The following is a 72,089-nucleotide window of genomic DNA, read 5'->3' as shown; positions in this document are numbered from 1 at the left end:
TGTTGTCTAGCGAAGTTGTAGGTGAGTTAGGATGGGAGCTAAGGGTGCAGAAGCTGGGAGATGGGCGCACAGAAGCAATAAGTGGGGCCCAGAGAACCTGGGCAGAGCGCTGATAGTGTTTACAAGGATTGTCTATCACCTTGCATGTGATTGAAAAACCAGTTATGAGCAGTGGAGCAAGTGGAAAAATAAAAACAGGGAATATTACCTTTCTCTTTCCCCAAATCTATCTTTTGAATTAACTTCTCTATACTTTTTAAATAAAATAAGTACCTTGTTTCCAAGTTTAGCAGAAAGTCAAAGTTGTAGAATATGTGATGTGGGGGATTTATAGGCAAAGAGGTGAGTTTATTTGTTCAGAAAACTTTATTCAGAGCCTATTCAAATCTTAGAATTTGATGAGTCGTGTGTGTGCCATAAGAGAAGCACTGGGTTGTGAAATTGTGTGTTGGTTCTTTCTGGCAGGTCTATATGGTAGTCCTCCATTCTTGTCCTACCATGCTTAGTCATGCACAGTTCCTTCCTTGCTAGAGTGCTTTGCAGTTTACAAGTAGTTTATCGTATTCGATCTTAATGACATCCTGTGAAGTAGCAGGGCCAACTTTATTTCTCCTGTTTTCCAGATGAGGAAACTGCGTCAAAAAACGTTAATCCTTGCTTCTCAAATCTGGCAGCACACGACAGTTATTTGTGGGGGTCTTTGTAACCCACATTTACAATACCTGAAGGTGGGGACTAATTCCAGCTTTTTAAACAGCTCCCGAGATGCTCCTGAAGAAGAGCCAGATTTGGGAACAAAGAGTTTAAGTAACCTTCCCAGGGCCCTAGGGAAAGTAAGAAAACACTCAAACCTAGATCATTAATTTATTTCTTTATTCATCCACTTACTTATTGAGCATTTACTTAGTGACAAAGATTCTGTTGACTACGGGAATGCAATAGTGAAAAGACAGTTGTAAATCCTCTGATCTAACCAAAGATTATAATCTGGGGGAGGAACTGAGTGTGTAAGGTAGGAGGAGCAGGTCATTGCTTTGCAAGACTCCGGAGAGCACAAGTCACGTCCTTGCACAGATGCAGCCTGCAGTAAACTTGGGGATGATACAGACATTGAACTCATCATTCCAAAGGTGATAAAAGCTATAAAAATAGAATTTTAGGGTGTTTGGGGAATGATAATGTCAGTCATCTTCATATACAGGAGAGTCGTTGGTCAATTTCAGGCACCGATGCTGTCCTATGAAGACAAACAAAGCTGTTAACAAATTGTATATCAAGTGGTCATTTACAGAAGCTTATGGGTTGGGTTTTTTTTTTTTATGGGTTGGGTGAATGCACAGGGGTGTTTCTGACCTTTTGCTAAAAAACTCCCTGTTGTCAAATTGATTCAGACTCAGAGTAGAACTGTATTCTGTAGAGTTTCCAATGACTGATTTTTCAGGAATAGATCAACAGGCCTTTCTGCCAAGGCACCTCTGGGTAGACTCAAACCTTCAACCTTTTGGTAAGCTGCAAAGCACGTTAACAGTTTGTATCACGAAGGGACTTTATTGGGCTCGTGTTCCACAAACCAGCTTCAACTCCCTTCTGAGGGATTTTTAAATAGTTATCCCAGCCAAAGACAATCCTGAAGAGAACCTGCCTAGAATCTACACAGGTATCATGCATCTTATCCTTTGTTTTCCATCTTCTCCTAACGATTCAGTAGAGGATAGGGTGAAGTTTTTAAAAAAATAAGACAGGCACACAGTTTAAAAAAAAAATTATCGTGTTTTTGGTAAAGTTTACACAACAAATTGATAATTTCTAGGCATATTTAGTGACATTGATTTGGATTTTTCACAATGTGTCAACACTATCATTATTTCCATTCTGGTTCTTCTGTTTCCATTAATCTAGCTTCCATGCCCACTCTTACCCCTTACCCCCCCGGCCCCGGCTTCTTGTCTTTGCTTTAGGGTAAATACTGACCATTTGGTCTCATATAGCTTTTTTTTTTTTTTTTTTTTAAAGAGCACGAAACTCACAGGTGATATTGTTTATTTTATGAGTTAATCTATTATTTAACTGAAAGTTGACCTCTGGGAGAGGTCTCAGTTCCAGGTTTAAAGGTTGTCTCAGGGTGACAGTCTTGGGAGTTCCTCAGGTCTTTACTAGTTCAATAGGTCTGGCATTTTTTCTAAGATTTTGAGTATTGTTCTATGTTTTTCTCCCATTGTATCTGGGCCCATCTAGTATGTCCCTGGTCAGAACGGTCAGTAGTGGTACCTGGGCACCATCTAGTTCTTCTTGTTTCAGGATAGATGAGGCTGTGGTTCTCATGGGCTATTAATCCTGTAGTTTCTTCTTTGATCTTTGGTTTCCCTCCTTCTCTTTAGGCACACAGATTTTAAGGTTTAAGACCTTAGAACAAGTATTCCCCATGAGTGTGAGGTGAGTCCTGCAACTTCCTACCTGGTGAGGGCTATGGGGCTTGCCCTCATATGAGAATTAGAGAGTAAAGGTTTCCCTGGAGGAGAGGCTGAGCCCTGGAAGATGAGTCTGCAGAAGCTCCAAGGAGAACCCGGGGACGACTTGCAGGGACCACAGTACCAGTGTGCCTTCCAGCTACCAACACATTAACCATCTGCCCCGTAAAATTGGACTCTTCTAGTGTTTGAAAATATAACCTACTTTTTCAAAGTAGCCTTAGCATATTTTCAGTAAGACTCAAAATAATTCTAAAGAACAATTTAGTTTTTTGACATTATTCTTGTAGACTTTTGCCTTTCTGATTTATTGAGTCATATTCTTTCATCTTTTTTTCCTTCATGTTCTTTGAGTTCATCAAAATCCTCATGAACAATCATCTTAATTTCTTTAAATTCTTCCTCTTTTTCTTCTTCCTTAGTATCATTTATGGTCTCAGACTTTTTTTTGTTTGTTTTTGAGAGGGAGTGGTACTCTAGGAGGTGGTTAAGTTTTGGATTTTAAAGTGTTTCCCTGAAGACAGCATAATATCAACAAAGCAAGTAATTAAACTGAGTAGGTGCTGACTATGGATGAAGGGTATGCCAAGTTGTTAACACAGCAAGTAATTAAGCCAAATGACTACTAAACTCAATAAAGCAGGATCTGCGCTGGATAAGCTACCTGGGGATAAAAAAAAAAAAATACCAAGATGACTGTATTAGGCCAACTTTCAACCAGGGAGAAGGTGGTTGAGACAAAGACAACACGGGAATAGACAATCTTTCAGAGTTGAAGAACTGGAGGGGCCCTTACAAAATGATTGGGTCCAAGCCTTGCCTTTTAAAGACATAAATGACTAATTGACCCTTTTGGGGGATATGCTCATCCATTCCAGTTTTAAGTTAATCAGAACAGACATGCAGCTTAATTTTAAAAACAGATTATTCCAGTGTTTAATGCTTTTACATGGTTCTTTCTTGTGTCCAAATGAAGGCTCTCCCAACTTTAAGATTATTTTTCCTTGGCCAACCTTCTAACTTATTGAAAAGAACAGCTCATTACCTTTCTCATTAAAGGGATTAAGCACACAGGCTTTGGAGTCACACTGCCTGGAGTGTGAGCCCTCGGACCACTTAGACCCATAGCTTCTTAACCTCTTTATGTCTGAGGTTTTCTCTTTGGTAAAATGGAAATACTACCAGTTAGCTACCTCAGAGGGTTGCTGTGAGGATTAAATTAGATAATGCATTTAAAGGTCTTGGTTTATTTGATAATGATAATAATAACATCATTATTAAATATGTTCAATATTTGAAGGTGCTAATTAAACCAATCTCTTAGTCTTTGATTGCACATTAAATATTCAGCTTCCCTTTTGAAGTTTTCAAAAATCTCTTTTTTTTTTTCTGGTCAATCAGTCTGAGGCCATTTAACATAGAGATTAATATCCCTATGCATCTTGAAAGGTGGTACAAATGGTTAACATGCTCAGCTGCTAACCAAAGGTGCCTTGGAAGAAAGGCTTGGCAATCTACTTCTGAAAAATCAGCCACTGAAAACCTTACAGAGCATAGTTCTACTCTGACACACATGAGGCCACCGTAAGTAGGAATCAACTCCACAGCTACTGTTGTTTTTTTAAATACCTCTCAAAAGACTAAGGAATTACACGTTTTTCATAATAATAACCTTGAATCATTAAAGGAAGCCTGCATGACATTGAATGTACTGGGTACTTTTTGAAATTGAGAAAGGTTTCAGCCATGATATATATTTTCTCTTTTGCAAACCAAAAGTTGCTGGTTCAAACTTACCCAATGGCTCTGCAGGAGAAAGACTGGCAATCTCCTGTAAGATTTCAGCCTAGAGAACCCTATGGGGCAGTTCTACTCTGTCACATGGGATCACTATGAGTCAGAATCGACCCGACCACACGTAACAACATTCTGTCTAGAGGGGCCTGTTGGGGAGGGAGCACCATGTAAATGAGGATCAGAAAGAAAGACAGCATGGCTGGGGTGTGGACAGCAAGGGAGGAGCACTGCTGTATAAGAAGGGAGAGGAGCTGGGCTAGCCTCTGTAGGCCCTTCAGGTCTTTCTAAGGATTGCTGTCCTTATCACAGGAGTAATGGGAATTCGCTGGAGATTTTAAGCAGAATTGGGTAGAACATGACCTGGCTTGCATTTTGCAATGGTGACTATGACTGCAGTGTGAAGAATGGACTGGAGAAGGGTTGGAATGTTTGCAGGGAGACCGGTTAGGAGACAATTGTAGGAGTCCAGGTGAGATGTTTGTAAATTAGTCTAGGGTCTTTACAGAGGAGGTGGAGAGAAGTGGACTTGTGGTGGATATTTACAGGCAGGACTTGGTGATGGGTAGATATGGGGGATGAGGAAGAAGGAGCTATTAAGGCTGAGTCCTAAGGTGCTCACAGGAGTTATCAAAAGGGTGAGGTACCACTTAGTAGATGGTGAACATTGTAAGAAAACTTAGTTTGGGTGCTAGATTATGAGTTTTACCTTGGTCATATTGCATTTCATGCTATCGGAAGGTTTCTGGTAAGTGTAGAATTAAAATACAATGAAATGGAGAGTCCTGATGGACATCTCATCCAAACCATGGCTATTGTATTCCTTTAGTGATCACATATGTGCTTGCTAGATTTAGTATGTCTTTCTAGAACAGTTAGAATAAATATTGCAAACTTCTCTATAACATATTAATAATAGCTTAGGCCCTGGAGCAGCCCAGTTAAAGATATCAGATTAAAAACATTCAAATCCCTTCCCTTCAGAACCCAACTAACAGAACAATAATATGATCTTTACTAAGATACAAATGCACAAGGACAAAGGGGATGGGGTAGGAGAGAATGGCAATAACATTTTAGAAGCTGGAATACAGACAGATGAGTGGTAGCTGACTTAGGTCACCCAAGAAAGCTGAATCTTAAACTTCATGATAATCAACCTCACATACACTATAAAACCAGAAACACAAACTTACTGGTGTCAAATCAATTCCAACTGGTGGCAACCCCATGTGTTACACACTTGAACTGCTCCAGAGGGTTTCCTTGGCTGCAATCTTTATGGAAAGAGATTGCCAGGCATTTCTTCTGTGTTGTTGCTGGATGGATTCAAACCACCAACATTTTGGTTAGTAGTTGAGTGCAAACCATTTGCGCCACCCAGGAACCTAACTTAACCATAACCAAAACCCAAGCCCATTGCTGTCACTGAGATGTAACTAAGGTGTGGCCGGTAAGGCTTGTGCCCTGGGCACCACTTGAGGACGCACTAATGAGCAGTTTCTATTGGCCCTCACAGTTTCCATAGCCAGCTGTGAGAGATCATTCAGCGATTTAAAACTAATTGCCATAGGTGCTATTTTCTGTAGATAGGCCCCTGGCCATCAAGTCGATTTTGACTCGTAATGACCCTATACTACAGAGTAGAACTGCCCCATAGGGTTTCCAAGGCTGTAATCTTTTACAGAATTAGACTGCCACATCTTTCTCCTGTGGAACAGCTGGTGGGTTCAAACCTCTGACCTTTTGGTTAGCAGCTGAGTTCTTAAAAACTATGTCACCAGGGCACTATACAGCCCTGAAAAATTGGTGTAACAGGTACTTTAGGAAGTGGAAATATGGGTGGGGCTTAAACAGAAGATTTGGTGGGGAATCTTTGGAAGAAGCTGGTAGATCCTCAGCTCCTTACACTCCTTTCAGGCAGGAAATTGCCTGAAAGTATAGAACTGCAGGTTTGTTCTTGTGACAACAATGAGCAAAGAGACTCTGGATTGTGGTACGAGGAAAAGATGAGGTCTACTACACTGAAGACTGAGGATCAAGTGTAACTTTACAGATTGTGAGTTGAGACTTCCCAAACTTCTTCCTCCACTCTGTTTCCAGAACACTGTTAGCCAGGTTTATGTTTTCTTGACAGATAATGGAAGAAAAGATACTGACACAAGCCCAGCAACTAGAACTGTGTCAGATCATCCTGCAGCAAACCTCAGTTGGGAATCCCTTCAGGAACACAGAATATCTTCTTTTCTAGACAGCCAAGGATCTCCAGATATTTGGGAAACTTCTTGATGAAAGATAGAGACCAAAGCAAACAAAAGAAAGCAAGTTGAAGGAAACATTTTGCCAATAGAAACTTAAAAAAAAAAAAAAATACTATCTTAGTGTCCTCAGAGAGATAAGAGACAATGTCAAACGATAACAAAAACCAAAACCCATTGCCGTCCAGTCGATTCCGACTCATAGTGACCCTATAAGACGAAGTAGAACTGCCCATAGAGTTTCCAAGGAGCACCTGGTGGATTCGAACTGCTGATCTTTTGGTTAGCAGCTGTAGCTCTTAACCACTACACCACCAGGGTTTCCCAAACAATAATACCCGTTGCCATAAAAAGGAATATTCAAGGAACTCAAAAGAACTCCTTAGACATTAAAAATATGACATTAGAAATGAAAACTTCAATATAGGGCTGTAGGGCTAAAAGATAAAGTTAAAGCAAACTCCTAGAAAGTCCAGCAAAGACATTAGCATGGGGATAACAGGAGACGAAAGCACGTTGACACTGTAGGACCAGTCCGGGCAGGTCCAGCACCTAATAATAGGAATACCCAAAGGGAAGAACTGAGTGCAGTAAAACATCAAAGAAAAGAGTTAATACAAAGATCCTACGATCTGCGTTTCCAGATTGAAAGCCTGATCAAGTGTCTAGAACAATGGATAAAAATAGATATGGATCTGAGTATATCATGCTAAAACTATCACTGATATATCCCCAACACCTGGAACAGTGCCTGGCACATTGTAATCACTCAATAAATTTGTGTTGAAGAATTAAAAAAAATTTTTTTTTCAGGACAGGAGGGACAAAGAAATGAGACTATGAATTTCCAAAAAATGTATATGAAAATAGGATCAATATAGCTTATCAAGAATCAGCAGGAGAAAGACGTGGCTGTTCGCTTCCATTAAGATTTACAGCCTTGGAAGCCCTATGGGGTCACTATGAGTTGGAATGGGCTCCACTGCAGTGGGTTTGGATCAAGAATCACAATGTTATTATCTGCTTCTTAATGGCAGCACCAGAAGCTAAAAGATAATGGAGACATACTTTGAAAATTTGGAGAAAAAAACTGGCTTTTACATCCTGAAAAAGTATTAAGGACAGATATAAGATATTTTCTGATGCAAAATCTCAAAAATTCATTTCCCTTTCTCAAGAAGCTACTGAGTTGTGTCCTTCACAAAAACAGGGGAGCAAACCAAGAAAAAGGAGGATGTAGGACTCAAGAAACAAGATCCAAGACTAGAGAGAGGCCAAGAGTGTCCTCAGGATGGTGATAAAGGCAGCCCCAATCTCCTACTGTAGCTCGGGCTAGAGATCACCTGGTATGGACTGAAGCGAGGCAGATTTCCTTGAGAAGATGAACTTGTTAGAGTCCCTGATGGTTTTGAAGTTACTGAAAGAAGATTTATATCATTGGGGAAGAGTTTGAATTAGTAAAAAGTCAAAGAAAACTAAGCAAACAACAATAATCAAGACAATGGGTAATTTCAGGGAAATAGGGTTGTGCAGGAAAGGAAAAGCAGTCATGATCTACAGGACTGGATTTTTGTCTTAGTCATCTAGTACTGCTATAACAGAAATGCCACAAGTGGAGGGCTTTAACAAAGAGAAATTTATTAACTCCCAGTGAAGTAGGCTAAAAGTCCAAATTCAGGGCGTCAGCTCCAGGGGAAGACATTCTCTCTCTGTCAGCCTTCTCATCAGTATTCTTCTTGATTGAGCTTCTTTGTGCAGGGACCCTCGGTCCAAAGAACACACTGTGCTTCCAGTGCTTCTTTCTTGGTGGTATGAGGTCCTCCTGTCTCTCTGCTTGCTTCTGTATTTTGTATCTCAAGAGTTTGCCTCAAGACACAATCCAATTCTGTAAGTTGAGTCCTGCCTCACTAACACAGCTACCACCTATACTCCCTCATTAACATCACAGAGGCGGGATTTCCAGCATATTGGAAAATCACACAATACCAGGAATCATGGCCCAGCCCAATTGATACACGCTTTTTGGGGGGGACATAATTCAACTCATGACAATTGTAAATAACATTTGCCTGTTCACAGTAATATAAACATTGGATATTTGATGTAATGAAAGTCATGGCATGGCTATGGTGGGAAAGGGCAATGAGAAAGAGAGTCAAGTCCTCACTTTCTAGAGTAAGATGACAAGAGATAATGCCTAAAACGGAAAAGCCACAAAGTAACAATTCATGCACAGTATTTAGCAATCTGCAGGTAAATCCTTTGAGAATTAGCTGGCGGGGATAAAGGATTAACTAGGGGTAATGATGAAAGTAGTTTGCCTGGATGGGCTTTAAAAAATGGGATAGGAGGTAGGGGCTGGTGATTGTTTTCAAGACAAACTTATAAAACTATTTGATACTTTAAATTATGGGCACGTGTAAATTTAGTAAAAATAAAACATAAATTAAAAAAAATTCAGGCTTGAGAAATATTCGGCTTGGGTACAAATCCAATTCCTAACACTTATGGGTTTAACTAGTGTGGTATCGGGCAGGGTATTTAACTTTATTGAGCATCCGTTTCTTCACCTGAAACAAGAGAATAATGATGGTGCCTATTGTTTAGGATCATTGAGAGGATGAAATTAAGTCTGTGAAGACTTAGCACCGTGCCTGGTCTACAGTCTGGTGTTCCGGGGCTTCCTTTCCTTTGCTTCTTGCCCATCACCCTTATTTTATTCACTCAGTCTTTCCCTGGATATCAAATTACTATCACATTTCAGATCAAATCAGTTTCCCAGAAATTATACCAATTCATTTTGCTTGAAATTCTGAGTGTTGTCAAATACATTGAAAGACTATCTCTGCCTAGTTTAGTGATAAAAGCAGCTATGCCATGATCTTCTCAGCATGTATATGATGAATTTTTCCAGAACATATTTGGCAATACATTCACCGGGAATTAGGAGTAATTCTCACTTTCTTCTTTGTTGTCTGGATTTATTTTTATAGACAATGAATATGTAGTACTCTTTACTCAAAAAACAAGTAAATAAAAGATTTAAAAGATAACTCCACAAATTTATAAATTCATGATTTATTTCTGAAGGTGGCCTTCATCTCTATTATGTGTGAATTGTACTAGTTTTACTCTCTAAGAGCCGATATATTTTGAAACTCCTAATGGCACCTCAGCATTACCACTCCCTCAGTCCTCCCCTAAAGCAATATTCACAGCCTGTTTGATGAATACATTGCTCCAATTTGCCAATATAGCAATTGAGGCTCAGCGATTTGTCTGAAAGCCACATCCAGAAAGTGGCAGGATTATATTTCCTCATTCTATGCCCAGTATTTTTTCTACCATATGAGCCAATTGGTCATCAGTGAGCTACTCAATCTCTCTGGATTCAAATTCATGACATGAAGGTGTGGAGTAGGTGACCTTTAAGTTCCTACCAGCTCTAACATTTTGTGAATTACTGAGATATATTCACTAGGCTGCTAACCAGAGGGTTGGCAGTTCGAACTTACCCAGCAGCTCTGTAGGAGAAAGACCTGGAGATCTGCTTCTGTAAAGATTACAGCCAAGAAAACCCTATGGGACAGTTCTACTCTGTCATATGGAGTCGCTATGAGTCAGAATCGACTCAATGGCACCCAACAACGACTCAAGATTAAGTGTGTATCATTAGCAATATTTATTTCTTCCATAGAGGGACTTACATTTCTTCCTATGTGGAATCCATATAGGATTCCAGTAAGTACCAAAAAGTCTACATGCCTATGAGATCAAGGTTACTTGAATGCAATTTTCACTGTCCATCTTATTCATAAATACCGAGGTACAAAATGGCTTTGGGTTTTATTTTCACTTTTGCAATCACTTGGAAATCTAATTAAAGCTGAGCAAGAGATTTGGAAACTCGTAATGGATTTCCCAAGAAGCTGCAAAGGTTGTGAAATTGATGGGGCTGTAACCTTCCTGAGAGAAAAGGAGGAGTTGACTGGACAAGACAGCTCATTTCCAGTAATGTTCCTGGGTAATTCTCTGAAAATAATGGAGTGGGCATGGTTATTGCAGTCCAGATATGGGCTTCCATTTTAGGCCTATATCCAATGCCCATAAACTCACAGAATTTTCTCCTCCCTGGGCACTCAGCCAGCAGGAGAGGCCATAAACGATGCAGTCCTCCTTAGTCCCCTGTGGGAGTTCAGAAGGTACAAAAACCAGGTTGCTGCCAGTCACAGAGTTTCCAACGGGATACAGATCAAAGAGTTAGAATGAGATTGCCTTTTGCTTAACTATTGGCTAACCTGTGTAATCCACATCACTTGTTTAGGCATTCTACTTCACTTACCCACCCTCACTGCAATTAGTCAAAGAGGTCTTCGGTCTGAGGACTGTTTTAAGCTGTTGTCCTCGAGTGAACTCTGACTCATAGTGACCCCATGCGTGTCAGAGTAGAACTGTGCTCCATAGGGTTTTCAATGGCTGTTTTTTTCTGGAATTCGATCACCAGGCCTTTCTTCTGAGGCAACTCTGGGTGGACTAGAACCTCCAACCTTTTGGTTACCAGGGTCTCTTGAAGACTGTTTTAGGCCTTGATAAAAAAAAATGCCTGTGAGAGCTAACCCTCAGGCAAGCTTAAAGACTGGGATCAAATCTCATAAAAATTCTTTTGAAAAGCAAATCTTTATGAAACTGTCCTTAGAGCTGATTGTATTAAAAGAGGCACAATCCCAAACACCCTTCATATGTACCCACAGGCAACTTCTCAAGACTGTCTAATGCATTGATTAGAAGTTACTGATCCTTGAGCATGTTGACACTTACTGAGCCATTAGGTAAAGCTAATTATTATAATACACTGTAGAATCAAAGATCCACCTTGGCCATTGTTTTCCCACACATTCTTTAGGGGGATTTAAAGTTGGGAGAGAAATGATGTGGTGATTATATTCTAGGTACTAAACCCATTGCTGTCGAGTTGATTCTGACTCACAGTGACCATCTGAGGTAAACTAGGCTTTCACTGTGAATCAGTCTTGCTTTTAGTGCTCCCTCCTCAGTGACACTCTGTACTTACCCTTCAACACACCTACAGAACTCTTCTTCCTTCTCCCCATTAACATTTTATCCTGAAAACGATATGATAAAATCAGTCACAATGAGGTGTAAAGACTGGTACAGTTTACTGTGTTCCCTCTTGTAGGGATATTTTCATTTCAGTAACTCTTAGGATAAATGAGAAGTCCTGGGTGGTGCAAACGGTTAATCAATGGGCTACTAACTCAAAGCCATGTGGTTCAAGCCCACCCATAGGTACCCAGGAAGAAAGGACTGGTGATCTGCTTCTGAAAAGTCCCAGCCTTGAGAACCCTATGGAACAGTTCTACTCTACAACACATGGGCTCTCCATGAGTCACAGTGGACTCTACAATGACTGGTTTGGTTCGATTTGGTAGGACAAATGAGAGAATTTGGTATCAGGGTTTACTTTGGAGGAGGTGGGTGAGCTTCCTGTGGACTTCAGCTGTGAATCTGCAATTGATTGAAATCTAAAATAAATAAATAAATAACGCATGTAAAGCTCTTAGCAAAGTGCTTGGCACACAGTGAGTGCTCAGTAGATGTCCACTGGAATTTTTACTGTAATTTTATCATTATGGAGGCTATCATTCAGCTCCTGAAGACATTGACTGAACCTTCATCGATAGGGCTTTGGAGATAGCATAATCCACGTGTAGTTCTTTAAATGTTTGCAACTTGCTCTGAGCACATTGGCTCTGCACTGGCAATTAGAAAAGGATACATTTAGCTTTCCTAACCCTTGCTAATGGGAGCCAGCTGAACTATCCTGGGGATTACAATTTTAAGAGCTCTGACAGAAACATTTACAAAGTTTTGAACATATGCCAGCTTCCCCAGAAAGACCCTGAACCTAGTGACTTTGTTGAGATGTCAAGTTGAGACAAATGGGCTCTGAGGCCAACGGATAAATTGCTCAGCTAATGAGAGAGGCCAGGCAGCCACCTAGCATGTGCATCTCCACTGGGCAGTATGGTTCTCAACGTATTTCATATGCAATAAATGGTGTTATTTTTTCTGTGCCCCCTCCCCCGCTTGCTAGTTCTGGGCAAGCAAGGACCCAAGAAAGTGATTGTTCTCAGGAAAGCCATAGAGTTTTGCCTTAAATTAGGGTGTGAAATATCTAATTTGGAGGTGGTTTTGGTCTATCACATAGATGAGTCTTGTATACAAAAGATTAGGTAAAGTGTTCCAGTGAGTTACTTCCACTCATTGCAAAAATTGTTCACTGAGTGAAAATGAAATTTTGGTGAAAGATGAAAAGGCAGTAATTTATTATACAGATATCCCTCCACATGTGTGAAATGACATATGTCTCAGAATGTACATTGCAGCATTGTTCACAATATCAGAAGACTGGAAATAACTCAAATGTCCATCAACAGGGGATTAGTCAAATAAATTACAGTATATCCATCAATGAAATATTATGAAGACTTCTAAAAAAATGAGCACGCTGTTTATCACTGTGGAATGATCTCTAAAATATAAAATCAAAAAACGAAAAAAGCAAAGTGCACAACTATGTAAAGAGCAGTATTGTAAAAAGAGGTAAATGAAAAGAATATGTATGCATATTTACTTAAAGGTACAGATTATCTCTGGAGTGATATACAATAAATAGTAATTTTGGTTGTAAAGGAGAATGGGTCACTGGGTAACTGGGGAACAGAAGTAGGAGAGAGATGTCTCCCTATACTCACTTTGGTACCTTTTGAATTTTTAATCCTGTGAATGTATTATCTTCTAAAAAAAAAATATTATTCTTTATTTAAAAGAGGGAAATAAAAAAAAAGGAATTTGTAGGATGTTAGTTTATGCGTGGGAAACAACATGTCTATAAATGCAATGGGGAGAAAGCTAATAAACTATACAAGATTTTTCTGTTTCTCTGAATTTTGGGACTTCGAAGGTTTCTAGAAATGCCCTCTAGAAATGTTAAGCATTTATTGTGTCATGAACCTTTCTGGTCATTCTTGATGAGTTGAATATGTGAGTGTCATTTTGGAAAATAATAAGGACAAGACATATTATTCAATTAAAATTTTATTTTTCATGCTATGCATTAGTAGATCCTTCATCAGAAAGTAAAGTTCATTCTACTGAACATGGTGACTGACCTTGCAACATTTGACCTTACCCGTAATGTTAGCTGCCATATGTTTGGGTTGCCAGTGATTGGCCCAGATTAGTTTAAACAAATCACAGTTATTCAATCTCCCTTGCAAATGTTTGATTGGTACAGGAAAAATCTATACTGTTTATGGCTTTTCTCTTTTTTAACCCATAACCCAAGTCTAATCCTGATAACCATTTATAGTGTCACAATGATGCTGAATAAACACAGTGTCAATGGATAATGCAGGAATCCTGAGAAAAATATCAGACAAATCCCAATGTAGGGATTCTACAAAACACCTGACCAGTACTCCTCAGACTGTCAAGGTCATCAAAATAAGTAAAGTCTGAGAAACTCTCACAGCCTATAGGAACCTAAGGAAACAGGATGACTAAATGCACTGTGATACCGTAAATGAGATCCTGGAACAGAAAAAGGGCATTAGGTAAAAAGCAATGAACTCTGTTTGAAGTATTGACTTTAGGTAATAATAGTGTATCAATGTTATTTTGCTAGTCATAGCAAAGGCATCATACAAATGTCAGATATTAATAATAGCTGATTCTGGATGAGAAGGATATAGAAACTCTGTATTATCTTCACAATTTTTCTGTAAACTTAAAACTGTCCTAAAGTAAAAAGTCTATTTAAAAAGAGAAAGACTAAAAGAACAACAAAAAAGACCTCAAGCAGCAATGTTTACTGTCACCTATTTTCCTATATTTTTGAATTAAAAAGAAATTCTTTACTATTTCTATTCAGTTTTCTATTTTGTCCCTCATTAAACTATTTCCAACTTTGTTCCTTAGTTTAATTTTTTTTTTTTTTTTTTGCCATTCCCCCAGAATTGCTTCTTACATATTAGTTTGGAAATTAAACGATTGGTTCACAGGGCCAACCCAATCAACTTGAGCTGGCTACTTTCTGTTCCAAAATTTGTTGTGAATTATTCAAAAATTTTAGTGCAGAGTTCCATGTTTCCTGCCTTTGTGCGACATCTTGGTGTAAAAAAAAAAATAATGAAAACAGAGTGAATGACATTGATGAAAAGTATATAAAACTTTTCCATCGATTAAGTTTATTTTTTGAGCTTGTTAAACCCATGGAGATACTGATAAAAGGATGTAGACTGAAAGGCTAGCTACATAATTTCTCAAGTTGAACATTGCTCTGTCCTTTTGGGTCAATATGAGTGCTAACCTTTGATTTTTGCAAAGGTTAGAAGTTCAATGTTTATTTTAGACATTTCAGACCACTCATATATGATCAGGATTTATGTAAGAGAGTCACACTAATTAAATTCATAATGTAAATTAGAGTCCAGAATATCAAACTACTAATTTATAATTGGAAAGCTGGTGGCACAGTGGTTAAGAGCATGGCTGCTAACAAAAAGGTCAGCAGGTTGAATCCATCGGCCGCTCCTTGGAAACCGTATGGGGCGGTTAGGCTCTCTCCTATAGGGTCACTATGAATGGGAATTGACTTGTCGGTAATGGGTTTGGTTTTGGTTTTTTAGAAAAAAAAAAACCAAACCTGTTGCTGTCAACTTGATTCGACTCATAGAGACCCTATAGAACAGCATAGAACTGCTCCATAGGGTTTCCAAGGCTATAAATCTTTACTGAAGCAGACTGCCACATCTTTCTTTTGTGGAGTGGGTGATAGAATCGAACTGCCGTCTCTTCAGTTAACAGCCCAGCATTTAACCATTGTGCCACCAGGGCTCCTTTTTATAGCAACTATAAAATCTATGGAGCCCTGATAGTGCAGTGGTTAAGATCTTGGCTGCTAACCAAAAAGTTGGCGGTTTGAATCCACCAGCTGCTCCTTGGAAACCCTGTGAGGTGGTTCTACTCTGTCCTGTAGGGTCCCTATGAGTTTTAATCCACTCGATGGCAATGGGGTTTTTTGGTTTATAATACCTATGTTTTCTTCATGCATGCTTTTCATTACGAGTACTTAGAGAATGGTATTTGTAATGAGATTTCTTCATAGACAACAAGTCAGGGCAAGGGAAATTGACTTTTTTTTTTTTAATAAAATACTTCCTTGTGGCTGGGGCGGACTCAGCAAATTGCCCTTACACCTGTATAATGCACAGCTTTCCAGTCTGCCAGACATTTAATCTGTCTCCCTGGGATAGCACCAGATACTGATTGACAAAGTTTTTATTTCAGAATTTGGCAACCTTTTTCTATAAAGGGTCAGATAGTAAATATTTTGAGCTCTTGGGACCATGTGATCTCTGTCACAGCTAGGAGCTCTGCCCCTGTAGCCATAGGCAATGTGGAAAAAAATGGGCCTGGCTGTTTTAATAAAATCTCATTCTGTGAAATAGGTTTGGGACCATAGTTTGTTGGCCCATAATCTGTTATTATTATTTTTTAATCTCCACACAGACCACTCACTTTGAAGATGATATCCAGGAAATGTTGCATTTAATTGGAGCTATTTGTATGTTGCAATGTAAAAATTTGATCTCCTTATGTTGGATGGCAGAGACACACACATTGGAGCCAGAGAGACTAGGTTGGAATTTCATTTCTGAAGTGCAGTAGTTGTGTGGCCTGGGGCCTTCCTCTCTGAGCTGCATTTCCTATCTGTGGAATGGGGAGAATGAGTCCCGCTTTAGAGGGGGCATGCTGTATGTTAAATGCCTCACAAAAGAAAATACTCAAAAAATAATAGTTCCCTTTTCAAACCCTGGCACAACGTCTTCCTCTCTACACACGTATGAGAACTGGGCAACACCCCAACCTCGTCAACACACGTTTCCAGATCCTCTCTCAGGTGGTTAATCTGGGATATTGAATAGCTTCCATTTCAGTTAATGCTATTTTTTTTTTAAAACTTGTCCCCAGTTTCTAGGCATTCAGTGTTTTAGTTTTTACAGCCTCCCGTATGTTAACAGCTACCACCACCACAACCACAACATGTCATAAAGGCATTTAACCAAAGGTCTTGATGCTGATAACTCTCAGGGAAGTAACGAAAGCTATAAAATATACTATCAAATATTAAAAGGCTCACTATTCAAAAGAGGTCATGTGGAAGGAATAACAAATTTACATTTTATTTGATGTTTGCTATGACCATACATAAGCTTTTAAGAATTGGTTTTAATGTAAAAATGCCTAGGGGGTTCACTTTCAGTGCTTTTAAGTGGTAGACTGTGAACTCAATACTACTTGAAATTCTTTCCATTTAAAGAGTTGAACATATCTATATATATATATTTTTTTTTATATGTATACACATATATAGTAATCAGTACCTGAGTAGCAGGGAGTGATTTTAATTGTTTACTTGCATAAGTAAAAAGTATAAATGCTCAGATACTGTAGAATTGAATATATTTGGCATCAGACTTTTTTGGCTGGGGGATATTTAAGTTCCTCCATTATTAAAAAAAAAAAAAAAGAATTTGCTTCCTCCCTAGGTAAGTTATCAGAATCAATACTAACATGGCTATCTAACATTTGTAAAGTAATAATACCTTGAAAGAAATACTGTGGTGCAAAAACAATATGATTTTGGGAAAGAAAAAATACTTGGATAGATGAGAGGTATTATTGTTTTACCAACCCACTGCTTTAAGCATGAGAATTTCTGGGTTTGGTTTTTTTTGTTGTTGTTGTTGTTACTGAGAATTAGGTGTCTTGGTCAAGGATCCCTGTTCTTGACTTCTGTGGTTATGTTACCAATCACCAATCTGACACAAAGGGTCCTTGTCTTTTCCGGAGTAAGAATACATGCGAAAGACAAACTTTATCTTTAGCAAGCTTTATTTTGCTTGAGGCAAGCAAAAGGAGTCAGAGGGGGAGTAAGCTTCTCCAAAAGGCTGACTCCAAAAGGGAAGCAAGGCTAGGGCTTATATGGGTTCCGTGGAAGCAATAGAGTAATGAATATTTAGGGGGCTTCTTTCAAGGGGCGGGTACTTCTCAGAATGGCGACGCATGTTAATTAGGTGCATGTTAATTAGGTTGCACAGGCATCTGGAATCCAAGATGGAACCTGCTGATATTCAAGATGGAGTCCTCTCGGCAGCCCTTGGCATCACTTATCAGGGGATATAGGGCAAGTGCACTGATCTTTGGCACTACTTCGCCATCTTTGGAGGGCTTAGTAAGGTTAAACTGCGGTCACACTTTGTTCAACACTCATGTGTTGAGCCCGTAAAGGGGAAAAGGACTAGAAAAACACTAATTATTATTATTATTATTTTTTTAAGGAGATAGTAATTCACAGGTTATTTCAACCTTATCTCATGCTGTTAGGGTGTGGTTCTTGTTTACCCAATTTCTAGATGGTAATCTTTTAACAGCTCTTTTGTTCTGCCAGCACAGTTAACCTTATATATCTCAGTTAGAAGTCTTCAATATGTGAATCACTTGTTGAATTTGTTTCTTGGTTCATTCATTCATTCACTCAATACACATTTATTGAAGAGTTATCATATGTGAAGTATTGGGATAAGTGCTAGGAACATAATTTGTTTCAGAGTGGGGCACGTAAGTAGTTGATTGCAATATATTTTATAAGTGCTACAATAAAAGTATGTACCAAGAGCTGTGCAGAGGGAAGGATTCATTCTGATAAGGATAGAGAAGGATGTAAGGAAAGAAGTGGTCAGAGAGACTTCAAAGAGAATGCAAATAGAATTTAAGCTGGGTATTATAGCCCTGGTGGAGCAGCGGTTAAGAACTTGGCTGCTAACCGACAGGTTGACAGTTTGAATCTACCAGCCGCTCCTTGGAATCCCTGTGGGGCAGTTCTACTTTGTCCTGTAGGGTCACTATGAGTCAGAATCCACTTGAGGGCAATGGGTTAGATCGTAGCACTTTTAGAGTTTTTTGTGGATGAAAGGACCAGGAATTCCAGGAGATAGGGTGAACTATATGACCAAAATCAAAGAAGCATAAAAGTGCACTTTGCATCTGAGTGTAGTTGTGAGTAGTTTGATGTGGCTCGAGCATAGGTTCATGATAGTTGTTGGAGGAGCATTGTACCATTCTACAAATTTTGGTCCTTTGCCGGTTGGCCAGTGGTCCCTTGACCACCACAGTAGTTTTACTCTATGAAGCCTAAATTTTGAACGGTTTAAAACCCAGGGCATTAGGGAGGTGTTTTCAAGTTCCAAGGGGCAGAGACATGCCTCTGACTTTGGGTGATGGGAATTTGTTGTAAGGATACAAGAGGAAAATAGGAGGCAAGTACGGGAAACGATTTTAATGGAAAAATCATGCTTCAAGAAGAACTGGAGCATTGTCCTTTGATCTCCAGGATCAAACAGTGACTCCAATATTCCAAAAGCAAACGTGGAGTTGTCTTTTCATATGTCTTAGCTACCTAGTTCTGATATAACGAAAATACCACAAATGGATGCCTTTAACAAACAAAAATTAATTTTCTCGTAGTTTAGAGGCTGGAAGTCTGAATTCAGAGCATTGACTCTAAGGGAAGGCTTTCTCTGTCTGTCAGGAGGTCCTTGTGTCTTCAGCTTCTGATTCCTGGTTGCTTGCAGATATCCATGTGTCTTGGCACCTATCTTACCCCATCTCTGCTTGCTAGCTTGCTTGTTTAATCTCATTTACATCTCAAAAGAGATTAATTTACAATACACCCTACACTAATCCTGCCTCATTAATGTAACAAAGACAACCCATTCCCAAATGGGATTATAACCACAGGCATAGAGGCTAGGGTTTACAACACATATTTTGGGGGGACACAATTCAATCCATAACAACGTACAAGAGTATTCATTTTTTGTACACTAGATACCATTCATTCACTTGATTTGGGCTTCTCTCTTCTCTCTCTCTTTCGTCTCTCCTTCCTTCCTCCAGCTGTTGCTCTTGCTCTCTGCTACTTCTGTTTCTTTGCCTCATGGATTCTATTTACTCATTACTCCTAATAACTCATAGAGTCTTCTTAGCCTCTCCTTTCCTGGCTCCTACTCCACTTTTTTTCATCAGTCTCTTTCTAGGTGCTTTTGTGTAGAAAAGACTTAATAGCATGCCTGAGACTATATTTTTAGAAAGGCCTCCTTCTAAGGTTAGCCCTTGACTGCTGGAAACTTCTATTTCAGTAGGGTTCTGACCATTTCCTGAATGATAAGAGTAGTTCACTGAGTCTTTGTAAAAACAATATGATTTATGCTGAATATCTGCTTTTCTTTCAGGAGTTGAATTTTGGTATGTGCCAGGAAGAGGGTGCCTACGTGACTAACTCCCAACAAAAACACAGGGCATTTAATCTCTAGTGAACTTCATTGGTAGAACACATTTCACAGGTGTTTTCACAGCTGGTTGCTGGAGGAATTAAGTGTGTTCTGTGTGACTCCATGGGGACAGAGATGGGGGACAGGAGGTAGGGAGTGGGGAACTTAACGGAGGGCAGGACTTTTGGAAGCTTGCGCTTCCTCTGGACGTTGACCCCTGTGCCAAGTCCATTTGCTGATTTTGCTTTGTATCCTGGCACTGTAATAAATCACAGCCATGAGTATGACTACATGCTAAGTTCTCTGAGTCCTCCTAGTGCATCCTTGAACCTAGGGATGGACCTGAAACAGCTTTGAATTTGGACTTCCCATGAAAGATTATCTCATTGCGTCAGTTTTTCACAGTCCAGTATATGATCCTTATCATAATCTGACTAACCTGTTGCTCTCTCTTCATCCTCATCTTCTATCAACCCTCAGCCCCTACTTTAGCTGCTCCAGATTCATTGCTGCTCCTCAGTCATTCCAAGCATGCTCCTGCCTCAAGGCTTTTGCAATTGTGATTCCCTCTGCTGTACTTTTCTCCTAGATATCAGTAGGACTTGTTGCCTCATCTCATTCACGTCTCTGCTCACATGCCACATGTCTAAAATAGCTGCCCACCCACATACCTTAACTGTTCCCCCCTTTATCAAGATATATTATTCATGTTGCTATTGCTATTGTGTGCCCTTGAGTCGGTTCCAACTCATAGGGACTGTCTTAGTCATCTAGTGCTGCCATAACAGAAGTACCACAAGTGCATGGCTTTAACACAGAGAAATTAATTTTTTTACAGTCTAGTAGGTTACAAGTCCAAATTCAGGGTGTCGGCTCCAGGGAAAGGCTTTCTCTCTCAGCTCAGGAGGAAGGCTTCGCCTGGTCAAGGAGCTTCTCAGCCATAAGGGCCCCGTGTCCAAAGGGTGCGCTTTGCTCTTGGTGCTGCTTTCTTGGTGGTATGAGGTCCCCGACTCTGTTTGCTTCTCTTTCCTTTAAGGTGGTGCAAGCCACACCCCAAGGAAACTGCCTTTACACTGGATCAGGGAGGTGACCTGAGTAAGGATAGTGTTACAATTCCACTCTAATCCTCTTAAATGAAATTACAATCACAAAATGGAGGACAACCATACAATATTGGGAATTATGGCCTAAGCAAGTTGATACACACATTTTGGGAGGGCATAACTCAATCCATGACAGGGACCTTATGTGACAGAGTAGAACCACCTCATAGGGTTTCCTAGGCATGGAATCACCATGAGTCAGAGTTGACTGAACGGTAACTGGCTTGGTTTGGAATCTTTACAGAAGCAGATAACCACATCTTTCTCCCATGGAGCAGCTTTTCTCCTCCAGAGCTGCTGAGGGGGTTCAAACTGCCAACCTTTTGGTTAGCAGCCAAGCTTTTAACCACTGCCTTTCCATAACCAAAAACCAAACCCACTGCTGTTGAGTCAATTCTGACTCATAGCAACCCTTTATGACACAATAGAACTTCTCCATAGGGTTTCCAAGGCTGTAAATCTTCATGGAAGGAGACTGCCACAGCTTTCTCTTGCTGAGCGGCTGGTGGGTTCAAACTGTGGTTAAAGCAACAGAGTGCTTTAACCACTGCACCACCAGGGCTCCTACTGAGCCACCATAGCACTTAAATATATCTGACATTATATTAAGCGTTTATTTATTTACTGCCTATTTTTCCCAATTAGAGTACAGCTCAATGAAGACAGGGGCTTTTTCTGTTTTGTTCACTGTTCTGTTCCCAGCAGCTAGAACGCACAAGTAAAATTTTGCTGAACATCATTCAAAAGCAGTTGCAACAGTACATCGACAGGGAACTGCCAGAAATTCTAGCCAGATTCAGAAGAGGACATGGAACAAGGGTTATCTGCTGATGTCAGATGGATCCTGGCTGAAAGCAGAGAATACCAGAAAGATGTTTACCTATATCTCATTGACTATGCAAAGGTATTCTACTGTGTGGATCATAACAAATTATGCATGACATTACGAAGAATGGGAGTTCTAAAATACTAATTGTGCTCATGAGGAACCTGTACATAGACCAAAAGGCAGTCGTTCAAAGAGAAAAAAGAGATACTGCAGGGTTTAAAGTCAGGAAAGGTGTGTGTCAGGGTTGTATCCTTTCACCATACTTAGTCTGTATGCTGAGCAAATATCGAGAGAAGCTGAACTGTATGAAGAAGAATGGGACATCAATATTGGAGAAAGACTCATTAACAACATGCAATATGCAGATAACACAACCTTGCTTGCTGAAAGTGAAGAGGACTTGAAGCACTTATTGATGAAGGTCAAAGATTACAGCCTTCAATATGTATTGCACCTCAACATAAAGAAAACAAAAATCCTTACAACTTGACCAACAAGCAACATCATGATAAATGGAGAAAAGATTGAAGTTGTCAAGAATTTCATTTTACTTGGATCCATAATCAATGCCCATACAAATAGCAGCCAAGAAATCAAACGATGCATTGCATTGGACAAATCTGCTGCAAAAGACCTCTATAATGTGTTGAAAAGCAAAGATACCACTTCGAGGCCTAAGGTGAACCTGAGCCTAGCCGTGGTATTTTCAATTGCCTCATACACGTGCAAAAGCCGGACAATGAATAAAGAAGACTGAAGAAGAATTGGCACCTTTGAATTATGGTGTTGGTGAAGAATATTGAATATTCTATGGCCTACCAGAAGAATGAACAAATCTGTCTTGGAAGAAGTACAGACAGAATTCTCCTTAAGGCAAGAATGGCAAGACTTCATCTCATATACTTTGGACATGTTTTTAGGAGGGACTAATCCTTGGAGAAGGACATCATGCTTGGTAAAGTAGGGTCAGCCAAAAAGACGAAGGCCTGTAACGAGACAGATTGACACAGTGGCTGCAACAATAGGCTCAAGTGTAACAACAGTTATGAGGATGGCGCAGGACCAGGCAGTGTTTTCGTTTGGTTGTATATAGGGTCACTAAGAGTTGAAACCAACTTGACAGCACCTAACAACAACAGAACAGTGAATACATAGAATACTTAGAAGAACTCAGTAAATATTTGTAGAATGAATTAATAAATATAGCATTTCTGATGGCATATTTCTCATACCAATCTACATTATAATCCACATTCTAAGCCCATGGATAATCTATGGAGGTCTGCCTATGTCAAGCACTATGGCAGAAGTTGCTGAGTGTCCATCAGTATCTACTCTCTGAGTCTTCCACAGTGGTAGAACCCCTGATTTTGGCTCAGCACGCGGCCACCAGAAGTAAAGAGTATATTTCTCAATTCCTGTTGCTGATAGGTGTGGCTATGAGACTAAGTGCAGGCCAGTGGGACATAAGTGGAAGTCAGGAGTACAACTTCTAAGAAGTATCCTTAATTGGAGTGGATTCTATTTTTTCCCTCCTTTTTTTCCTTCCTTCTAGGTAAAATGGGATGCAATACTTGGAGTTTTGGTGGTCATATTGGGCCATGAGGCAATGTGGGGAACAGAAGGTACAGCCAATGGGGCAACAAGATAGAGGGGCCTGATAATGTAGATTCAATACCAATCCTGGAGCACCTACCTCTGGACTTAGTCAAAAGCTGGAAGTAAACTTCTATCTTGTTTAAGCCCAGTCATTTGGAGTTTTCTCTCATTTGAAGTTGACCCTAATCCTACTACAAGCACCAATCTCCTGTCTGAACTTTTGATGCAAGTGGCAGTTAGTTACATCGGACATCATTTGAACTATTGACTTTGTTTAAAGGAAATTGTGGGTATGACACAAAGACTGGAAGGCAAACATTGTCTTGTAGAAAATGTCACCTATGGAAAAGCATTGTGGTGATTCATGCCCACCAGTGAGTCACACTTCTCTGAGTTCTTATGTTTCTTTGCAATTTGATTTGCCTCTTATCTCATTAAGATCTATTTTAGTTTGGGGATTTTAGTGCTGCTATAACAGAAATACCACAAGTGGATGGCTTTAACTAACAGAAGCTTATTCTCTCACAGTTTAGGAGGCTAGAAGTCCGAATCTGGGGTCCAGATCTCGGGGAAGGCTTTCTGTCTCTGTCAGTTCTGGAGGAAGGTCCTTGTCATCAATCTTCACCTGTGCTAGGAGCGTCTCAGCTCAGGAGCCTTGTGTCCAAAGGATACGCTCTGCTCCCAGGGTTGCTTTCTTGATGGTATGAGGTTCCCATATCTCTCCGCTCACCTTTCTCTTTTATATCCCCAAAGAGATTGGCTTAAGACACAGCCTTGTCTTGTAGTTTGGGTCCTGCCTCATTAATATAACTGCCTCTATCCCTGCCTCATTAACTTTATAGAGGTAGGATTTAGAACACGTAGAATAATCACATCAGATGACAAAATGGTGGAGAGTCACACAATACTGGGAACCATGGCCTAGCCAAGCTGATGGATATTTTTGGGTGACACAATTCAATCCATGACAAGATCATATGGGTTGGCTTTGTAACTGGCTTTGACCGATAGAATGTTACAAAAGTGACATTGTGCTAGTTTCAGAGCGTAGGTCTTAAGAGACCTTGTGGCTTCCACACTCGCCCTCTTGGAACCCTGAAATCACCAAGCTGTGAAGCCAGTGTAGCTTACCAGAGGATGTGAAACCATGTGAGATAACAGATTGGCCTCAGTGGAGAGTCAACACTAAATGTCAGTCACGTGAGTGAGGCCTTCTTAGCCCCTTCAGCCTCAGGTGAGTTATGAAATGACTTGAATCACATGAGTGATCCCAGGAAAGACCATCAGAAGATACTCTGAGTTGGCCAGCCCACAAAGTCATAAAAATATATTGAGTTGTTTTAAAATCACTAATTTTTTTTTTAATTGCTGCGTAACAAACCTTGTAAAATTTTGGTTTTTTGTTGTTAGGTGTCGTCAAATCAGTTCTGACTCATAGTGACCTGTTTCGTTGTGTATAGAGTTGCAACCAACTCGACAGCACTAAACAACAACAACAACAAATGTTTGCAAGGTTTGTTATACAGCAATTAAAAACAAAACAAAGCAACTTGCTGCTGTCAGGTCGATTCTGACTCATGGCACCCCCATATGTTACAGAGTAGGACTGCTGTATAGCATTTTTTTGGCTGTAATCTTTACAGAAGCAGATTGCCAGGGCTTTCTTCCACAGTGCCCCTGGGTGGGTTTGAACTGCCAACCTTTAGGTTAGTAGTCAAGTGCAAATTATTTGTGCCTCCAGAATGCATTTATGTTTCCTGCTGCAGAAAGAGCCTAAAACAAGGGCAAAAGTCAGTGAAAGACAGCTTAATTAACTTTGATAACTTTTAAAGAGAAAGATAAAGTTATCAGCTAGCACACTTTAATGTTAAAAATGAGGAACATGTATCCTTATTCACTACAATAAATATGAAAAAGGGAGTGGTATGGAATCATAGAAGGAACATTGGATGAAAATTGGTAGAACCGGGTTATGGTCCTCGTATCATGAACCAGTTTTATGACATTGAGAAAGTTGCCTAGCCTCTTGGTGCCTCATTTTCTTCAGGCATAAAATGGGGCCACCCCATTGCTTGCTTAGTCATTTATTCAAGAAGTATTGATTACCCCCAAATGTTACAAGCTATTGTCATGAGGTGTGAGATGATACAAGACTTTGACTATTTATGCATTTCTGTATAATTTGTTTTAAAAAATTAATTTTATAATCAGCAAAAATTATGAATTTTTTTTTCGTATTGAATAAGAACTGTTGCCCTCAGTGAATCCTGGAGATAAGAGAAAAGAAGCGTGGCACTTATTCTTGAGGCACTCACATTCTAGTAGGAGGACAGAGACGTTTACTATTAATGTTATACAGTATGATACATGCTATGTTGGAGTCATGTAAAACATACCGTGGAAGCCCAGAGCAGGGGGTCTTTGCCACTGTGGAGCATATGGAGAGGGAGATGGCAGTGGGTCAAGTGGGGAGAGTTTAGGAAACATATCCTGGGGGGGGAGGGGTTAGGAGCCCTTGCGGCACAGTTGTTAAGCACTCAGTTGTTAACTGAAAGGTTGGCGGTTGGGAGAAAGATGCGGCAGGCAGTCTGCTTCCATAAGGATTACAGCCTTGGAAACTCTAAGGGGCAGTTCTACTCTGTCCTACAGGGTCACTATGAGTTGGAAATGACTGGATGGCAACAGTTTTTTGTTTTTGTTTTTATTCTAGGGGTTAGCTGCCACCTTCAGTGTTGAAGGAGGAGTAGAGATAATAACAGTCCTAACTATTGGCTCTCTGCTTACTCTTTGAGCTTGGTTATCATATGGAGCACTGCTTCCCAAATAAGGATTTCAGAAAAATTCACGCACTCACAAATTTAGTAATGGGTATACTGATGTAATGTTGCCAATGTTCCATTTTACTTAAAAAAGAGGGGAGGGGCATTTAAAATTCTATCTGCTATTACCAGCATGTCATTAAAGAAATGATATTTTAAGACAAAAATAGGAAAGACATCATCTCAGAATAAAGGTCAAGCCTTTAAATTGAATATCTTAAGCTTTAAATTCCCTCCATTGTCCTTGGTTTTTGCACTGCTCATGCATTACAGTCTCTGACCAGCATTTGGTGGCCAGTAGAGTTTTAAGTCATCTTTTACCAGTCAGGTTATGAGCACAATATTTGGTTTCCTTATATGGCAAAAACTCCAATTCTCCTTCAAAATCCATACATCCCTTCTTCCATAGAAATAGAGATTAAACCAGGGAGATGCTACTCAGCTACAGACTATATCCTCAGCCTCCTTGGCAGCTAGATGTGATTATGTGGCTGAGTTTTTGCTGCTGGAATGCGAATTGAAGTAACATGTGCAATTTCTGGGTCACCTCTACCTTAAAAGACAAGCTCCTTTTCTTTCTTCCCTTTCCATGTGTTGTTATGTGCTCACAACCCAAGTTTGACCATGAGGATGAAGATACCACTTAGGGAATGATGAGACAGGAAATGGGAGTAATCTGGGTCCTTGAGTGGCCTTGGAGAGCAAAGGCTGCCCGCAAACCTAGATAGTTCACCTTGGGACTGTAACATGAGAAAGAAATGAATTTCCTTTTTATTTAAGCCTCTGCATATGTAAGTATATTTTTTGGTCTTTCTTCCTTTGGCAACTAATAAGAAAATCCCAGTTTCCTCTTATTTTCACAGTGATATTGCCTTCCAACTTCCCTTTTAGAAGTACCAGGCTGGCTGATTTCTATTTGATCCACCCATATGGGATATCTGAGCTATTAGGATACCTGAGAAAGACATTTACATAATCTTCCATTTCTTCAGTGTAGGAGTCCCTAAATGGAGAAGGCCAGTTACCTTCTTACTGCTCTTGCTCAGTTTCTTCCACAGGTCTCTGCCTGGTTCCTTTTGACCTACTTAGACTGCAGTTAAGGGAACCCTTCCCTTGGTGGTTTGGCCACTCAACCAATGGGCACAGCTCACCCTCAGGACTTTCCACTTTGCCTATCTCACTTCCTTTTCTACCATCTAAACACTACCTCTTTTATTTTCTGGACAACTACATAATACGCATTCCATTTCAAATCATACATATGCTTTCAACATATAGTTATTAAAGCTGTACTTTGTAAGATAAAAAAATGATGAAATGTGGAAAGTACTTCAGTCTACCAGGGAGAAACAGACAAAGAAAGAGGCAATTGTAAATTAAATGAAAAGTCCTACAATTGGAATAAGTACAGTGTGTTACGGGAATACTTAGGAGGAACACCTAACCCAGTGTTAATACAAGGGAAAGTGGTCAAGAGTGTTGAGTGAAAAAAAGGCTGAGATGTATACAGTGGCTTTAAAAAAATGTATGCCTGTTAGTTAGTTATAAGGCATAATTTTAAAGCACCAAATTATTTATGGTATGTAAAATAAAAAGTGAAAATCATTCCCCACCACTTTAATCTTACTCCCCATAGTGATTTGTAAACATTTGGTGATTGTTCTTCTAGATATATAGATATGGAAATAGATATATTGATACATATCCACATAAGTTTTTATTTTGTAAAAATCTAACAATTATATATATTTATATAGGCATGCAACTTCCATTTTCACATGAACTTGTTTCCTTAATGGTACATATATATTTATGTCATTAAAAAAATAATTATATAGACTTTTTTTTTTTAGTAACAATATCCCCCACGTGTCTGTCAGTTTGTTGTATTGTGGGGGCTCACATATTGCTGTGATGCTGGAAGCTATGCCACCAGTATTCAGATACCAGCAGGGTCATCCATGGTGGACAGGTTTCAGCTGAGCTTCCAGACTAAGACATACTAGGAAGAAGGACCCAGCAGTGTGCTTCTGAAAATGATTAGCTATGAAAGCCTTATGAATAGCAGCAAAACATTGTCTGATATTGTGCCTGAAGATGAGCCCCCCAAGTTGGAAGGCACTCAAAAGATGACTGAGGAAAAGCTGCCTCCTCAAAGTGGAGTCGACCTTAATGACGTGGATGGAGTCAAGCTTTTGGGACCTTCATTCGCTGATGTGGCATGACTCAAAATGAGAAGAAACAGCTCCAAACATCCATTAATTATCAGATCCTGGAATGTATGAAGTATGAATCTAGGAAAATTTGAAATCATCAAAAATGAAATGGAACCTGTGAACATCAATATCCTAGGCATTAGTGAGCTGAAATGAACTGGTACTGGCTGTTTTGAATCAAACAATTGTAAGGTCTACTATGCCAGGAATGACAAATTGAAGAGGAATGGTGTTGTATTCATCGTCAAAAAGAACATTTCAAGATCTATCCTGAAGCACAATGCTGTCAGTGATAGGATAATATCCATATGCCTACAAGGAAGACCAGTTAATATGACTATTTTTCAAATTTACACATCAACCTCTAAGGCCAAAGATGAAGAAATTGAAGATTTTGGTAACTTCTGCAGTCTGAAATTGATCAAACATGTAATTAGGATACACTGATAATTACTGGTGATTGGGATGTGAAAGTTGGAAACCATGAAGAAGGATCAGTAGTTGGAAAATATGGCCTAGGTGATAGAAACGATGCTGGAGATTGCATGATTGAAATGCAAGACCAATGACTTCTTCATCGCAAATACTTTTTTTCACCAACATGAACGTTGACCATACACATGGACCTCGACAGATGGAATACTCAGGAATCACATCAACTACATCTGTGCAAAGAGACGATGGAAAAGCTCAATATCGTCAGTCAGGACAAGGCCAGGGCCCGACTGTGGAACAGACCTTCGATTGCTCATATGCAAGTTCAAGTTGAAAATGAAGCAAATTAGGTCTATGAGGGCCAAAGTAAAACCTTGAGTCTCTAAATTCACCTGAATTTAGAGGCCATCTCAAGAATAGATATGATACATTGAACACTAATGACCGAAGACCAGATGAGTTGTGGAACGACATCAAGGACATCATACATGAAGAAAGCAAGAGGCCATTAAAAAGAAAGAAAAGACCAAAATGGATGTCAGAAGAGACTCTGAAACTTGCTCTTGAACATCGAGCAGCTAAAGCAAAAGGAAGAAATGATGAAGTAAAAGAACTGAACAGATTTCAAAGGGCAGCTCAAGAAGACAAAGTATTATAATAACATGTGCAGAGAGCTAGAGATAGAAAAACGAAAAGGAAGAACACGCTTGGCATTTCTCAAGTTGAAAGCACTGAAGAAAAAATTCAAGCCTCAAGTTGCAATATTGAAGGATTTTATGGGGAAAATATTAAATGACGTAGGAAGCATCAAAAGAAGATGGAAGGAATACAGTCTTTATACCAAAAAGAACTGGCTGACATTCAGCCATTTCAGTAGGTAGCATACGATCAGGACCTGATGGTACTAAAGTCCAAGCTGCACTGAAGGCATTGGCGAAAAACAAGGCTCCAGGAATTGATGGATTATCAGTTGAAATATTTCAACAAATAGATGCAGTGCTGGATGTGCTCACTTGTCTATGCCAAGAATTTGGAAGACAGCTACCTGGCCAACTAACTGGAAGAGAACCATATTTATGCCTATCCCCAAGAAAGGTGATCCAACTGAATGGGGAAATTATCGAACAATATCATTAATATCACACACAAGCAAAATTTTGCTGAAGATCATTCAAAAGTGGCTGCAGCAGTATATTGACAGGGAACTGCCAGAAATTCAAGCCAGATTCAGAAGAGAACATGGAACCAGGGATGTCATAGCTGATGTCAGACGGATCCTAGCGGAAAGCAGAGACTACCAGAAAGATGTTTACCTGTGTTTTATTGACTATGCAAAGGCATTCCATTGTGTGTATCATAACAAATTATAGATAACATTATGAAGAATGGGAATTCCAGAACACTTAATTATGCTCATGAGGAAGCTGTGCATAGATTAAGAGGCAGTTCTTTGGACAAAACAAGAGGTTACTGCATGGTTTAAAGTCAGGAAAGGTGTGCCTCAGGATTGTATCCTTTCACCACACCTATTCAATCCGTATGCTGAGCAAATAATCTGAGAAACTGGACTATATCAAGAAGAACAGGGCATCAGGATTGGAGGAAGACTCATTAACATCCTGTGATATGCAGATGATACAACCTGGCTTGCTGAAAGTGAAGAGGTCCTGAATCACTTATTGAAGAAGATCAAAGACCATAGCCTTCAGTATGGACTACACCTCAACACAAAGAAAACAAAAATCCTCACAACTGGACCAATAAGCAACATCATGATCAATGGAGAAAAGCCTGAAGTTGTCAAGCATTTCATATTACTTGGATCCACTATCAACACTCATGGAAGCAGCAGTCAAGAAATAAAAAGATGCATTGCATTGGGCAAATCTGCTGCAAAGGACCTCTTTAAAATGTTGAAAAGCGAAGTTATTGCCTTGAAGATTAAGGTGCGCCTGACCCAAGCCATGGTATTTTCAATCACATCATATGCATGTGAAAGCTGGACAATGAATAAGGAAGGCCAAAAGAGAATTGATGTCTTTGAATTGTGGTGTTGGTGAGGAATATTGAATGTACCATTGACCACCAAAAGAATGAACAAATGTCTTGGAAAAAGTACAACGAGAATGCTCCTTAAAAGCAGCAATGGTGAGATTACATCTCACATACTTTGGACATGTTGTTAGGAGGGATGAGCCCCTGGAGAAGGACATCATGCTTGGTAAAATACAGGGTCAGCAGAAAAGAGAAAGACCCTCAATGAGCTGGATTAACACAGTGGCTGCAACAACCGTTGTGAGCATGGTGCAGGACTGGGCAGTGTTTCATCCTGTGGTACGTGGAGTTGCTATGAGTCGGGACCGACTAAATGGTACCTAACAACAAAAACAGTAACAACATACTAACTTATTTGATAAAACCCTCTTTTTTTGACATTTATGTTGATTTTAATATTTTTCTTCCAAAAGCAATGTTTAAGGAACATTCTGTCAATTGGACTGAGTGATAAAATTTAAGAGAAAAGGACTACAATCTAAAAATCCTATGTTGTTATTAGGTGCCATGGAGTTAGTTCGAACTCACAGAGACCCTATGTACAACAAAATGAAACACTACCCAGTCCTGTGCCATTCTCACAGCCTTTGCTGTGTTTGAGCCCATTGTTGCGGCCACTGTGTCAGTCCAGTTATATCTGCCCAAAATATGATATGGTTGTGAGAACAAACATAAGACATTTTTGGATATAGAGAGTATCAGAAAGTTACCTTCCATTTTCCTTTCAGAGAACTTGCTTGAGGAATTATTCTAACAAAATGAAAATTGAACAAAACCATGATCTCAAGGAGATTTAAGGGTATAAAAGCACGAATAAGTAATCAATAAAGTAAAATTTAGAAGACTAGAATAGAGTATCATAACGTGGTTTCTGGATCGCAAGCTTGAATATTTTAAATAAATTGGTATTTTCCAAACTAATGTTTAGGCTTCTTTCAAATACAACACAAATATGAGAGGGATTTATTTATTTATTTATTGAACCATGACAAAGTTTTCTAGAAAAATAAGCAAGAATGGTTAAAGAATGTTTACAGAAAGGGGGTTGGAGGTTGGTGTTTGCCCTATTGGATGCTAAAAAATTATAAGTACACAGTAGTCAAAGCGTGTTATGTTACTGAGAATAAACAGATAAATCAATGACCCAGAAGAACTAGCATGGAACTACAGCTTAAAAAGTATAAAAAGATAATATATTTTAAGGAAAGGACAAATCCAAGGGTAAGAAATTGTTTCTTTAATAATTAATGTTGGGAAAATCAAATGTCTTAGTTGTGTAGTGCTGCTATAAAAGAAATACCACAAGTGGATGGCTTTAACTAACAAATTAATTTTCTCACAGTTTATGAGGCTAGAAGTCCAAATTCAGGGCACCAGCTCCAAGGAAAGGCTTTCTCTATCAGCTCTGGCAGAAGGTCCTTGTCCTCTTTCAATATATGTGGGCCCAACTTTCCTTGGAAATCGCAGTGAGTCTTGACATCAATCTTCCCCTGGGTCTAGGAGGTTCTTAGCGCAGGGACCCCAGGTCCAAAAGACGAGGTCTGCTTCTAGCACTTCTTTCTTGGTGGTAGTAGGTCCCCTCATCTCTGCTCATTTGTTTAATCTCTCTCTTTTTTTTTTAATAATTTTTCTTGTGCTTTAAGTGAAAGTGTACAAATTAAGTCAGTCTCTCACAGATAAACTTATATACACCTTACTACATACTCCCAGTTACTCTCCCCCTAATGAGTCAGCCCGGTCCCTCCTTCCAGTCTCTTTCTTGACCGTTTTGCCAGTTTCTAACCCCCTCTACCCTCCCACCTCCCCTCCAGACAGGAGATGCCAACATAGTCTCAAGTGTCCACCCGATGTGAGTAGCTCACTCCTCATCAGTATCTCTCTCCAACCCATAGTCCAGTCCAATCCATGTCTGATGAGTTGGCTTCGGGAATGGTTCCTGTCCTAGGCCAACAGAAGGTTTGGGGACCATGACCACCAGGATTCTTCTAGTCTTAGTCAGACCATGTTTAATCTCTTTCGTATCTCAAAAGAGACTGACTCAGAATGCAACCTAATCCTGTAGATTGTGTCCTGCCTCATTAACAGCTCTGCCTCTAATCCTGGTTTATTAACATCATAAAGATTAAGATTCAGAATACCTAGGATAATTATATCGATCAAAAAATAGAGAACAGTTACATAATACTAAGAATCATGGCATAGGAAGTTGTCATATATTTGGGGGGGGGACACAAATCAATCTGTAATATCAAATGTCTGTATGAAGAATATTTTATTAGAGCTTTGCATCACAGCATACATGCAGATAGATTAAACAGTTAGAATTCAACAACAATAACAACAAAATTGGAGGAGGTATAGAAGAAATTTTATATTTCCCTTAATGGAGAAGGACTTCCCAATGCAAAAAAAAAAAAAAAGCCATGGTAGAAACCATAGGGAAAAATAATAGACTTGGCCGCATAAAATATAATGTTTTCCTACTTTAAAATAAGTTACAGATCAAAGGAAAAGGCAAATTACAAACTGGGAAAGATTTGTGCAACAGGGTTACTGTCATTTGTCAAAACTCCAATCCTGGTTAAATACAACTGCCAGCCTAGTCTGTGCCTAAACCCTCACAGATGAATATGGCTAAAGAAAAACACGCAACATGTGCACCGGTCTAACTTTAAATTTACTGTCACTACCCTCAAGTGAGCCTTTAGACCTGTTCTGAAATTGTATGACATTCCACATTCTCTCTCTCAAGTTCCTAGATAACTATTTCACACCCTTTTCTCACTCTTCAGACTTTCAGCATCTCCTCTCCATCCTCACTCTAAACTGATGATTTTGCTTATTTCAATCAGAAAATAGATACAATTAGAAGAGGACTTCCACACACACCTACGGCCATATAAACCCACTCGCTGGTATCTATATACTCTGACCCCCTTCCTGTTCCTGAAGAACTATTTATCCTTCACTGGGGCACTACCTCCCATCCCCTCTCACCTACTCAAGTCTGAGGACACATTGCCAGCGATTTGTACTTCCCTCCCTCTAGTAGATCATTCCCTTCAGCTTACAGTCATGACATTATTTGTAACATCTTTTTTTTTTTTTTAACTCTTTAATCCCACTTTCCCCTCAAGACCTTGCCCCATTTTTCTGCTCTTCTTCACAGCAGCTCCCCTAGAAGGAGCTATATATACTTGCTACAATATTTCCAATTCTTGGACTTGGTGTTCTCTCTTGAACCCAATTTATTTACACTTTTACCCCCACCAACGTCACCAATGACCTTCATTTTTGCTAAAGCCGATGATCCGTTCTCAGTTTTGTCTTACCTGATCAGCATAGTTTGACACAAAGATCATCCCCTCTGACATGGATTGAATTGTATCCCCCCAAAATATCTGTCAATTTAGCTGGGCAATGATTCTCAGTATTGTGTGATTGTCCAACATTTTATGTGACTGTCCACCATTTTATGTGATTTTCCTATATATTGTAAATCCTATCACTATGATGTAATAAAATGTATTTGCAGCAGTTGTATTGATGAGGCCTATAAGATTAGTCTTAAGCCAATCTCTTTTGAGATGTAAAAGAGAGAAGTGAGCAGAAAGACACCAGGACCTCATACTACCAAGAAAGCAGTGCCAGGAGCAGAGTGCGTCCTTTGGACCTGAAGTTTCTGCACTATGTTCCCAGATCAAGAGAAGGCCGATGACAAGGACCTTCCTCAAGAGCTGAGAGAGAGGGAAAGCCTTCGCCTGGAGCCAGTGCCCTGAATTCAGACTTCTACCCTACTGGACTTTGAGAGAATAAACTCTTTGCTAAAGCCATCCAGTCGTGGTATTTCTGTTATAGCAGCACTAGATGGCTAAGTCACCCTCTTTCCATAAACATTTAATTCACTTGGCATCCAGGACACTACTGTCCTTACTCTGTTCTTCCTGCCTCAGTGTCTTTTTATGGCACTCTTAATCTTTCCCTAGCTCCCAAAACTGTCTTCCTCGTTTCATTTAACGGCAAGTCTATCTTTCCATTTGCTCCAACCAAAAATCTGCAAGTCATACTGAACTTATTTCTTTCTCTCCATACACCACAACCAACCAGTTAAAAGGGGCTGTGGGTTTTATCTTCAAAATAGATCTAGATTCTGATAGTGTTTTATTCTCCTCGCTGCTACCAGCCCAGTCGGTGTAAGCTAACAGCACTTCTCAAAGTCTTAATAAATGATTGCTCACTCTGCTTCAGCCACAACAGGCTTCTTGCTGCTTCTGGAAACAATGCAGGCATATCTGGGCCTTTTCAATGGCTTTCCTTCTAGAATGCCTTACCCCAGATACCACTTACTCTCTCCCCTCTTTCTGTCTTCACTCAAATATCACCCCTCAATGAGAACTTTCCTGACCACTCACTATGTATGGGCCCACTGCAGAATTCCTATCTCTTCCTTTGCTTTATTTTTCACATTGCTACTCATCACCCTATATAATATATACTACATGATTTTACTTATTTATTTTTTTTAATGTCTGTCTACCCCCATTAGAATGTAACCTCCATGAAATCAGGGATTTTTGTTTGCACTGTTTATTTTTACTGATGCATAGTAAGTTGCTCAATAAATATTTGTTGCTTAGATTAATGAATTATGCCTAATACACATACAAAGGGCGGATGGGGGTATATCCCAGAAAATTCCTAAAATTCCTGACAATACATACATCTTAAATAGTTTCACTTCTAGAAATTTATCTCAATGCAGGATTTCCTAAACTAGTAGAAAGGAAACACCATTCCAGAACATTAAGAGACATGTGCAAAACAAAGAAAATTAATTTGAAAAAAATCTCTTTTAACCTGCTGTGGTTCTCGTACTTGCTTGCACATTGTAATTAAAAAAAAAAAAAAAATTTTTTTTTTTTTTTAATTACCTGGGGAGTTTTAAACAGTATTGATGCCTGAGTCCCACCTTCAGGGATTCTGATTTAATTGGTTTGGACTTGTTGTCCCTCTTTTTGTGATGTTAACCACCTCTGATGATTATTTCTGAGATCCAATAATTCATTTGGGGCAGTAGCTGCTAATCTTGCTACTATCACTAGGCCTCTTTTTTTCGTACACAAAATGAAGGGGTTAGAGTACATTATGGGTAAGCATCCCTCCAACTGGGACATTATATGCCTATATGGGAAATGCTCTTAATTAGGGGTTTAGTCTGCAGTTCAAATCCACCAGGCGCTCCTTGGAAACTCTATGGGGCAGTTCTACTCTGTCCTGTAGGATCGCTATGAGTCGGAATCCACTTGACGGCATTGGGTTTGGTTGGTGGGTTATAGAAGCTTTTATTGTTTCTTCCTGGTGATTTATTGGTGTGTGTGTGCCTGTGTGTATCAGAGAGAGGGGGAGTGAGAGAAGGGAGAAAATGTGTGTGACCTTCATAATTCTATGAAATAAGAAAATGTATTTCCTTTTATTATAGAGAAACCACAATAGTATATCAGAGTCATCAAGCCTTATACTCCAACATGTCAGGCATGATGTTAGGAGCAGCTGTCACATCCTCCTTGCAAGACTAAAAAGAATATGTTAAGGAACAAGGCTCAAAAATCAGATAAGCCTGTTTTAAATCCCAGCTCTATTTCTTCCTATAAAATGGGAATAATTGCTTCATATATGTTAACTAATAAATTAATACGTGTCAAGTGCTTGTAAGTGTAAAATGCCTGGCACACAGCAAATACTCATTGCATATTGTTGTTGTCAGTTGCCGTTGGGTCGGCTCTGACTCATGGAGACCTTATGTATGACAGAATAAAACTTTGTCCGCTCCTGTGCCGTCTTCACGATTGCTGGTATACTTGAGTCCATTGTTTTAGCTAGTGTGTCAGTCCATCTCATTGAAAGTTTTCCCTGTTTTCGCTGACTCTCTACGAAACATGATGGCCTTTTCCAGTGATTGGTCTTTCCTAATGACAAGCTCTAAGCAAGCGAACTGAAGGCTGGCTGAAGTCTGGCCATCCTCACTTCTAAGGAGCATTCTGGTTGTATTTCCTCTAAGACTGATTTGTTCATTCTTCTGGTAGTCCATGGTATATCCAATATTCTTCATGTTAGCACTTATCATTATAGTGATGATGTGTGTGGCTATTGTTAAAAACATTACTGAACATTACTTATGAGTCTTTGGTTAAAACATTTTAAACAGATTTTTTTAAAAAGGTCTTTTTTTTTGACCTTGCTTATTATGTTGCAAAGTAAATTATCTCTGTAATGTGAGAACACTGTGGTTCTTATTGAATTTGCTTTATTGTTAGTTTCACCACATAATCATGTCTAGTATCAAACATTACTTGACAAACTGTTTTATTAATGTTGTAGTAGTTTTAAATAGGTGGGTACTATAAAGAAAGTGAAAATGACCTTGGCAATCTCAGAAACTAGAACCTGGGGGTAAGCCTGAGTGCTAGGTGGTAGACCAAATTTACGAGAAAACCTTTATCAACAAGGACCCAGATAACAGGAGCCTTTTTTTATTTATTAGATTCTAGTGGATGCCTTTTGTAGTACACTGGAATGTCACTAAGAGCATCTTCCTTACATGGACGAGTGGTTTTGACGCTCTGGGCATAAAAGTAGAAGAATCCATTATTTCAGAATCAATTTACCTTTGGGCTTTGAAAAATGAAGTAAGGCCCTGAAGAACCACCACCTTAGAAGGAAGAAGGCTGTGACATAATCTTACGAATACATACGAATACATACGGTATACTGAAGAAGCAGTGATACAATTACCACCTAACTGGGTTGGTCAAGTTGCTTCATTGAGACTGTTATCTTTGTTTATTTCATTGAATGGTAACATTAGGAATGATGGTCTGCCTGGCAATAGTTGTTTTGCTTGCCACCCCTTTTCTCTTTTTTTAAACAACTACCCTTGTGGAGTGATTTGGGGTAGTTGAAACTAAGTAGCCCTGGGTTGAAGAGTTCTTGTACTGACCATATGATCTTGTTTCTCAAGGTTGTCTCTACTTTTGGTTATTGAGAAAGCACCTGGCTGCCATTTCCTTTCTGAGAACTGCTGAGCTCAGAGGGAAGGAAGTAGGAGATGCTTCTGCTGACTTCTGTGCTGTGGGGGAAGGGAAGGTTGGGCCACTCCTCTGAGCTCCAGCCTCTGATCTTGTGGGGCTTGGTTTTATAAGTGTCTAGTTCCACTTTATAAAATGACCATATAATTAGTCTGAGCAGTCCTACCTAATCCCCTTCTGGGGGGAAAATGACTGAGGGTTTAGAGAGTGGCTTTCTTTGCCCAAACTCTTGGCCACAACTCTGCTCAATATTTTTGATTGATTTCCTGTCTATTGTTAATTCTCTGAATACATCTTCAAAGCTTTACAAAAAAATGGTCTGATTTAAAAATTGCTTCTGTGAGAATGCTTTTTTGCCTGTGTTAAAGAATATATGGCTGAGGGCAATCCAATTGAAGTATCAAGTCTCTTCCAATAACCATGGTAGAATCAGATCTTTAAATTGTGGAAAGCGCATCTGAATTAGGAGTCTTTGGGAACCCTGAGGTCAGTTGGATGCTGGTTCTGCCATTAACTGGCATGTTTCATCATTTGTTTTATTTGGTGTTGAAATCAAGTTATTTTGCACTACATTCCAGCATTACATCACTGTCTTTGACACTTGGGGCCTTTTTGTCCATGGAATGGAAGCATTTGCTTTCTTAAGAATGTCTTGACTCTCCTGGTAATGTTGTGATTATTTTTGAAAGTCTTTTCTCTGGCTGTTAATATATCTATGCCCCCTGTTTGCAGATGTTTGGGAAGTGGTGGTTGATCTAAAAATATTTGGAAAGAATTGGGGAATAATTAAGGCTTCTGACATGCAAATTCTCTGACATACTTCCCAACATTTCTGTTACCATCACCAATAATTAACTAGTTGATTCTTTAAAGTCCTCCACATATGCCTTGCTGCTATTTTATTTCTTCAGTTTGTTCTTGACTCTTTAAATTCCAGGATTACAATTCCAGTCTAAAAATTATTTTTATAGCTGGAGGGCTCTGTGGCCAAGTTGCTTAGATTTAAAACCCAGTGTGGCCTCTGGTGAACGTCATAATCTGTAAAATGTGGATTAAAAATAGCACTCACCAAAAACTAAACCCAGTGCCGTAGAGTCCATTCCGACTCATAGCGACCCTATAGGACAGCGTAGAACCGCCTCATATAGTTTCCAAGGAATGCCTCGCAGATTCAAACTGCCAACCCTTTGGTTAGCAGCCCTAGCACTTAACCAGTACCCCACCAGGGTTTCCACTCACCAAATACCCAAAACCAACCCAGTGCCGTCTCGTCGATTCTGACTCATAGCGACCCTATAAAAAATACCCCACCAGGGTTTCCACTCACCAAATACCCAAAACCAACCCAGTGCTGTCTCGTCGATTCCGACTCATAGCGATCCTATTGGACTCACCAAACAGAGTCAATAAAAGATTTAAGTGGTCACAGCTTAAACTAGTATTGTTTTTCTTTTAAAAATATAAAATTGGCAAGGGGCAAACATTCATTATCTACCAAGTGCTAGGCACTAGTTGGACAATTTACTTATGATCCCATTTAATCCCCTGTGCATTGCGCATCATTTCACTTTTCAGATGATTATATTATGGCTGAAAAGCTCAAGCAACTGCCCTAAAGGTCATACAGCTAGTAAATAGTTCGAGCCCAAGTTTGTCTCTAAAGCCCGGGTTCTTTTCACTACAAGATGCAAAGAAAGCTTTATTCATTTTTTTTTAGTTTGTTTGTTTTCCCTCCCACCCCGTTACATGATTACTTCCTATGGGATGTATAAAAAAAAAGCACAAAAAAAGCAAAATGGAGAAGGGGTGTAACTCGAGAAAGAAAGCAAAATGAGGAAGCGGTGTAACTTGAGACGGGAAGTGTAAAGAACAGTGAGAAGCTTAACTACTTGTGTATCTCCTTTGTCTTAGAGTGAAAAGCGGAAGACCAGGTCCCTGTTGGAGTCCGGCTTGCTCAACGAGTGGTTGGGTGACCTTCAGGAAACTGACTCACTTTCCTGGATCTTAATTTAATATGCCTAAAATAAGGCCGTTGAACTTATCTCCAAGTTCCCTTCGGGTCCTGAAATTCCAGACTTGTAGCCAAGGATCCCTTCACCACCCGTTATTCCTTCGTCCCGGACCAGCCAACCTGGCCAGAACCCTCTTCTTATTCAACTGCACACCTTTTAACGTACCCACTGGATCCTAAGCCCAGCAATCGTTCCCCGTGACCTCTGAACTAAAGGGCAGGGAACGAAACCTGATCTCTGCGGGGAAAAGGTAGGAAACCTTGAACGTAGACAGGCAATACTCTGAGCCTGCAGAGGAGAGCCAAGGAAGGGCAAAGCGGAGGCTGCGCAGCGTCTCCGGAAGGGGGCTGGGGGCGGGGCGAGCGGAGCGGGGCAGGGCCGAGAGCGGATTGGCAGGCTGAGGGGGCGGGGCCTGCGCTAACAGCCCAGAGACGAGCGAGAGAGCCTGCGCGGACGTCCCCGGGCAATTCCCACTCGCTCGCTTCCCCAACCCGAGCACGGGGGGCGGGGCGGAGGGCGTGCCGATGCTCCGTGACGTCACAAGAGGCGGGGCGGCCCTGGGGTGCAGCCGGCGCGCGAGCGCATTCGGCAATCGCTGTTTGGGGTGCTGGGAGCGCGGTCGTATCTGCTCTGCTCCTGGCCCGCAGTTACAGCCTGCCTTTTCCCGGAGCCGGGATAGAGTGGGCGCGCGCCCGTGTGTGTGTGTGAACTCAGGGCAGAGGCGTTCCCTCGCTGCCTTTTTTTCTTCCTTTTATCCAAAGAAGGGGCAGTCGCACGCTTTCCTTCCTCCTGTCCAGTTGGGAGAGGGGTTGGTGTGCGGAGTGGTTCGTCTTTTTTTCTTTTAAACTTGCGAGCTTTTTTTTTTTTCTTTAGGCTCAGTGTCGCCTGGGCTGGTTTCCCCGGTCCCTGACCAACCGCTTTCTGCCCCTTCTCGCCACCCCGCCCAAGGTCTCCCCTCCGCCCTCAACCCCGGCCCGGGGGAGGTGGGGTGGGGTGGGAAGCCTCGTTCGGCTCCCTGCTCACCCGCGTCTCCGCTGCCGTAGCCGCACCTGCCTCAGTATGAACGGGGTCAACGACCCGCCTCTTTTTATAAAAGATATTAAGCCCGGACTGAAAAACTTAAATGTCGTCTTTATTGTCCTGGAGATAGGTAAGTGGGTCCCGCGGCCCGCCCCGCCGCCCCAGTGCTCTCCCGAACCGAGAGGAGGGCGCCGTCCCGGAGAGCCGGGGCCGCCTCCCTTCTGCCCCGCGTCGTTCTCCGTTCCCCCGCGCACGTGGCCCCCAGGGCCCCCGACCGGGCTTAGGTCCCACCTGGGCTGACACCGGCCTTGGGCCGGTTCCTCTCCCCTCCTTCTAGATTCATTAAAATCCTCTAGGAGGAGTTAGAGAGCCTTTCTGGAAGTCTTCGTTACCTAATACATTCCCTCCTCTTGATTTTTACCTTCTTACAGGACGCGTGACCAAAACCAAAGACGGCCATGAAGTGAGATCATGCAAAGTAGCAGATAAAACGGGCAGCATCACCATTTCTGTGTGGGATGAGATCGGAGGTCTCATACAGCCAGGGGATATTATTCGGTTGACCAGAGGGTAGGTGTGCATTCAAGTGGGGGGAAGGTGCTTCCTAAATAAGCCTGCGGAATCGGGATCGACTGACTCCAGGGACCAATCGTTTCGGTGGTGGACTAGTCCAAGGAGTTTTAAGCCCCTTCTGTGTTAACTTCGAATGGTGAACAGCGTTTTTTCTTGTTAAAGCAGTCCATTTCCTCCCGCAGTACACACACACTTTACAAATTTAATATATTCTGGGAGTCATGGAGGCTTTTTAGTGAATTGGTATAGCTAATACTTTATCTTTTTTATAAATTCGGTATATTTTTAACTCAGCTATCACCCTTTCCCCACTTTTTAAGGACTTGAAATCTTGCCAACATTTTATTGTACATGTGTTACATAGACGATGTGGACATAAAACTGAAGTTGAGGGAATTTAGGAGTTTATTACGTCAGATACTTTGTACTCGATATAGAAGTTAAGAAAGTTTACGACACATGGAAGGCACATTCTAGAAAATGACTTTTGTGCCTTCTGATGTGAGTTTGGTGTTACACAAAACCAAACTTATAGAAAATGTCTGGCAGAAAGACATATCTCCAACCAGAAGAATCAGTTGGCAGATTGGTGGCTTTAAAAAATAATTCAGCACAGACTGCCTTAAAGAATTTACCAAATCTTTATCTTAGGGAGATAAAAGGCCAGAAGATGGTCTAAAAAACAGGATTTGGAAGATTTTGTTGATAAATAGAATTGTAATTGTTTATGGTTATAGATAGGAAAGGCGGGTAGCGATTGATGTTGGGATAATAAATAGTATCTCAGAGAAGTCGTGGAGCACCCTGAATGTGGGAACTTGGAGCCCTTTGATACCATCTTACAGGCCTTACAGCATCTTCAGGAAGTGATGTAGAGCGTCATCAAATAGGAAGTGAGAGTCAGGACTTAGATATTTTATTCTCGTACACTGACTCATTGTGACACTAATTGTTTCGTATGAATTTCCACTTCTTTAATTTATCCAAAAGAGGATTTCTAGCCAGAAGGGTGTGGTGAGGATCAACATAAAGTTTTTTGGCTCCCAAAGTATCTTTCATTCAGTGATTAAATGTATAAATTGCAAACAGCATCTCATATCAAATATTTTATATCCTATAGTCACAGAAATCAGATGTTTCCCATAGAAAAATTTTTAGGAAAAATTAAGTAGGTGTAGCATTTACAGGATTTTAAGGAGTATAATTTAAAGGAAACTTGAAAACTGAAGATGCCCTACTACTGATTTAGCTTTGTTGTGACCTTGAGAAATTATTACACCTCTTACCTTCAAATTCCTCTTCTGTAAAATAAGAATAATTATACTTTACTAAAATAACACACCCAGCTTGGAATCTGGCCCATCCGAAGGCCCTTAAATTCTGGTTGAAGCTAAAGAAGTAGCTTTTGAAGAAAGGCATACCTGAGCATTTTACTTCAGTACGGTGAAACGCTAATGGTCTCTCTCTGAAGCTACTCTTTGTATATGAGTGGTGTGTGACGTTTTTCATAAATGACCCTTATTAAGATGTTGAGAACTGTATAATGTGGAAATAGCAATTTTTTATTAACTATGTTAAAAGATTAACCATCACTACATTTGGTTAAACAATATTTGGTTAAAATTTATCATTCTTAAGTCATGAAGATACCATAGTAGTTGTATGAAGAACCATTGAAAACAAAACCTGGACTGATCTTACAATTTTCATTAACTTCCATTTTTTTCTTAGATTTGTGTCTAGGATTTTTGCTGAGAGTATAAACAATTGTTCCAGCCAAGTTAGTGCTAAAAATTGCAAATTTAAGAAGGCAGATAGGTAAAAAAAATTGTGACCTTTTTTTTTAGCACCTTGACCAAATTCTACCCAAGTCTTCAGCAGCTTGGGAACAATATGTCTTTTATGGAGGCCAAGGAAACTGTTGCCAGTATCTGACTAGACCAAGTGAGTGAGTGTAAAGGTGAGCACCGTAGTGTTGATTTTATATATTCTGTGGCCGGAGATATGAAGATAATGTCTACTTACATTTCTGCAATTAAAAGTTCTCTATTAAGTGACTAAAATTGAGAACTTTCTGGGGTATAATAACGCTTGCTTTGCAAAAAGGCACTTCAGTTATTTCCTAGGGTTGATCAGTTATAATTTAGATAATTACATCAAAATTGTCAATGGAATTTTTTTTTTTTTTACTAGTAGGTAGCAAGCTGGTCAGAATTAGGTTTATTATATTTAATTTATTATGATAGGCAGGGCTTGATACATACCTCTGCCTCAATATAACAACAAATATGGTATAAAGGATTGACTTGTTGTAAGTAGAAGGGAATGTACCTGTTTCTTAAAAAAACCGATCTCTCTTCATTCTAGGTATGCGTCCATGTGGAAAGGATGTCTGACACTTTATACTGGAAGGGGTGGTGAACTTCAAAAAATCGGGGAGTAAGTATTCAAGTGTTATTTTGTATAATTAAGTAAATAACAAATAACGTCTACAGGTTAACTGGTAGGTATAAACTATACATCATCTTTGGCTTTTTTTGACTGGTAAACTGAAGGCCTTTGGCAGCTTAACTGAAAAAATAACTTGGCGTGTTTGTCCGAGTTTATCAGCTATCAGTACTGTTTCCTGTGCTTGAGGGTATCAGTTCTAGCAGTAAGAAGCTGCACTTGAGACCAGCCCCAGTGGGGCTGTTTGCGTAGGCTTTAGGAACATACACCTTTCAAGGGTTGCAAGTGCTATTTAAATTAGGCTCCTCTGCTAGTGATTCACCATATAGGAAGCTAGGCCATGGGTTTCAGGTCATAAGTTTAAATTTTCATTTTTTTCTGTTTACAAGTAAATGCATACTTGTGTTAAAAGGACTTACAGCAATGAAAATTGAAGTCCTCTATTTATCCACAGTCTAGGTATGGTGCAGGCAGCCGCAATGCGAGCTTCCATACACTACTACCTGGTAATGATCTTCACCCTGACCTGGAGGAACCATCCTCTCTAGGGGTGTAAAGGTAATTAAGCCTCCATGCAAGCTTAGACATTTAGGTTGTACTCAAAGTGTGCTGTAGGCAATGAGCCAAATCATTTGTCCATGCTGTTTGGTTAATGCTCAGACATCGACTTAATGCCCATCAAATTTTGGAGGATATTTAAAGAGAGAGGAGCCACAAATGACACCAAAAAAAGGAAGACTCCACACTGAGGGGCAAGGTACTTTGTGTGGAAAACCTGATATTAACGAAAGGAAAAAAAAAAGCAATCTTGATAGTTTTTAAAGATAACAAGCTGGTAACACTTTGCTTCCTCTAGGAGGAAAATTAGGACTCAGGTATGCTTGTACTTAAAGCGTATCATTAGAGCAAGGCATCTTGAAAGGTCTTAGCAGCAGTATTACAGAAAGGTTCAGGCTCCTGTCCCAGCTTTGTATGGTGAGGTATTTATGAATGCTTATATGAAGAACCACTGCAGGCCATTCAATTCTTAATGACTGCTCTTTGTCAAGATCAGTCTAAGATTTATCAAAGCTGGTTCTAATTTCTTTTTTGGTGGTGAGCAGCTGAGAACATGCTATGTGTAATGTTAGTACACACCATTCAGTCAGCTTTTAAGAAAAACTGGGAATAACTGTTGGTTGGATAGCCAGCTATGTTAATTCATGGCTGCAGAATTCATTCTTAACTTTGAATGGTTATCTTTGCAGATTCACAGTGATTGGTCATAAGAGGGCCTGGATGAGAGTGTGTGGATGGATCAGTGCAAATCCATCACCACTGCTGGAAAAGCTACTCTGGAACCCTAAACGTGGCCTAAGCATCAACTTGTGTGGAAAACAGGACAAAGATGTGTTTCTGTGTCCTTGATCTTTGACATGGATTTTTTGCAGTTCAGGAGATGAATGAAAACACACAGTAGAATGTTTATTACGCATCATAGATGACCAAATGTTTGATGTTTTTATGGGAGATAAGCATTTAGGAAGTCTTTGTTGTATTTGAATAGAGTTAGTTAGCATGTTGCTTTTTAGGTAATTCATTTGGCACCTACATTCTTCATTCCTGTAAATTATATATGTTACATAAAGAAAGGGTCGATTATTTAATGTGTTCTTTATTTTCTTTTCAGATTTTGTATGGTGTATTCAGAAGTGCCAAATTTCAGTGAACCCAATCCAGATTATCGAGGACAGCAGAACAAAGGGGTAATTAATCCAAATGGATAGTTCATTTTTATGATTAGGCTAATTTTGACTGTGTATTTTAATTTTATGGCTAGGTTGTCAACCCTTATGATACCCATAGTATAATAAAGAGAATTTTAAAAAAGAATTTTTTTAAGGCATTTTGTATTTGTATATCTGTTTTGTGGTTTGTATACGTGCATATATATGTAGCTAAAGTATCATATAATAGACATACGTGCCATTGAGTACTTTGATGAGTGCGGAGTAATACCAGGAAACACATAGCATGTAATAGCACCTATGAAACATTTGGGAAACATTGCTGAATATTGATGGACTTAGACAAATGTTTTTAATTTAAAAAAATTAAATAAGAAGGGATATAATATGTGTTTTTTTTTTATGCTCATATGGTTAAATTAAATTTTTTTTTTTAGGTATACAGTGAACAGAAGAATAATTCCATGAATAGTAGTATGGGTACAGGTACATTTGGACCAGTGGGTAAGATTTTTTTTTTTTTTAATATCTATGATCAGGTATAAGAATGAAGAGGTGTATCTTATGAAAGATTTAGAGGAAAAAATTCGGGCATAAATTAGTACAAAATGAAAACTATTAATACTATCAATAAACACAGGATTTCCAAATAATGGCTTTTTCTAGAAAGCAGGTCCACTTTTAGTTTATTGAGCATATTCTATGTTTAAACATTTGGGTCAGGTTGTGGGAATACAGTGGTGAACACTGGCTAATAATGAAAAAGTTAAGTTTTGGTGATGTGTATGGAAAAGTCTCATACTTTTTCTTCCACTGATTTTTTTTTTTTAAATAAAATTTCTGTAACTACTGATTATTTGTTATAGATGCAGTATTTCTGATGGCATAGTTGTACAGAAAAGCTTTAGACTAATAGCTTGTCTTAAGTTTTCACATACTCTTTAAGAGTAGCTTTTGTCCCTCAAATGTCATATTAATGAACTTGCAGCCTTGTTACAGGTCTTCTGAAGTCTTCGTTCTTCAACCGAAGGAACATAACTTGTGATTGCATTCATTAGGGTGGCTCTGAGTTTTAGATGACCCGGTGGCTACATGTTTTGGCACAGCTATGCATCATCACATTGAGAAACTGCCATCATTTTGAAACAATATTAACCGTATTTGAGCCAGTTGCCAGTACTCATAACTATATTATCCTTGCTCTTTCTTTTTTCCTGTCTAGTGTAGGCAGTGGATGTCTAAGCTTTTTTTCTACTCTGTTAATTTTAATTTTGTTGCCCAAGTTGGTCTTTTTTCTTTTCCCTACTAGTGTAACATAAAAGTAATACATTTACTGCAATCATTATTTGGAAAACCTTGAACCTACATTGAGGTCCCCCCACAGAAGTTTAAAACTAAAGATGTTTGTTTTCCCAAATATTATTATTAATAGCATGTATTGGAACTTCAAATAGGTGTACTTCTATAAATTAGTAACTAAAAGATGATGAATTTCTATATTCTTTTTTAGGAAATGGTGTTCAGACTGGCCCTGACTCGAGGGGATATCAGTTTTCATATGCTGGTAGAAGTAATGGCCGAGGACCTATAAATCCACAGCTACCAGGAACAGCCGATAATCACACAGTTATGACCACAATAAGTAATGGCAGGGACCCTCGAAGAGCATTTAAAAGATGACCTATGCCAAATTACTCACATGTAGTTTTTAAAACTACATGTCCTACTTGAATACTTACTGCACTTTTATTTATTGTTAACTGTGAAAAGTGTGTCTCATATATTGGTTTCCTGTTACATTTTTGGCTTGTTAAGAGAAGTGGTTTGTTTTTATAGAAAAACTGTCAAGCTGCTCTAGTTTCCTATTAAAGCAGGAACACAATGAAAAGTAGAGGCATTCATTTTTAGAGCAAGCAGATCATTCAGTAGCCTCTAAAAAGTGTGCACCCATTCCGTGGGTGAGTTACTTCAGACATCAGCAGACATCAGCTTTATAGCCTCTATGAGTCTGTCTTCTGTATAAAGTTTGTAATATTTAAAATAAGACTTAGTAGGAGATGTTCTTTTATCTTAAATTCAGATGTTGCCAACCATAAAGCAATAATCACCAAAACAAAACTTGGTCAGTGCTCACTACAGTTTTTGAGTGTGACTGTGGGAGTGATTGACTACTTCTTTGAGTGACTGCCATTAAGATTTTCCAAGGGCTGAGTCATCCTAAATTTTTTCTTTTTTTTTTGGTAAAAAACAAACCAACCCCAGATTCTTTATCAAAATTATGGAATAGAATGTGATCTGTGGAAAGTAATTTTTAAAGGAAAGCTACATTTTATTTTGGGATAGAGCTCTTAACATTTGTTACCAACTTTGTGGAAATTTAAAACAGATGCTTTTAATATATATATATTTTGAAACTACCCTGTTAAATATGAAAGTATAATCTGAGGGAATTATGAAGTCATAATAAACATTGATCTAATTATTTTTAAAATGATGGTAGATAAACAGTGAAGGTGATTAAATTCATGAAGAAATATGCAGTCTTCAACAAAATTACAGGATCCTAGGTGCTTACAGGTACTCACCCTGGAGTAAGAACCTTAGGTACTTTATTTGAAAGGTTTTTTTTTTTTTTTTTTTTTGATGCGTGCATGTGTATGATGTATTGTCGAAGTTTCTGAAGACAGTTCATGTAGCCTTACTAGCAAAAGTTAAGAAATGGCTCTCTGAAAGAAGTCAGTACAGTTTTATTTAGAAATGTAATGGTGAAATTTATTCGTGCATCATAAATGGTACCCAGTTTGATCTTTTTCTGTAGGGTGAATTACTGGTAATTTTTTCTTCTGTTAAAATTTAACTCTTCTTGAATATTACCTCGAATAAAACTTGCATTAATGTTACCAGACCTATAATTTTTGCTCTATCCTTTAATGACTTAACGATGGAGAGCCAGTACATCTTGTCCCAATTGTATTCATGGCTCAGCTTGGCGATGACTTGGTTCTGCAGTTGTCACTTTAATCTTTTTCCACCTCAAATCACAGAATAAGTTGACCTTGTTTCCTGAAGACTTTATAGCATTCGAATATAGTGATTTATGCCAGATTCCTTGTTTGTTCTAATTCAGTGTATCTAAACAATATTTGAGTACACCCTATGCCTTAGGCTCTGTGCAGAGAATGTTAAAGGATAGATGAAGTAATCTCAAGGAGCTATAGTACTTTGGTAACTGGGGCTTACATGTTACAAAAGTTTTTTTTTTTTTTTAATGATTATTACAATTAATTTGGCTTTGTTCTGCTTTGTGCCCAATATTAAGACATTTCATATTTCAGATTGCCTCCAAAGACGTTATCTAAGGATTGGGACATCATTAAGATTACAGATATTTAGAATTTTAAAAAATACTGAAAATTAGTATGTAATTTCCTGCTTTTGTTTTACTTTGCTTTAAATCTAAGTAGGAAAAAAAAAAAAGTAGAAGTAGGAGCAAAAATACTGTAAGTTATTTGTGGGAGAATATAGCATCAGGGGTGAGTCTAAAAGAACTTTGGAGTTTGGGAAAATTAAAATGCTGTCAGGTGTGGATTCCTGGACTTCCAAACTTGGCGTCGTTATCTCGTCTGTGATGTTGGGCAAGCTGTTATACTTGAAACCTCTCTAAACCTTATGCTTCTCAACTATAAAACAAGTAAGTAATAGTACCCCTTTGTGAGTTGTTTAAAGATTGATTTCAGACACAATAAGCACTCAAATGTTTGTTGTCTAACCATGCTATTAATGCCTCGAGAATAGAAAAAAAAAGTAGGGTTAGGTGTGGAAGTGCTATCACCCTGAAATTTGACATGTTGGGGGATTAAGTAGAGAAAAGACCTAAGCTTTTACTTTGTCATTAAGTGATACTTGCTTTAATAATATAACCTTGTTCTGTGTTTGTTACAACTGATTAACAGATTTCTTTTTTCTTAAGGGAAGCCTCCAAAACCAAAGCAACAAGTGAGTTATAACCCGTAATGAATATTTGCCTTACCAGTCTACTTGGACAGAACTCATCAAGAAGTTAAGAGGAATAAAGTTTTCTCCCTTCCTCCTTCTGGTACTTTCGACCATCAACTGCAAAATAAGTTTACACAACACCTACTGGAAAGCAAAAACCATCTAGTATAATAATACACTAGGATTTCTCCCCATATTATTTCTACAAAACATTTCTGAAGTGATTGAAGTCTGATTACACCAGCTCGCCCCTCCGGCCTGGGAGGGTTTTGTGGGGAATTGCTACAGTTACAGAAACAAAGGTGGAATCCGTAAGGCCAGATGGCAATACGTAACAGTGATGCTGCAGTGTGCTTTCCCATAGGCATTTAAACATGCAGGTTTCATCCTATTACTCTTTTCTTAGTGCACCGTCTCTCTCTGCTTTGTCCCTGTAGTATTAGTAATTTTGTTTTAAATTTGAGGGCAGTTTAACTTGAGCATACCCCGAGTATAGTACTGATTGCTACTTGTGTTTTTATCATTTAACATTTTAAAAGAATTTATAGGTTGAGTAATGATACTGTGGGAATGATGCTAAAAAGATAAGAGGCTAGTAAAAAAATTAAAGCTTTAATTTATGATATGAGAAAATTTATAGGGAAGTGGTTTACTAGCCCTAAAGAGTTTTCTCAGAAGCTGCACATGGGGAGTGTTTTGTTAGTTTGAAGACACACTGGTAGCTGTTTTAAGTTTATATAGATTTGAAATTTCAGCTAGTTACTGAAATCCCTTTCCCTTTTCTAGTAGCGTTAACATAATGGCACTTTAACAATTTTAGGGTGCATGTGACTCTTAGATGCATTTCTTGAAAGGAGTGGAACAATTTTAGAGATAAATCTGAACATAGGAACATGAACATAGCAATATAGAACACTTTTCCCAAACTACAGCCTTCTTCAGTCTTAATACTTGGTATTACTTGCCTTTATTACTGCCCCCTCCTCCTTTTTTAAGTCTGCTCCTCCTCTCACTGTGTTTTATTCCTTACCTGGCGAGAGTCTGAGCATTTCTGGTAGAAAAAGATGGTCACATTCACTCTCTGGGGTGATATGAGACGAGTAAAGGCAGGTGTACTTGGCCATGGTGAAAATCTGTGTATTGAAAATCTGTTCCAGCCCATAATTAAACATTGGGGTAGTTAAATAGTCCCACATTTCTCAGAGTAGTTCTAATGATTAACAGGTATGCTTCTGAGGAAAGTGACCTTTGGAAAATATCACTGTCTTAAATGGTATTGTGTTAGGCCCTGTGGGAGAAGCTAAACATATTTACAGATGTATTCAATTTCCAGGTGCCTTGGAGTTTGTTTTATAGGGAATACACCAGAGTTTGGATTCAGATAACTGTAACCAAATTATTATGGGTTTCTTAGCTAAAAGTGTCTAATAAAGCTCAGATCCCCCATTGAAGAACACACTAGCTGACAAACCATTAATTTAGTATTTTTCCCCATGAAGAACATTAGACCCAAAGATGTTGAGAGCTTTTTACACCATGAGCTAACCAGTGTGATGCAAAGAAAATCAACATTTTAACAAGTTTGACTAGTAGACATTTAATTTCATCCTTTTGAAATGTCATATAGGTCATCCACAATTACATTGTGGCTCACTGTGTTTTGAGAACATGTCAACCCAAGGTTTGGATAATTAGTTATTGAACTAATAGAACACAGCCTCTTGAGAATTGTTGACGTAATCACGCTGCACACACCAGCACGCCGTACTCATTGCCTAACCTCCCTCACTTAAGGATTATTGGCATGTTTTTAAAAACCAATTCTGTATTTTACCTTTCCAATCAAAAATTTTATGACTACCCCATCGAAATTTTAAGCTCTGAACATAGAAGAGCTAGTTCAGTATCTTGGTCCATATATTTTTACTAAGATAATGGTTTATGAGCCGCCTACATGAGACTTCCCCGAGGACTCGTTAGAAGTACAGGTTACTCTGCTATACCAGAAGGAGACTCTTAAGGGTAGACCTGGGGTGTTTGTGCTTTAAATGCCCTGAAGATTACTGTCTCCTACCTTTGATATCTCACCTTATGCCCTAGTACATAGACATAACTTGAAATTATGTATGTATAAATGCATATACACAATTTGAAGTATTTCAGCTTTATGAACTCAGAATACATTGAAGTTATGGATTGTAAATCATGGAAAAAATTGTACTCCACAGGGTAGGCTTGATGGGTAAAGTAGGATAGTGCCAAGTAGAATAGAGGTTGAGGTATCAAGTATGTTCTCTGGGTGTGAGCACGGTAAATTTTGAATTAGATTCTATTAGCATTTAAACTACGTCACTGTTGAGATCAGATTATCTACAGTGGAGCCATGTGGCTTCATCTGAGACTATGTAGATAAAAAAATAAGCTTTTTCACCCTAAGATTCTGTTAAAAAATGGGAAATAGGTTTTATTATTGCTTTCAGACAAATATCTACAATATCTTCTACCTTGCTCCTTCCCCACCCCCAACATTTCTCAGTTCCCTAAATTATGAGGGTGGCCATACTGAAAAGTAGTGGGGTTGGTGACATCATAAACATTTCTGAGAATGCCAATGGGACCCACCCTTTGTCCTCTGCTTAACAGATCTCAACCCAATTCTGTACGAAGCAGCAGCTAAACAATATTTCCCACAAGTAATATACATAATCTGATTGCCATGTGGTTGTATGCTTTAGTTTTAAATATTTACAGCCTTAATAGGAGGCTGAGTAAGACCTCTGTCCTTAGTCACTGGAAAAACCAAAAAAAAAAAAAAAAAACCAAACCCAGTGCCGTCGAGTTGATTCTGGCTCATAGCTACCGTATAGGACAGAGTAGAACCGTCCCACAGAGTTTCCAAGGAGCACCTGGTGGATTTGAACTGCCGACCCTTTGGTTAGCAGCAGTAGCACTTAACCACTATGCCACCAGGGACTGTAGGTGAAAAAAATAACAGGGTAGTCAGCACAAGTGGTGCCATCTGCTGGCGGGTGACTATATTTCTGTAGTTTAGGAATCTGTCCTAGTTTAGTATGTGGAGAGAAAGCTCCGTTATTCCATTGGATAAGAGTTGTCTCTCAGTTTAAACCCCATAAGGGAGAATGTTAAGGGACAGTTGGGTCATTTAAGTCTACTTTATGAGCAAGGAACATCTGTGAGATCAAAAATAAATTTGCCTCAGTTAAGTTTATTGAACCCCAAACTGCCCCTAAAGCAGGTCTTGGAACCTGTTCGTTCAGGTTCGAACCCCTGCTGCAAATTTGCATTTCTAACAAGTTCCCAGACGAAGATGATGCTGCTGTGTAGGGATCAATTCCGAAAACCACCAGTGGAGCAGGGGTTCTCAAGATGTATATACCCAAGAGTCATCTGGGGATCTTGTTAAAATGTAGATTCTGATCCAGCATATCTTCTTGGGTGGAAACGCAAATTCTCAGCAGGAGTTCGAACCTGAACGAACTGGTTCGAAGCCCTGCCCTAAAGCTATGAAAATATGGGAAAGACGTTCTGAATGTTGTATTTATTACATTTGTCTAATTGTCGGTATTGCTGGTGGGAAGTGTAACTTAAAAATACTTTTTGGTGGGTGGCATTTTGATAAAAACAGTTGAATAGAGCACGAACCTGCCACTATGTATTTTTTTTTTACTTTTCCCAATGGTATTTTGTGAAATCCTGGCCAAATGGCTGCTGCTGTTTCTGTAGTTATGCAAACTTTGCAGAAATAACCAATTTTTTTTGGAGAAAAAACATGGTTTTTCAGCTGAGGAGAACTTGGTTTGAGCCCTGGGTCTACTACTCACTGGCTCCATGACCATGAGCTTCATCATAAAATGAGGATGATGAAGCTATGTAAGCAGCAGGGCTGTGTGGACTACGTGAGCCGATGTAGGTAAAATTTGCTACATATCTAAGGTTCCACAAATGTTAAACTCTTCCCCCCAAAGCAGTGGAAATGCTGGTCATTTTACCATACCAGTATTAGAAAACAATCTTTTCTGTGATTTAAAATCTGACCAAAATATTAAGGAATTTATATAAATTATTACAATTAAGTTTTTTTTTTAAAACAGTCAAACCAAATATTTACAGTCTTCTCTGGGCACAAAAAAAGCACTTATGCCGACAGTTTACCATGACAACATGCAGAGTTGAGTTTTCATCACAAACATCTCCCCAGTAGCTGAGGTACCCTGTACTATTTATCCATTTGTCTTTGTCCAGAGAGTGAGCATGTGATTATGAAAGTGCAGAGGAAGAGGGAAGAGGTGGACAAGGGTTAGTGCCAGAGTGCGAAGTGGCTAAAGGGAAGGCAGAAGGCACAGTGGAAGAAGTTCTACATTCCCACTGACATCTCAGGATTGCTGTGCACCCAGGGGCACGGAATGATTTGGTATACTTAAGATTCAACACTGGGTAATGTTTTCCAACATTTTTTATTAAAAATTCTAAACACAACAGTGTTGAAAGAATCTTAGTATAAACACATGTATACCCACCATCTAGATTTTATCATTAACATGATTCATCACGTATCAACCTATCCATCTTCTCCACTCACTAATCCATTTATAATGCATTTCAAGTAAACTGCAGAAATCAGTACACTTCTCTCTAAATAATTCAGTATGTATACTCACTAGTTAGACTTCAGTATTTTGCATTTTATGTAAAATTTACAAACAATGAAATGCACACGTGTTCGGTGTACATGAGTTTTAGCAAATGCCTAGACTTAGCAACTCAAATACCTATCAAGATATAGAACATTCTGTCACTGCTGAAATGTCCCTCATGCCGCTTCCCAAGTCAGTCTCCATTCCTACTGCTCTTGTGGAAACCAGTTTTCTGATATTTTCAGAACCATTTTAGCTAACTAAAGGGTAATGTCCCATACAGGTCAAAGTCATCTCTAGATTTTCTCTTCAAGTTACATAAACTCCAAGCCAGAGCACAGCCAAACCCAGCCCTAACATGTCTCAGAAATGTAATACAAAGACACTGGTGTTTTTTTACTCTGTCCCCTTCATTCAATTTGGGCCCAACTCTGCCTTTAGTAATGTTATTTTCTCCACAAGAGTTACCCCTAGCATTCTAGAGTCTTGGGGGCAGAAATGGCCAAAATGAAGACCAACTGAGCAGGAGGATTTATGGTCAGGCTCTCAGTTCCAGGTCCCAGGACTGTGGCAGGAAGAAGTTGGTTACTTGGGACATAGCATTCTTCTGCCCTAGCAGCTCTAAGGGAGAAGGGGAAACCTTTAGCAGAATATGATATGAAGTCCTCCGTTTGAGATGGAATCCCAGGGGAGGAAGGGATGCACTGGAACTTCAGTATTTTCAGGTTAGATGTTCAGCTCTTCAGCAGATTTTTGTTCCGAAACACTAATTTTCTTAAGATATTAGTTGACTGAAAGTGCTTTCTGCCTCTTAGGGTTTTGCCTTTTATCTTCAGAGGTTGGGATTCTGAGTTGGCATACCCAGAATATATAAGTTCCTGTGCCAAGAGAAGACCCCACTACTGGTTTGGTCTACAAGGAAGGATCCTTGAATGAAATAGACTAAAGAATACAATTTTGTGGTTCTCCCCAGTGTGTGCACATGTGTACACACACTTCACTGCACATATATTATATCACTGCCACCACAGTGCTTTCTGCATTGAGCTCCACATTTCATGGTCTCATCTAAGATTTTTTTATTTTTCATCGCTCAGTGTTAAGGATCCACGTTTTCCACTTTAATGGGTTAGCCATAATTCATTGAGCGCTTATGTGCCAAGTACCATGCTCGTGACTTAACTACATTAGCCCATTTACTAAATGACCCTAGGAGGGAAGACTTGTTATCCTCACATTACAGATAAAAGTGACTGAGGTTTTGAAGGACTGAGTAATTTGCCTGAGATCACACAACTAGTAAGGTAAACAGCCCCATATGCCAAAGCCTATACTTAAAAAAAAAATTTTTATTATGCTTTAAGTGAAAGTTCACATATCAAGTCAGTCTCTCATACAAAAGCTTATATACACCTCGCTACATACTCCCATTTGCTCTCCTCCTAATGAGACAGCCCGCTCCCTCCCTCCACTCTCTTTTTGTGTCCATTTCACCAGCTTCTAACCCCCTCTTCCCTCTCATCTCCCCTCCAGACAAGAGATGCCAACACAGTCTCAAGTGTCCACCTGATCCAAGAAGCTCACTGCTCAGGAGCATCCCTCTCCATCCCATTGTCCAATTCAATCCCTGTCTGAAGAGTTGGCTTTGGGAATAGTTCCTGTCCTGGGCCAACAGAAGGTCTGGGGGCCGTGACCATCGGGGTCCTTCCAGTCTCAGTCAGACCATTAAGTCTGGTCTTTTTATGAGAATTTGGGGTCTGCATCCCACTGCTTTGCTGCTCCCTCAGGGGTTCTCTGTTGTGTTCCCTGTCAGGGCGGTCATCGGTTGTAGCTGGGCACCATCTAGTTCTTCTGGCCTCAAGCTGATGTAGTCTCTGGTTTATGTGGCCTTTTCTGTCTCTTGGGCTCGTAATTATCTTGTGTCCTTGGTGTTCTTCATTATCCTTTGATCTAGGTGGGTTGAGACCAGTTGGTGCATCTTAGATGGCTGCTTCCTAGCGTTTAAGACCCCGGATGCCACTCTCCAAAGTGGGATGCAGAATGTTTTCTTAATAGATTTTATTTTGCTAAATGACTTAGATGTCCCCTGAAACCATGGTCCCCAAACCCCCGTCTCTGCTACGCTGGACTTTGAAGCATTCAGTTGATTCTGGAAAATTCTTCCTTTTGGTTTAGTCCAGTTGTGTTGACCTCCCCTGTATTGTGTGTTGTCTCTCCCTTCACCTAAAGTAGTTCTTATCTACTATCTAATTAGTGAATACCCCTCTCCCACTGCCCCTCCTTCCCCCTCTCATAACCATCAAAGTATATTTTCTTCTCTGTTTAAACTATTTCTCGAGTTCTAATAATAGTGGTCTTATACAGTATTTGTCCTTTTGCAGCTGACTAATTTCACTCAGCATAATGCCTTCCAGATTCCTCAATGTTATGAAATGTTTCACAGATTCATCACTGTTCTTTATCGATGGATAGTATTCCATTGTGTGAATATACCATAATTTATTTATCCATTCATCCGTTGATGGGCACTGTTGTTCCTTCCATCATTTTGCTATTGTAAACAGTGCTGCAGTGAAAATGGGTGTGTATGTATCTGTTTGTGTAAAGGCATTTATTTCTCTAGGATATATTACAAGGAGTGCGATTGCTGGATCATATAGTAGTTCTATTTCTAGTTTTTTGAGGAAGTGCCAAATCGATTTCCAAAGTGGATGTACCATTTTACATTCCCACCAGCAGTGTACAAGTGTTCCAGTCTCTCCACAACCTCTTCAACATTTATTATTTTGTGTTTTTTGGATTAATGCCAGCCTTGTTGGAGTGAGATGGAATCTCATTGTAGTTTTGATCTGCATTTCTCTAATGGCTAATGATTGTGAGCATTTCCTCATGTATCTGTTAGCCACCTGAATGTCTTCTTTAGTGAAGTTTCTGTTCATATCTTTTGCCAATTTTTTAATTGGGTTATTTGTCTTTTTGTAGTTGGGGTTTTGCGGTATCACATACATTTTAGAGATCAGGCGCTGATCGGAAATGTCATAGCTAAAAACTTTTTCCCAGTCTATAGGTAATCTTTTTAATCTTTTGATGAAGTCTTTGGATGAGCATAGGTGTTTGATTTTTAGGAGCTCCCAGTTATCTAGTTTTTCTTCTGTATTGTTAGTAATGTTTTGTATACTGTTTATGCCATGTATTAGGGCTCCTAACATTGTCCCTGTTTTTTCCTCCATGATCTTTATCATTTTAGATTTTATATTTAGGTCTTTGATCCATTTTGAGTTCCTTTTTGTGCATGGTGTGAGGTATGGGTCTTGTTTCATTTTTTTGCAGATGGATATCCAGTTATGCCAGCACCTTTTGTTAAAAAGACTCTTTTCCCCATTTAACTGCTTTGGGGCCTTTGTCAAACAGCAACTGCTCATAAGTGGATAGATTTATGCCTGGTTTCTAAATTCTGTTTCATTGGTCTATGTACATGTTGTACCAGTACCAGGGTGTTTTGACTACTGTGGCGGCATAATAGATTCTAAAATCAGGTAGAGTAAGGCCTTCCACTTTGTTCTTTTTCAGTAATGCTTTACTTATCCGGGGCCTCTTTCCATTCCATATGAAGTTGGTGATTTGTTTCTCCAACTTATTAAAAAATGTAATGGGAATTTGGATCGGAATTGCTTTAAATCTATAGATCGCTTTTGGTAGAATAGACATTTTTATAATGTTAAGTCTTCCTATCCGTGAGCAAGGTATGTTTTTCCACTTACGTAGGTCTCTTTTGATTTCTTGCAGAAGTGCTTTGTAGTTTTCTTTGTATAAGTCTTTTACATCTCTGGTAAGATTTATTCCTAAGTATTTTACTTTCCTGGGGGCTACTGTAAATGGTATTTATTTGGTGATTTCTTTTTTGGTGTTTTTTTCACTGGTGTAGAGGAATCCAACTGAGTTTGTATGTTTATCTTGTATCCTGATAATCTGCTGAACTCTTCTATTAGTTTCAATAGTTTTCCTGAGGATTCTTCAAGGTTTTCTGTATATAAGATCATGTCATCTGCAAACAGAGATACTTTTACTTCTTCCTTGCCAATCTGGATGCCCTTTATTTCTTTATTTAGCCTAATTGCTCTGGCTAGGACTTCCAGCACAATGTTGAATAAGAGTGGTGATAAAGGGCATCCTTGTCTGGTTCCCGATCTCAAGGGGAATGCTTTCAGGCTCTCTCCATTTAGGGTGATGTTGGCTATTGGCTTTGTATAAATGCCTTTTATTATGTTGAGGAATTTTCCTTCTATTCCTATTTTGCTGAGAGTTTTTTATCATGCGTGGGTGTTGAGTTTTGTCAAATGCCTTTTCCGCATCAATTGATAAAATCATGTGATTCTTTTTTTTTTATTCTTTTTACTTATATGGTGGATTACATTAATTGTTTTTCTAATGTGGAACCATCCCTGCATACCTGGTATGAATCCCACTTAGTCATGGTGAATTATTTTTTTGATATGTTGTTGAATTCTATTGGCTAGAATTTTGTTGAGGATTTTTGCATCTAAGTTCATGAGGGTTATAGGTCTGTAATTTTCTTTTTTTGTGGTGTCTTTACCTGGTTTATGGTATCAGGGACATGGTGGCTTCAAAGAATGAGTTTGGGAGTATTCTGTCCTTTTCTATGCTCTGAAATACCATTAGTACTGGTGGTGTTAACTTTTCTGTGAAAGTTTGGTAGAACTCTGCAGTGAAGCTGTCTGGGCCAGTGCTTTTTTTGTTGTTGTTGTTGGGAGTTTTTTGATTATCTTTTCAATCTCTTCTTTGTCATGGGTCTATTTAGTTGTTCTACCTCTGTTTGTGGTAGTCTAGATAGGTAGTATGTTTTTAGGAATTCATCCTTTTCTTCTAGGTTTTCAAATTTTTTAGAGTATGATTTTTCATAGTAATCTGATATGATTCTTTTAATTTCAGTTGGGTCTGTTGTAATATCGCCCCTCTCATTTCTTATGTGGGTTATTTGCTTCCTCACCTGTTTTTCTTTTGTGAATTTGACCAATGGTTTATCAATTTTGTTGATGTTTTCAAAGAATCAGCTTTTGGTCTTGTTAATTTTATCAATTGTTTTTCTGTTTTCTATTTCATTTAGCTCAGCTCTAATTTTTATTATTTGTTTTCTTCTGGTGCCTGAGGGTTTCTTTTGTTGCTTTTTTTCTATTTGTTCAAGTTGTAGGGATAATTCTTTGATTTTGGCCCTTTCTTCTTTTTGGATGTGTGCATTTATTGATATAAATTGACCCCTGAGCACTGCTTTCACTGTTTCCCAAAGGTTCTGATAGGAAGTGTTTCATTCTCACTGTATTCTATGAATTTCTTTATTCCATCCTTAATGTCTTTTATAATCCAGTCTTTTCTGAGCAGGGTATTGTTCCGTTTCCAAGTATTTGATTTCTTTTCCCTGCTTTTTCTGTTATTGATTTCTACTTTTGTGGCCTTATGGTCAGAGAGGATGCTTTGTAATATTTCACTGTTTTGGATTCTGCTAAGGCTTGCTTTATGACCTAATATGTGGTCTATTCTAGAGAATGTTCCATGTGCACTAGAAAAGAAAGTATACTTGGCTGCTGTTGGGCAGAGTGTTCTGTATATGTCTATGAGGTCATGTTGGTTGATTGTGGCATTTAGATCTTCTGTGTCTTTATTGAGCTTCTTTCTGGATGTCCTGTCCTTCTCCGAAAGTGGTATGTTGAAGTCTTCTACTATTATTGTGGAGCTGTCTATCTCATTTTTCAATGCTGTTAGAGTTTGTTTTATGTATCTTACAGCCCTGTCATTGGGTGCATAAATATTTAATATGGTTATAACTTCTTGGTATACTATCCCTTTAATCATTATATACTGTACTTCCTTATCCTTTCTGATAGATTTAACTTTAAAGTCTATTTTGTCAGAAATTAATATTGCCACTCCTGCTCTTTCTTGATTGTTGTTTGCTTGATATATTTTTTTCCATCCCTTGAGTTTTAGTTTCTTTTTGTCCCTAAGTGTAAGGTGTGTCTCTTGTAGACAGCATATAGACAGATGATGTTTTTTAATCCGTTCTGCCACTCTCTGTCTCTTTGTTGGTGGATTTAGTCCATTTGCATTCAGCGTAATCATTGATAGGTATGAATTTAGTGCTATTGTTTCGATGCCTTTTTTTGTGTGTTGTTGACAATTTCTTTTTCCTACTTAATTTTATATGCTGAGTAGATTATATATTGTCCTTTCCTCATATCCTTTGCTGTTGGTTTTGTTTCTGCTGAGTCTCTATTTTTTTTTTTTTTTTTTTGTATTTTATTTTGGTGTGTAGTATAGTTTGTCTCCTTTGTGGTTACCTTATTATTTATCCCTATTTTTCTAAATTTAAACCTGACTTTTATTTCTTTGTATCGCCTTGTCTTTCTGTCCATAGGGAAGATCTATGACTACATTTCTTAGTCCCTTTTTATTGTTTTAACGATGTCTTCTTTTACATAGTAACAATGCTGTTTCCCTGTTTTGAGTGTTTTTTTATCTTTATTTTTCTGATTTCCCTGTCTGGGTTGACTTCTGATTGCTCTGCCCAGTTTTCTAGTCTTTGAGTTGATACCTGATATTATTGATTTTCTAACCAAAGAACTCTCTTTAGTATTTCTTACAGTTTTGGTTTGGTTTTTACGAATTCTCTAAACTTCTGTTTACCTGGAAATGTCCTAATTTCACTTTCATATTTGAGAGACAGTTTTGCTGGATATATGATTCTTGGCTGGCAATTTTTTTCCGCAATTTTTTATGTAAGTTATCCCATTGCCTTCTTAAATGCATGGTTTCTGCTGAGTATTCCAAGTTTATTCTTACTGACTCTCCTTTGTAGGTGACTTTTTATTTATCCCTAGTTGCTCTTAAAATTCTTTCTTTATCTTTGGTTTTGGCAAGTTTGATTATAATATGTCTTGGTGACTTTCTTTTAAAATCTACTATTCTGAGTTTGATGAGCATCTTGGATAGATATCTTCTCATCTTTCATGATATCAGGGAAGTTTCCTGCCAACAAATCTTCAACAATTCTCTGTATTTTCTGTTATCCCTCCCTGTTCTGGTACTCCAATCACTCATAGGTTATTTCTCTTGATAGAGTCCCACATGATTCTTAAGTTTTCTTCATTTTTTTAATTCGTTTTTTCTGATTTTTCTTCAAATATATTGATGCCAAGGGTTTTATCTTTAAGTTCAGAAATTCTTCCTTCCACTTGCTCAATTCTGCTCCTCTGACTTTCTATCGAGTTACGTACTTCTGTAATTTTATTGTTAGTCTTCTGAATTTCTGATTGCTAGCCGTCTATGGATTTTTCCACCTTATTAAATTTTTCATTATGTGTCTGAATAATCTTTTTAATTTCTTTAGCTGCTTTATCTTTGTGTTCCTTGGCTATTTCTGCATATTGCCTCATTTCGTTCCTGATGTCTTGAAGAGTTCTGTATATTAATCTTTTGTATTTTGCCTCTGGTAATTCCAGAAAGGCACTTTCATTTAGAAGATCTCTTCTTTGTTTTGAGAGCTTGTTGAGGCGATCATGCTCTGCTTCTTTCTGTGACTTGATATTTACTGTTGTCTCCAAACCATCTATAAGTTATTGTATTAGTTTATTTTGTTTGTTTACTGTGTTGTAGCTTCTTGCTTTGTTTTGTTTTGATATGTCCAAATGGGTTGCTTGAGTGAGCTAGCTTGATTGTTTTTGCCTTTGGAGCTCTGACATCCTGTTCCCAGATGGCTAGAGCTGTTATCAGGTATATCAATCTAGGAGTCCATACACTTTTCTTCTGTGAATTCAGCTCAGGTGTCCAGGTAGCTGATCATCAAGTGTGTGGTACAGGCTCTGTTCTACAGTCTTAGAAGGGCAGTGGTGATTGATGTAGGTACCGGTATCTGGTTGCAGCTGGGGGTCATGCTCTGAACAAGGCAGGGGGCTGAGAATCATTCCCTAAGTGTCTCTGAGGAAAAGGTGCCCCTCTTCCCTAAAGTGTACGGGAGGGTGGTTTCTGCAGATGGACCATGGGCACCCAATATTTTTGATTGTAGGGTCTGGAAGGTACCAGTTATCCTTGGACCCCTGTTGCAGGGTGTTGGGTGACCTGAGTGGAGCCACCAGTCCTTAGGCCCCTGATGGGGGTATGTGAGGACCTTGTTTAATAGGCAAAGCAATGTCAAACATCAAACACCCACCTCTCCACCACATAGCTGAAACAGTTGTAGTCTGCCAACAAGGGCCTAGTCTCCTGAAATAGGCCCACAGAGGTCCATGCACAGGGGAAAGGTACTCAGAGTCCATGAACCATTTATGCCTGGACAGGAGTCGCTTCTGTCCTCAGCTCCCCCAGTTAGTGGAGCTGGCAAATTGTCTTTTCCCCCAACTGCAAATTTATTACTTTTTCAAGGCCAGGAGGATGGCTCTAGGCACTCAACAGGGCCTATTTCAGGCCCAGGGAAATCAGCTGCTGAATCTGGCTTGTGAGCTGGGGCAGGGGTGGGGGGTGGGGAGGTGGGTTGCAGTAAAATATATGAAGTACTTAGGTTTTTAGGAGAGCGCTGTTCTTCTCTTTGTTCCGGAGGTGTGTATAGGCTGTGTGGCTGGCTGCTTCTCTCTGAGGAAACTGCGGATAAACACTACTACCAGCCTGCTGCAGCTGCTCCCAGGAATGGTGCCTGAGGGTTCTCCACAATTCAGGTCTGATAACTACTCTCTGCTTCTGAACTTTCTCTTCCTCCCACGCCCCTCAGTTCATTTTTTAACCTTGCCTTTGATGTTCAAGGCTCCTATTTTGTCACAGATATACTTGTTTCACTTGTTTTTTCAGGTCTTTGTTGTAAGAGGGCTCACTGCAAGCATCTATTCTGCCATCTTGGCCCCCAAAGCCTATACTTTTAATTGCTGAGCAATATTGAAACTTTGAGGCTGTTGCTGACTAGCTGGAGAGAGCCTTATAAAGGAGATAGAATTTGAGTTGTCTTTAAAGGTGGTGTAGATTCAGCTGTAGCCAGAGTGGAAAATGGAGGATAGAAATACAAAATTTGACTCACATTTTCACCTGTGATTATTCACACTTTAAATGCACCTAGAACCAAATTCCCTTGCTGTTGGGTCGATTCTGTCTCATAGAGACCCTATAGGACAAAGTAGAACTGCTCCATAGAGTTTCCAAGAAGTCGCTGGTGGGTTCAAATTGTCGACGTTTTGGTTAGCAGGTGTAGCATGCCCTAGCTCAACCACTGAGCCACCAGGGCTCCGCTATGCCATCAGGGTTCCTTAAATACATTACGTATAGGTCAACTATGTATAATAATAAAAAAAACAATGCCGTTGAGTTGGTTCCAACTCATAGCGACCCTGTAGGACAGAGTAGAACTGCCCCATAGAATTTCCAAGGAGCGCCTGGCAGATTTGAACTGCCGACCCTTTGGTTAGTAGCGGTAGCACTTAACCACTACACCACCAGGGTTTCCAAACTGTATATAGACCCAATAAAATTGACATCTCAAATCAATAGGGAATATAATGACTGCTGGGTGTTAGGATAACTAGAAGCTCCCCTCCCCCACCACACACACAATAAATACTAGAAAAACACAGGTAGGTTCCTCAATTTGGGAATGGTGAAAACTAACAATGACTCAAAATCTAAAGCATGAAAAATTAATAAATTTGGCTGTATTTGCATGGTTAAAAAAAAAAAAACACCACAAAGTAAAAAGACAAGTGATAAATGAGGAACAGTATTTGTAATTTATGACACTGACAAAGGGCTAATATTCTTAACATATGAAGAGCTTGTAAAAATAGAGCAGATCAATCTAAGGAAAAGTGGACAAGAGATATTGACAGTTAATAGAGAGAAGTCTGATCCAACTGGCCCTTAAGCATATGAAAAGATGCTTAACATCATAAGAGATGCAAATTAAAATACCTTTGCGATACCATTTCTCAATTTTAGATTTGTGAAAGTATGAAAGTCTGACAACATACTCTGTTGGTGACACTGTGGGAGAAATGGGCACTTATTCATAGTTGTAGGGAATGCAAAATTATAGCATGCCTAAAAAAACCCATTGCTGTCAAGTCCAACTCATAACAACCCTATAGGACAGAGCAGAACTGCCTCATAGGTTTTCCAAGGAGCAGCTGGTAGATTTCAACTGCTGACCTTCTGGTTAACAGCCAAGATGTTAATCACTATGCCACCAGGACCCTATGGAGGAGGATTTGGCAATTTTACATTTGAATTTGCCCTATGAGCCAACAATCCTGCTTCTGAGAGACTATCTCTGTGGTAGATTGTTTGCAAATGACTGCTATAATTTCCCTGCCTGTATGCATGGCTCAAAGGAGTCCCTGAGAGGTACTATTGGTTAAACTCTCAACTATTAGCCAAAAAGTTGGTGGTTTAAACCCTCCCAGAGGTGCCTTGGAAGACAGGTGTGCTGATGTGCCACCAAAAGGTCACAGCCTTTTTCACGCTGTGGAGCAGTTCTATTCTGCACATATGGAGTAGCCATGAGTTGGAATCTGCTTGAAGGCAACCAACAACACGAACAATGCCTGGATTTGGGTAGTCCCCTTCTTCCCCACTGACACAGGCTTGTCCACGTGACTTGCTTTGACTAATAGGACAACAGCGAGCTTGATGTAAGCTGAAGATTGACAAGTGCATTGGGGATTGCGCTTTCTTGCTGTGCTTGGAACTCTGTGACTGCCTGTGAAATATGAATGATGCTAGCTCGCCTTCTGAAGGATGAGAGGACACTGGAGGCACCTTGGCTACAGCCCACCAACAGCCAGACTTGTGAATAAGTCTGTCTTAGACTATCCAGCTCCAGTCAAGTTGCCAGCTGACCTTAGTCACATGAGTGAAACATCACAAGGACAGGGCTGAATCCTGCTAAAATTGCTGACCTACAGAACCTTGAGCGTATGATAGTTGCATTATGTCACTAAGTTTTGAGATGGTGGGCTATACATAGCAAAAGCTAACTGATACAATATTACATATACACTGGCAAAAATATGAAAAAACATAGTCCCTGAAGCATTGCCTGTAAACCATAATAGCAAAGACTGGAAACAATTCTGATGTTGGTCAGTTCAGGAATGGTTGAATAAACTACAGTGCATTCATCCAGTGGAGTACTAAACAGCTGCAATAGGGATGAGAAATATCTCTACATGCTTTTATGAAGTGATCTTCAAGATACATTGTTAGGTGAAAAAAGCAAGATGTAGAACATTTATATAGTATGCTACCCTCGTAGCACAGTGGTTAAAGAGTTCAACTGCTAAGCAAAAGGTCAACAATTTGAATCCACCAGCTGCTTCTTAGAAGCCCTCGACTTGATGACAATGGGTACCTTTTATTTAAGAAGGAGGAATATGAATATGCATTTTTGCTTTTATATAAAAAATGAAGAATAAACAGAAAATAATAAAAAATAATTTCTTATATGGTAAGAGAGGGGACACAGATGGAAGCTAGACTTCCCTGAATATACCTTGCTTTGTAGCTGTAACTTCACCTGTTGGTGTGGAGTGGAGTCCAACTGATAGTGACCTATAGGACACAGTAGAACTGCCCCACAGAGTTTCCGAGGCTGTAGTCTTTACCGAAGCAGACTGCCACGTTTTTCTCCCTTGGAGCAGCTGGTGGGTTCAAACCACAGACCTTTTGGTTAGCAGCCCAGTGCTTAAGTACCACACCATCAGGTTTCCTTGATGTAACTTTAGAACCATGTAAATATTTTTTTTTTGTGTGTGTGTATGTGTATATAAAATCAAGATAAAAATTATATAATCCCAAAATATACAATTTTGCAAAAGCAAAAAGATAAAACTAATTGTATTGTTGGTTTAATCACATAGAAGAATTATTTCAAGTATTTTTAAAATAGTGACTTGTCTATACATTCTTAGTGGGTATACTCTAAGGTAAAAAAGAATTAGGAAGAAATATTAATATCATTGACAATAAAATCTTATTAATCTGAATCAATTATATATAGTAGATAAAGAAAATACGCACCTTTATTAATAATATTAGGGATAAAGAAAAGGTATACAAATATAAAATCAAAGATGCTAAATAAAATTACAAATTTCAGTTATAAATTTGAATTGGAACTACCACTAGAAATCACAATGTATTAAAAAAAAATTTTTTTTCTAGCCCTGTTCTTTGAAAAGCAGTAATGAGCACCTCTAGGACCCAGGTTGTTGTCTCTAAATGCCATTTCTCACTAAAAGGAATAAGGTCTCTACAGAGAAATGACAAGCCGTGTACAACATGAGCTGGGCATTTCTTTTTGGACCTGAAAGAAGGAAACTTTTACAAAGTACTGGGGTCATTTTAAAAGGACTCAGGAGTCAATCTGAAGGATTTCTTGCTTGCCAAAGGTGGGAAATTTTGTGTATCAAAATAATGACAAAAATAATTGCAATAAATTAAAATTTATATTAAAATCCAAGAGTTTAAAATCATACTGAAATGCAAAAGCAAAAAAATCTTTGCAAGACGTTAACCCATTTTGCTGAAAATAATAAAGGTGATAATTAAACATTTATATGGCCTTTTCTATACAAATCATAACTCAGGGTAACCAAATAGTTGATATGGAAAAATTAGTTTTTTATAAGAAATTCCAGTAACAAATAAAGATGGAATCAGGGAGAGGTGGAGCCAAGATGGCGGAATAGACAGACACTTCCGGCAAGCCCTCTTTACAATAAAGACCCCAAAAAACAAGTGAAAAGAGTATATTTGTGACAAGCTGGGAGCCCTGAGCATCAAAGGCAAGCTTAGACAACAAACTGAGGGACGGGGGAGGAAGCGACCCTTCAGAAGTGGAGAGAAGTTACTGGACCTGAATCGTGGGGAGCCCTCAGGCGCCATTCCCAGAGCAGCGGTGGTGGCCGCGGTGGCAGGCTGGTACCAGCGTTCGGCTGCAGTTTCCTCAGGGAGAAGCAGACAGCCACACAGCCTACTCACAGCTCTGGAACCTGAGGAAAACAGCAGTCTTGGCAAAAGCTAAGTACTTGCATATATTTAACTGCGCCACCCCCGCCCCTGCCCAGCTCCCAAGCCGGCGTCAGTGGCAGAATCCCTGGGCCAGAGATAGACCCTGGTGAGCACCTAGACCCGTCCTCCTGGCCTTGGGGAAGGAAAAAATTTGCAATTGGGGGGAAAAGATAATTTGCTAGCTCCATTAACTGGGGAAGCTCAGGACAAAAGCGGCTCCTGTCCAGGTATGAACCGTCCGTGGACCTTGAGCACCTCTCCCTTCTGTATGGACCTGTGTGGGCCTATTTCAGGAGATTAGGCCCTTGTTGGCAAACTCCAACCATTTCAGCTGTGTGGTGGAGAGGTGGGTGTTTGACATTTGACATTGCTTTGCCTATTAAACTAGGTCCTCACCTACCCACATCAGGGACCTAAGGATTGGTAGCTCCACTCAGGTCACCCAGCCACCTGCGACAGGGTCCAAAGATAACTGGTACCTCCCGGTCCTTACAACCAAAAACTTTGGGAGCCCACGGTCCCTCTGCAGAACCCACCCACCAGTACGCTCTAGGGAACAGAGACACATTTTCCTCAGAGACACTTGGGTGTTGGTTCTCAGCCCCCTGCCTTGTTCAGAGAGTGACCCCCTGCTGCAATCAGATACCAGTATACACACCAATCACCTCTGCCCCTCTAAGGCTGTAGGACAGAGCCCGTACCACACACTCGATATCAGCTACCTGGAAACCTGATCTGAATTCTTACAAGAAAACTGAATGGACTCCTAGATTGATATACCTGATAAGAGCTCTAGCCAGCTGGGGACAGGACACCAGAGCTCCAAAGGTGGAAATAATCAAGCTAGCTCACTCAAGCAACCCATAGGGGTATACCAAAACAAAATGAAGCAAACAGCTACAACACAGTAAGCAAGCATAAACTAATACAATAACTTACAGATGGCTCGGAGACAACAGTCAATATCAAGTCACATAAAGAAACAGACCATGGTCACCTCAATAGCCTCTCAAAATAAAGAATCCAGGGATCTTCTAGATGAAAGTGGATTCCTGGAATTACCAGATGCAGAATACAGAAGTTTCATATACAGACCCTTCAAGACATCAGGAAGGAAATGAGGCAATATGCAGAACAAGCCAAGGAACACACAGATAAAGCAAATGAAAAAATTAGAAAGATTATTCAGGAACATAATAAAAGTTTAATAAGCTGGAAAAATCCATAGACAGACAGCAATCAGAAATTCAGAAGATTAACGATAACATTGCAGAATTAGGTAACTCAATAGAAAGTCACAGGAACAGAATTGAGAAAGTAGAAGCTAGAATTTCTGAACTTGAAGATAAACCATTTGGCACTAATATATTTGAAGAAAAATCAGATAAAATAATTTTGAGCAACAGAAGGCTCAAAACATTACAGTTTCTCTTGTATGTCCCATATTGCCACTAGCAAAGTACTCCATACAGAGCTCTTATGGCAGGACTTCTACAGATACTTTATAACCAAAGAGTGGGTTAATCAACACAGATTGTCTTTACAAGAGAGTAGACTCTGGACACTCTCTAGGGTAAGACGTTTTCCAAAGAGTATATAATTTCTTCCTAGCTCTACAACCACTAACACCCAGTGATTGTCAATCAAATCAATGTTTCCGATTTTGCATTCATGTCCCTCCTTGATCTTGTCTATATCAGCCTTTAAGATGGTATCTCAGGCTACCATCCATTCCACTCATCCTTTAACCATTCAGGTCTACTCAGGGTGCTCCAACTATTCCTTTCAATATGAGCTAAATGCTCAAATCAAACTATTAGAAAGAGCTCAACAAAAGAAACCTAATAAAATCTGAAGAAAGGAAATAATAAAAATAAGGAAAAATACTACTAAAATAGTAAGTAGAATCATATTAAAATTGCAAAATAAATATAAGAGCTAGTTATTTGAGGGAAAAAATTCTAACAAATCTAATAAGAAGTGTAAAGTAGATGTATGCAAATTTCAAAAAAGATAATATAAAAACAGGAATTTTCACAATTATTTTAAAGCATTATGCATAACTCTATACCAGCCCTTTCAACCAGTTTCAGGAGAGAATTAAGACCTAGACATCCCTTGCATGTAATGGATTCACTTTTCTCCTAGTCACCTAGAATGGTATTACTTATGTATCATCTTGGGAGAATTGAAAACATAGTCATTCAGATTGCTTGCTCTTTGGAGGCCTAATTCATTGACTATCTCAATGAAATGACAAAAAAAAAAAATTTACTATACTTTAGATGAAGGTTTACAGAACAAACTAGTTTCTCATTAAACAGTTAGTACACATATTGTTCTATGACATTGGTAAACAACCCTATGACATGTCAACACTCTCCCTTCTCAAACTTGGTTTCCCTATTACCAGCTTTCTTAACTCCTCCTGCCTCCTGGACTTTGCCCCTGGGCTGGTTTGCACCTTTAGTCTCAATTTATTTTATGTGCCTGTCTAATCTTTGGCTGAAGGGTGAACTGCAGATTGACTTCGTTACTGAGCTAAAAGGGTGTCTGGAGCCATACACTCAGGGCTTATCCAGTCTCTATCAGGCCAGTAAGTCTAGTTTTTTTGTGAGTTAGAATTTTGTTCTACGGGAACCAGACAAGGATGCCCTTTATCACCGCTCTTATTCAACATTGTGCTAGAGGTCCTAGCCAGAGCAACTAGGCTAGACAAAGAAATAAAGGGCATCCAGACTGGCAAGGAGGAAGTAAAATTATCTCTATTTGCAGATGACATGATCTTATACACAGAAAACCCTAAGGAATCCTCCAGAAAACTACTGAAACTAACAGAAGAGTTCAGCAGAGTATCAGGATACAACAAAAACATACAAAAATCAGTTGGATTCCCGTATACCAACAAAAAGAACATCGAAGAAGAAATCACCAAATCAATGCCATTTATAGTAGCCCCCAAGAAGATAAAATACTTAGGAATAAATCTTACCAGAGATGTAAAAGACTTATACAAAGAAAACTACAGTATACTTTCGCAAGAAACCAAAATAGACTTACATAAGTGGAAGAACATACCTTGCTTATGGATAGGAAGACTTAACATTATAAAAATGTCTATTCTACCAAAAGCAATCTATAGATTTAATGCAATTCCGATCCAAATCCCAATGACATTCTTTAATGAGGTGGAGAAACAAATCACCAACTTCATATGGAAGGGAAAGAGGCCCCGGATAAACAAGGCATTACTGAATAAGAAGAACAAAGTGGGAGACCTTGCTTTACCTGATTTTAGAACCTATTATGCCGCCACAGCAGTCAAAACAGCCTGGTACTGGTACAACAACAGATACATGGACCAGTGGAACAGAATTGAGAATCCAGACATAAATCCATCCACATATGAGCAGTTGATATTTGACAAAGGCCCCAAAACAGTTAAATGGGGAAAAGACAGTCTTTTTAACAAATGCTGCTGGCATAACTGGATATTCTTCTGCAAAAAAGTGAAACAAGACCCACACTGCACTCCATGCACAAAAACTAACTCCAAATGGATCAAAGACCTAAATATAAAATCTGAAACGATAAAGATCATGGAAGAAAAAATAGGGACAATGTTAGGAGCCCTAATACATCGTGTAAACAGTATATAAAATATAAAGAATGCAGAAGAAAAAGTAGACAACTGGGAGCTCCTAAAAATCAAGCACCTATGCTCAAGACTTCACCAAAACAGTAAAAAGACTACCTTCAGACTAGGAAAAAATTTTTAGCTATGACATTTCTGATCAGCGCCTGATCTCTAAAATCTACATGATACTGCAAAATGTCAATTGCAAAAAAGGCAAATAACCCAATTAAAAAATGGGCAAAAGGTATGAATAGACACTTCACTAAAGAAGACATTCAGGTAGCTAACAGATATATGAAGAAATGTTCACAATCATTAGCCATCAGGGAAATGCAGATCAAAACTACAGTGAGATTTCATCTCACTCCACCAAACCCAGTGACTCAGTGCAACTCCACCAAGGCTGGCATTAATCCAAAAAACACAAAATAATAAACGTTGAAGAGGCTGTGGAGAGATTGGAACACTTATACACTGCTGGTGGGAATGTAAAATGGTACAACCACTTTGGAAATAGATTTTGCACTTCCTTAAAAAGCTAGAAATAGAACTACCATACAATCCAGCAATCTCACTCCTTGGAATACATCCTAGAGAAATAAGAGCCTTTACATGAACAAATATATGCACACTCATGTTTATTGCAGCAGTGTTTACAATAGCAAAAAGATGGAAGCAACCAAGGTGCCCATCAACAGATGAATGGATAAATAAGTTGTGGTATATTCACACAGTGAGGAATCTGTGAAGCATTTCATAACATGGAGCAACCTGGAAGGCATTATGCTGAGTGAAATTAGTCAGTTGCAAAAGGACAAATATTGTATAAAACCACTATTATAAGAACTTGAGAAACAGTTTAAACTGAGAAGAAAACTTTCTT

General features: G+C 39.2%; 1 protein-coding gene across 5 annotated transcripts; it reads left to right on the top strand.

The window, feature by feature from the left end:
• The first annotated feature begins 40,024 nt into the window (after window positions 1-40,024).
• NABP1 (nucleic acid binding protein 1) lies at window positions 40,025-52,679 on the top strand. Of its 5 annotated transcripts, XM_064286877.1 has the most exons (8): window positions 40,025-40,341; window positions 40,965-41,039; window positions 41,135-41,241; window positions 41,543-41,681; window positions 44,052-44,123; window positions 45,802-45,877; window positions 46,297-46,363; window positions 47,370-52,679. In XM_064286877.1, the coding sequence occupies exons 3-8, from the start codon at window positions 41,151-41,153 to the stop codon at window positions 47,537-47,539; spliced, it is 615 nt and encodes a 204-aa protein (XP_064142947.1). In that variant the 5' UTR covers window positions 40,025-40,341; window positions 40,965-41,039; window positions 41,135-41,150; the 3' UTR covers window positions 47,540-52,679. The 5 variants fall into 5 exon arrangements, 4 of the variants coding, with proteins under 4 accessions (XP_064142947.1, XP_064142946.1, XP_064142948.1 ...); XM_064286876.1 differs by having other exon boundaries at window positions 40,028-40,341; window positions 40,965-41,241; XR_010322262.1 differs by lacking the exon at window positions 40,025-40,341 and having other exon boundaries at window positions 40,679-41,241; window positions 47,370-49,550; window positions 49,830-52,679.
• Window positions 52,680-72,089: the final 19,410 nt, after the last annotated feature.

This window comes from Loxodonta africana, chromosome 6 (genome assembly GCF_030014295.1).
Source record: "Loxodonta africana isolate mLoxAfr1 chromosome 6, mLoxAfr1.hap2, whole genome shotgun sequence".
Taxonomy (NCBI): Eukaryota; Metazoa; Chordata; class Mammalia; order Proboscidea; family Elephantidae; genus Loxodonta; species Loxodonta africana.
Note: the sequence above shows the minus strand (reverse complement) of the source record. Positions and strands in the feature narration are given on the sequence as shown.

Excerpts from the sequence above, each read along its gene's own strand:
- NABP1 (XM_064286877.1), top strand. The coding sequence starts at position 41,151 with ATGAACGGGGTCAACGACCCGCCTCTTTTTATAAAAGATATTAAGCCC. Across the intron at positions 45,878-46,296 it reads GAGGACAGCAGAACAAAGGG|GTATACAGTGAACAGAAGAA; the intron begins GTAATTAATCCA and ends TTTTTTTTTTAG. Across the intron at positions 46,364-47,369 it reads AGGTACATTTGGACCAGTGG|GAAATGGTGTTCAGACTGGC; the intron begins GTAAGATTTTTT and ends ATTCTTTTTTAG.